Consider the following 72089-nt stretch of genomic DNA (forward strand, 5'->3'; position numbering starts at 1 on the left):
TATCTCCAGTTCCTGAGCTTCCCTGATATTTATCTTTCTCTGTAGGTACCTGAGTTTGATCCTCCACTCCTCTGCTAAGTCATTTGCCTTTCTTTTATCTACTTTCCATTGATATCTATTGTGACTTGGGGTTACAGATATCTCCCAGTTCAGGGAAGACAGAGTTTGTGTGTCTATTTGTTGTTCTTGTTTTGTAAAGAAAAATTTTTCAGAGAAGAGAAAAAATATTTTTTTGCTCTCTTCAAGTCAGAATTCAACCTAGAATTGGAAGAAATGTAATGGCCAAAATGATAAATTATCTCATCATTAGGTTAATTAATGAAGAGCTAAAATCAAGATTCAGAATCCTTGATACCCTGGCCACAATTAAACTATACTTGGTTCTTACTCCATAGAATCATATAGTTTGAGACGGGGGGAAGTACCTCTGAGGTTTTCAGCCAATTTCCCCAATTTTCCATAAGTCTCCTCAACAATGTAAGTGGATTTCAGCATTGGTTAAAATATCAATGTGAATAGGAGCATTCACTCTATTCCTTGGCTATCCTTATTTCAGAGAGCTCTGATTATTGGAAAGATTTTTTTCCCTGAAACATTTTTTCTTCACTTCCTCACACTGTATCTAGTTCTGCCCACAGAAGTTACAAAGAACTACTGTATGTACAAATAATATAGTTTGGTAGCTGGAATACTGGCTACTCTAGAGATGTGATACTATACTCACTGCCTCTAACTCTTTGTACAATCTATAACTAAGACAGTTCACCAGCAAAATGGAGAAAAAGCTCAAATTTCACATAACAGAGATTGAGACAATTAATAAACAGCATCTGTAATTTATAAAAAAATTCTAAGCTAGCTAGTTCTCAATCCATTAAATAAGATTGCTTGGTAGGAGAAGAAATGACTATCAGGTGGGTCATAGAAAGATTAGTGAAGAAAACTGAGAGGATGTGTAAGAAATAACCAAGTGAATATTACAGGGAGATAAAACAAGTTGTATAAGCACACACAAATTTAAAAGTAGGAGTTGCTCAGAGAATTCAAAAGTATGGCTAGTGCACAAGGTGGGTATGAAGAAGACATGGAAAATTAGTTAGGAAAGGCAATAATGCTAAATATTAACATTTATTGAGTAAGCTACATTCTGGCCACTATTGAGTACTTTACATGTAAGAACCCTCAAAACAACTTTATGAGATAGATACTACTATTACTTCATTTTAAAGATGGGGAAAAGGAGGTATGAGAGTGTTAGATTAACTTGCCTGAGATTATGTAACTAATAAATGGCAGAGATGGGCTCGGAACCCAGGTAGTGTGGGTGCCTTAATTTATGAAGTGGTCTTCATATGAATGGCCTTTTTATTCTGAAGGTTCTAGGACTTTTTAGGTGGCAAGTTGGAAACATTGGTAGATCCTTTCCTACCTCTTCACCTTTGGCACAGCTATCTCAAAGGAGTATCGGTGATAAGATAGGTGATCAGTTTAGGGATCCACAGTGGAGGCCAGAGGACTGTTCCAAACACTGATCCCCCATATATAAACTGAGAAGTGGGAAGACAGACCTGCTTTACAGCTGGTGGCCGAGCTCAGATATTTCAAATTGGACAGAGACCCTTTACTATCCTATTCAAGAAGAAAAGGAATTGGAGCTGTGAAAGGGAGAGTAAGTATTGGTGGCAATCAGTACTTAATGCCAGTTTTTTTTTTTTTTTTGGCTATTGTTTTGTATTTCCTATGAACCTTTTCTGCAAATCCATATAGAAAAAAAAAATAGACATTTTTACAATAAAACTCCCACTAATTAAGCACAGCCAAGCAGTATTCTAAGTGTTTTATACATATTAGCTCATTTAATCCTCACAGCAACCCTAGGTGATAGACACATTATTTGTCTTTTGCAAAGGAGGCACACTGAAGCACAAAGACATCTACAACTTGTCCACAATTGTACAGCAAATGAGTGGGAGAACTAAGTGAAGCTGGAAAGAACTACTATAAATTGTAGACAAGTACAAAACAATTGGTTAAAGATTAATACTTCTGAGATACTGTGCAGCAGAAAGAAACCCGGATTTGGATTAGGACTTGATTTCAGCCTCCAACATTTACTGCTGTGTAAAGATTTGAGGCTGATCACTCCTATAAAATTTGGATTATAATACTTACCTCATAGGGTTTTTGTAAAGATCTAGTGACGTGATTATTGTAAAAGTGCACCGTTAATCTCTCTCAGATGTCACAGAAACGTTAGAAGCATCTCCTCCCAGGATTGTACATGGAAATGAGGGATCCACAGATTGTGTGGCTATAAAACACCCGGACTACCGATCCCAGTGTGCAAAGCCTCCGGGTTTACCTTCCCGGAAACCGGCGCAGTGCCCTCTGGGACTCGTTCTGGGACTTGTAGTCTTGTACTGGCGCTGGCCCGCCTTTCTTCCTTAGTGGGGAAACCGGGAGTAAGCCCCGGAAGTACTTGTTGCCTGAGCAGCGTGCTGCTTAGGAAGAGAGGGTCAGAGGTCGCGGGGGCAGAGGCGTTCTTGCCGCTGGCCCAGTCACTATGTAGTGGAGGGGCAGACACCCTCCCGCAAATTCTGGAAGGTTCTTAGTCTCGACTAGGGCAGTAGCCCCGGGACTCCTAGTCGCCGGCTTCAGGTCACTGCCGGCTGAACGGAGCTGCCGTCGCCATGTTTGGCTGCTTGGTGGCGGGGAGGCTGGTGAGGATGGGACCGGGTGGTATCAGGAAGGGGTCAGGATACCGAGGGCGAAGCCGTGCGGCAGGGAGGGTGCGCAGGCGCTAGGGATGCGGGGAAGCCCACTTAACTGTATTTTGGGTGCGTATGTGAGGCTGGAGCGTGGGAAGCTGGGTGCTCTCCTTTGCTCAGCTCTATTCAGATTCTTTCGAATAGTAGTCACAGTATAAGTTGGCATTTATTAAGTGTGCATTTGTACCAAGTACTGGGCTAAGTGCTATGCACGCCTTTGGTCACTCTGCCTTATGTGTGGCGCTTATTTGGCACTTTGAACTTAATCCTTATAACTCGTGAGATGGTCTTTATCTTTGACATTTTGCAGTTACGGAACTAAGTTCAATCGCCAGTATAAATACCTCCTTTATTAACTTGAGGTAGAGGTGAATTTGGGATTGAATCTGGTCTATAGCAAACCGTTTTTCAAAGATTAAGGTGCTCAGGGAATGTATATCTTTTGGGTCCCTTTGGAAGAATCCGAGCAAAAATATGCTTAATTTAATTGGAAGTTGGCTGAAACTTAATGAGTGAGCCGTATCTGAGATAACCAGAGAAGGATGCGAGTAGTGTGTTTCCTTATTGGTCAAAATAGATAACTTACCTTGCCAAATTGTTAGAGTAAATGAGAACAACACCTGGAATTCTTTAGGAATAATCTGGAAGGTGAATCTTGTTTGTTTCCTTAGAAACCACACAGACATCAATTTTCAGGCCCGATTCCTTTCCCCTAGTAGTATTTTTCCTTCTTTTTTCTCCTGGCTTTTTAAAATGTTGCAGTCCCTTTGCTGAATTGTCTTTTTTTCCCATCAAGTTTTGATAATGTATTGTATTCTGTACATATACAGTTCTAAGAAGCCAGAAAGATAAATTGGAGTTGACTAGCCTCATAAAGTTTGCTCTTGAATGACTGGGAGACCGCTGTGGTGATGGTGGTAATTCATAATCCTGGTGAGATAATTTTGCCCTGCTCTTAATAGGGAAAAAGAAAGGACAAATCTGGAATGATTGTGTGACTCAGACGAGTGAGTGTTATTGATGAATGACATTAAAATTGTGTTTCTTAAAGAATAAAAAGCCTATTTGGAATCCATGTATCTCTCACGTTGTCAACTAATTTGGAAGGAAATTTAGTTATGGTGATACCTGCCTCTATATATTGGGGATACTTGGTCCTTTAATTATGGAGTATTAGGACACATCAAAGTGAAGGACAAATAGACCTAGTGGCATCTCAAAACTTAACTACATGACTCTGTTATAAGAAAAATCCACTTATCTAAACTTATGAACCCAGTTTTTATTTCTTAAGATTTTTTTCTTAAAGAGATACACCTTTTCTTAATGTCAAAAATTAGAGTGTGATGATACAGATTTGCAGACTGTTCAGTACCTATACAAAGTTGACACTTAAGAAATATTTATTTTGCCAGGTGGTTATTTCAAGACTCATAAGTAATAGTTTCCCATGCTTTTTAGGTTATATGCATGCCAAAGACTGGTGAAATTGAATTTAATACTAATACAGGCCATTTGGTTTATGTTCTTCCTTTGTGTTATTCTTTATACTAAAGCTGGAGGATTTTAAAGTGGGTCAGAATACTTCTGAAGACGGAATCAGAATTTGACTTTAGGAACACTCAGCCTTTCTATCTTGGGACTTAATTTAGGGCAGGCAGTTGATACTACTTTATAACTAATAGATAGTTGAAATTACATAGCAGTATATTTTTCTTAAGTTTCTTTGTATCAGTAGATAGGATATTATAGAGGGAAAACTTACCTAACACACATATTTTCTCTGTAAGGCATGTCATAGCCTTCTTGCACTTAGGAAGACTAGCCAGCACTTGGACTTGGTCATTTTAAACAGCACGATCACCAACAAAAATCACAAAAATGCTTTAAATAGATGAGACTGTGAAAAGGACACTTTTTCATATTATTAGGACTGAAACAAGATGGCATGTTCCACCTCAGCCGCCAGTGTGTGAGTTGCACAACTCACTGTTTTTTTTTTTTTTTTTTTTTTGAGACGGAGTCTTACCCTGTCAGCCAGGCTGGAGTGCAATGGTGTGATCTCCGCTCATGGCAACCTCCGCCTCCAGGTTCAAGCGATTCTCATGCCTCAGCCTCCTGAGTAGCTGAGACTACAGGCGGGTGCCTCCATGCCCAGCTAATTTTTATATTTTTTAGTAGAGACTAAGTTTCGCCATGTTGGCCAGGCTGATCTGGAACTCCTGACCTCAGGTGATCCACCCGCCTTGGCCTCCCAAAGTGCTGGGATTACAGGCGTGAGCCACTGCGCCAGGCCTACAACTCACATTTTTTGCTACTGTTCTTATGAGTATGTCCATGAATGACTGCAGAAATGCAGCAAGCATTGATTTGGGATTACAAGTTAGTTTTAGTGAGTAGATGAATTCAGATACAGGATTTGTGAATAAGGAGGATTGCCTAATTACTTCTGGATTGCTTACCTATTTTAATTACCTGAGATTCTTTCTTTTGTTTATTTTTGAGACGGTCACGCTCTGTCATCCAGGCTGTAGTGCAGTGGTGGGACCTCGGCTCGCTGCAGCCTTGACATCCCGGGTTCAAGTGATTATCTGGTCTTAGCCTCCCGAGTAGCTGGGACCCAAGGCACATGCCACCACCCCTGGGTAATTTTTGTATTTTTTGTAGAGATGGGATTTTGCCATGTTGCCCTGGCTGGTCTTGAACTCCTGAGCTCAAGCCAGCTGCCTGCTTCGACCTCCCAAAGTGCTGGGATTACAGGCATGAGCCACTGTGCCTGGCCCCTTTATCTTTAAGCTGGAGAGTGAGAGCTTAGGTGATGTGTTTTGAATAACCTTTCATTTTTACAACATTCTGAAGCTATAGATATTTTTATTTATTTTTTTGAGACGGAGTTTAGCTCTTGTCACCCAGGCTGGTGCAATGGCGCGATCTCAGCTCACTGCAACCTCTACCTCCTGGGTTCAAGTGATTCCCCTGCCTTAGCCTCCCGAGTACGTGGGATTACAGGCATGTGCCACCACGCCTGGCTAATTTTGTATTTTTAGTAGAAATGGGGTTTCTCCATGTTGGCCAGGCTGGTCTCGAACTCCTGACCTCAGGTGATCCTGGCCTCCCCAAGTGCCAGGATTACAGCCAAGAGCCACCGTGCCTGGCCTAGTTATTTTTTATGTAAGTAAAATCCTTTCAGGGCACCTCTGAAATAACTTATTTTTATTTTTATTTTTATTTTATTTTTAGTTTTTGAGACAGAGTTTTGCTCTTGTTGCCCAGGCTGGAGTGCAATGGTATGGTCTCAGCTCACTGCAACATCTACCTCCCAGGTTCAAGTGATTCTCCTGCCTCAGCCTCCCGAGTAGCTGGGAATACTTATGCATGAGCCACCATACCTGGCTAATTTTTGTATTTTTAGGAGAGATGGGGTTTTGCCATGTTGGCCAAGCTGGTCTTGAACTCCTGATCTCAGGTGATCTGCCCGCCTTGGCCTCCCACAAAGTGCTGGGATTACAGGTGTGAGCCACTGTGCTCCACCCGAGTTATATTTTTAAAAGATTGCATTTAGTAGATTATGATTGTAAAACTAAGTATGTATTTAAGACTATCAGGTTTAACATTCTATTTGGTAAAAAGACTAATGGATTATGCTGGTAATATAACTTACAAATGATACTGTTAAGAGTTACAGAAACTCATAGAACTATCGAACTGAGACAAGTTTCTTATTTTCTAGGTGCAAACAGCTGCGCAGCAAGTGGCAGAGGATAAATTTGTTTTTGACTTACCTGATTATGAAAGTATCAACCATGTTGTGGTTTTTATGCTGGGAACAATCCCATTTCCTGAGGGAATGGGAGGATCTGTCTACTTTTCTTATCCTGATTCAAATGGAATGCCAGTATGGCAACTCCTAGGATTTGTCACGAATGGGAAGCCAAGTGCCATCTTCAAAATTTCAGGTCTTAAATCTGGTAAGAATAATATATTAAAGTAGTTTTATAATTAATCAAACTTTTTTCTTAAATAGCATAACATGGAATATGGCTTTTTCCCCTTTCGATTGTGTTTTTCTGGTTGTTAAAGTAATACAAAACATTATTTTTTTTTTAAAAAAAGACAATACAGAAACATTTGAAAAATAGTGAAAGACTTCCTTGGCTCCTCTTGTTGTTCATTTTGTGTAGTATAACCTTCATAAAAATATTTTTTTTGGCCGGGCGCAGTGGCTCATGCCTGTAATCCTAGCACTTTGGGAGGCCCAGGCGGGCGGATCATGAGGTCAGGAGATCGAGACCATCCTGGATAACACAGTGAAACCCTGTCTCTACTAAAAAAATACAAAAAAATTACCTGGGCGTGGTGGTGGGCGCCTGTAGTCCCAACTACTCGGGAGGCTGAGGCAGGAGAATGGTGTGAACCTGCGAGGCAGAGCTTGCAGTGAGCCCAGATTGTGCCACTGCACTGCAGCCTGGGTGACAGAGCAAGACTCTGTCTCAAAAAAAAAAAAAAAAGTATATATAAAATATATATTCTATATAAAATATATATTCTATATAGAATATATATTCTATATAAAATATATATTCTATATAAAATATAGAATATATAAAATATACATTATTTATAAAATATATATTCTATATAAATATATATTATATATAAAATATATAATATATAAAATATATAGAATATATAAAATATATATAATATATAAAATTAATATATAAAATATATATAATATAAAATATGTATATTTATAAAATTTATAATGTATAAAATATATATTATATAATGCATAAAATATATAATATATAAAATATATATAATGTATAAAATATATAATATATAAATATATATAAAATATATACAATGTATAAAATATATATTATATATAAAATATGTATAAAATATGTACAATGTATAAAATATATATTACATATCAAATATATATAATGTATAAAATATGTATTATATATCTATATATAATGTATACAATATACAAATATATATTATATATATTTTATATATAATATATGTTATAACTAATATATTTTATATATAATTAATATATAATATATAATATATTTTATGTATAATTTATAATATATTATAACTATATAATATATTTTATATATATTATATGTTATATATAAAATATATATTATATATAAAATATATATAATATATAAAATATACATATACACACATGCATGTGCTAAGTGAAAAGATAAACCAGATAGACTTGTATACAGCAAATAGAATAGAAGTACTTATTTTCTTCTGTTAAGATCATTGAATGAGATTTGATCACCCCACCAATGTTCTTTTGGTTCTGTTGACATTGCAGAGCCATAATTCTTTTTATTTATTTATTTATTTATTATACTTTAACTTCTAGGGTACATGTGTACAACGTGCAGGTTCATTACATATGTATACATGTGCCATTTTGGTGTGCTGCACCCGTTAACTCGTCATTTACGTTAGGTATATCTCCTAATGCTATCCCTCCCCACTCCCTACACCCCACAACAGGCCCCGGTGTCTGATGTTCCGCTTCCTGTGTCCAAGTGTTCTCATTGTTCAGTTCCCGTCTATGATTGAGAACATGCAGTGTTTGGTTTTCTGTCCTTGCAATAGTTTGCTCAGAATGATGGTTTCCAGCTTCATCCATGTCCCTACAAAGGACATGAACTCATCATTTTTTATGGCTGCATAGTATTCCATGGTGTATATGTGCCATATTTTCTTAATCCAGTCTATCATTGATGGACATTTGGGTTAGTTCCAAGTCTTTGCTATTGTGAATAGTGCCACAGTAAACATAGGTGTGCATGTGTCTTTATAGCAGCATGATTTATAATCCTTTGGGTATATGCCCAGTAAAGGGATGGCTGGGTCAAATGGTATTTCTAGTTCAAGATCCTTGAGGAATTGCCACACTGTCTTCCACAATGGTTGAACTAGTTTACAGTCCCACCAACAGTGTAAAAGTGTTCCTATTTCTCCACATGATCTCCAGCACCTGTTGTTTCCTGACTTTTTAATGATCGCCATTCTAACTGGTGTGAGATGGTATCTCATTGTGGTTTTGATTTGCATTTCTCTGATGGCCAGTGATGATGAGCATTTTTTCATGTGTCTGTTGGCTATGTACATATCTTCTTTGGAGAAGTGTCTGTTCATATCCTTTGCCCACTGTTTGATGGGGCTGTTTGATTTTTTCTTGTAAATTTGTTTAAGTTCTTTGTAGATTCTGGATATTAGCCCTTTGTCAGATGAGTAGATTGCAGAAATTTTCTCCCATTCTGTGGGTTGCGTGTTCACTCTGATGGTAGTTTCTTTTGCTGTGCAGAAGCTCTTTAGTTTAATTAGATCTGATTTGTCAATTTTGGCTTTTGTTGCCATTGCTTTTGGTGTTTTAGACATGAATTCCTTTCCCATGCCTATGTCCTGAATGGTATTGCCTAGGTTTTCTTCTAGCGTTTTTATGGTTTTAGGTCTAACATTTAAGTCTTTAATCCATCTTGAATTAATTTTTGTATAAGGTGTAAGGAAGGGATCCAGTTTCAGCTTTCTACATGTGGCTAGCCAGTTTTCCCAGCAACATTTATTAAATAGGGAATCCTTTCCCCATTGCTTGTTTTTGTCAGGTTTGTCAAAGATTAGATGGTTTTAGATGTGTGGTATTATTTCCGAGGGCTCTATTCTGTTCCATTGGTCTATATCTCTTATTTTGGTTCCCATGCTGTTTTGGTTACTGTAGCCTTGTAGTATAGTTTGAAGTCAGGTAGCGTGATGTCTCCAACCTTGTTCTTTTGGCTTAGGATTGTCTTGGCAATGCGGGCTCTTTTTTGGTTCCATATGAACTTTAAAGTAGTTTTTTCCAATTCTGTGAAGAAAGTCATTGGTAGCTTGATGGGGATGGCATTGAATCTATAAATTACCTTGGGCAGTATGGCCATTTTCACAATATTGATTCTTCCTGTCCATGAGCATGGAATGTTCTTCCATTTGTTTGTATCCTCTTTTATTTTGTTGAGCCGTGGTTTGCAGTTCTCCTTGAAGAGGTCCTTCACATCCCTTGTAAGTTGGATTCCTAGGTATTTTATTCTCTTTGAAGCAATTGTGAATGGGAGTTCACTTAGGATTTGGCTCTCTGTTTGCCTGTTATTGGTGTATAGGAATGCTTGTGGTTTTTGCACATTGATTTTGTATCCTGAGACTTTGCTGAAGTTGCTTATGAGCTTAAGGAGATTTTGGGCTTAGACAATGGGGTCTTCTGTTTTTTTTTTTTTTTTTTTTTTTTTTTTGAGACAGGAGTCTTGCTCTGTCGCCCAGGCTGGAGTGCAGTGGCGCAATCTCGGCTCACTGCAAGCTCCGCCTCCCGGGTTCACGCCATTCTCCTGCCTCAGCCTCTCCGAGTAGCTGGGACTACAGGCGCCCGCCACCACGCCCGGCTAATTTTTTTTTTTTTGTATTTTTAGTAGAGACGGGGTTTCACCGTGGTCTCGATCTCCTGACCTCATGATCCGCCCGCCTCGGCCTCCCAAAGTGCTGGGATTACAAGCGTGAGCCACCGCGCCCGGCCGACAATGGGGTCTTCTAAATATACAATGTCATCTGCAAACAGGGACAATTTGACTTCCTCTTTTACTAATTGAATACCTTTTATTTCTTTCTCTTGCCTGATTGCCCTGGCCAGAACTTACAACACTATGTTGAATAGGAGGGGTGAGACAGGGCATCCCTGTCTTGTGCCAGTTTTCAAAGAGAATGCTTCCTGTTTTTGCCCATTCAGTATGATATTGGGTGTGGGTTTGTCATAAATAGCTTTTGTTATTTTGAGATACGTGCCATCAATACCAAGTTTATTGGGAGTTTTTAGCATGAAGGGCTGTTGAATTTTGTCAAAGGCCTTTTCTGCATCTGTTGAGATAATCATGTGGTTTTTGTCTTTGATTCTTTTTATATGATGGATTACATTTATTGATTTGCGTATGTTGAACCAGCCTTGCATCCCAGGGATGAAGCCAACTTGATCGTGGTGGATAAGCTTTTTGATGTGCTGCTGGATTCGGTTTGCCAGTATTTTATTGAGGATTTTTGCATTGATGTTCCTCAGGGATACTGGTCTAAAATTCTCTTTTTTTGTTTTCTCTGCTAGGCTTTGGTATCAGGATGATGTTGCCCTCATGAAATGAATTAGGGAGGATTCCCTCTTTTGCTATTAATTGGGATAGTTTCAGATGGAATGGTACCAGCTATTCTTTGTACCTCTGGTAGAATTCGGCTATGAATCCTTCTGGTCCTGGGCTTTTTTTGCTTGGTAGGCTATTAATTATTGCCTCAATTTCAGAGCCTGTTATTGGTCTATTCAGGGATTCAACTTCTTCCTGGTTTAGTCTTGGGAGGGTGTATGTGTCAAGGAATTTATCCATTTCTTCTAGATTTTCTAGTTTATTTGCATAGAGGTGTTTATAGTATTCTTTGATGGTAGTTTGTATTTCTGTGGGATCGGTGGTGATATCCCCTTTATCATTTTTTATTGCATCTATTTGATTCTTCTCTCTTTTCTTCTTTATTAGTCTTGCTAGCAGTCTATCAATTTTGTTGATCTTTCCAAAACCCAGCTCCTGGATTCATTGATTTTTTGAAGGGTTTTTTTGTGTCTCTATCTCCTTCACTTCTGCTCTGATCTTGTTTATTTCTTGCCTTCTGCTAGCTTTTGAATGTGTTTGCTCTTGCTTCTCTAGTTCTTTTAATTGTGATGTTAGGGTGTCAATTTTAGATCTTTCCTACTTTCTTTTGTGGTCATTTAGTGCTATAAATTTCCCTCTACACACTGCTTTGAATGTGTCCCAGAGATTCTGGTATGTTGTGTCTTTGTTCTCATTGATTTCAAAAAACATCTTTATTTCTGCCTTCATTTCGTTATGTACCCAGTAGTCATTCAGGAGCAGGTTGTTCAGTTTCCATGTAGTTGAGCGGTTTTGAGTGAGTTTCTGAATCCTGAGTTCTAGTTTGATTGCACTGTGGTCTGAGAGACAGTTTGTTATAATTTCTGTTCTTTTACATTTGCTGAGGAGTGCTTTACTTCCAACTATGTGGTCAATGTTGGAATAAGTGCGATGTGGTGCTGAGAAGAATGTATATTCTGTTGATTTGGGGTGGAGAGTTCTGTAGATGTCTATTAGGTCTGCTTGGTGCAGAGCTGAGTTCAATTCCTGGATATCGTTTTTAACTTTCTGTCTGGTTGATCTGTCAAATGTTGACTATGGGTTGTTAAAGTCTCCCATTATTATTGTGTGGGAGTCTAAGTCTTTTTGTAAGTCTCTAAGGACTTGCTTTATAAATCTGGGTGCTCCTGTATTGGGTGCATATGTATTTAGGATAGTTAGCTCTTCTTGTTGAATTGATCCCTTTATCATTATGTAATGGCCTTGTCTCTTTTGATCTTTGTTGGTTTAAAGTCTGTTTTATCAGAGACTAGGATTACAACCCCTGCCTTTTTTTCTTTTCCATTTGCTTGATAGATCTTCCTCCATCTCTTTATTTTGAGCCTATGTGTGTCTCTGCACGTGAGATGGGTCTCCTGAATACAGCACACTGATGGGTCTTGACTCTTTATCCAATTTGCCAGTCTGTGTCTTTTAATTGGAGCATTTAGCTCATTTGTATTTAAGGTTAATATTGTTATGTGTGAATTTGGTCCTGTGATTATGATGTTAGCTGGTTATTTTGCTCATTAGTTGATGCAGTTGCTTCCTAGCATTAATGGTCTTTACAATTTCCATGGTTTTGCAATGGCTGGTACCAGTTGTTCCTTTTCATATTTAGTGCTTCCTTCAGGAGCTCTTGTAAGGGAGGCCTGGTGGTGACAAAATCTCTCAGCATTTGTTTGTCTGTAAAGGATTTTATTTCTCCTTCACTTATGAAGCTTAGTTTGGCTGGATATGAAAGTCTGGGTTGAAAATTCTTTTCTTTAAGAATGTTGAATATTGGCCCCCACTCTCTTCTGGCTTGTAGAGTTTCTGTCGAGCGGTCTGCTGTTAGTGAGATGGGCTTCCTTTTGTGGATAACCCGACCTTTCTCTCTGGCTGCCCTTAACATTTTTTCCTTCAACTTTGGTGAATCTAACAATTATGTGTCTTGGAGTTGCTCTTCTCAGGGAGTATCTTTGTGGCATTTGCAGAGCCGTAATTCTTTGTGGCATTTTGTGAAGAAATGTGAGAATGAAACTAGATTAGGTGCCGTTTATATCTATTGAAACTCTGGTTCCCTTGAAAATTTAGATGAAGACAGACCTGAAATTTCCTTTTTAAAAATTTTTAATTATTTTATTTATGTTTGAGATGGAGTTTTGCTCTAGTTGCCCAGGCTGAGTGCAATGGCACAATCTTTGCTCACTGCAGTCTCTGCCTCCCAGGTTCAAGTGATTGTCCTGCCTCAGGCTGCTGAGTACTTGGGATTATAGGCGCCCGCCACCACACCTTGCTAATTTTTTGTATTTTTAGTAGAGATGGGGTTTCACAGTGTCGGCCAGGCTGGTCTTGAACTCCTGACCTTAGGTGATCCACCCACCTCGGCCTCCCAAAGTGCTGGGATTACAGGCGTGAAAATTCTTAAAATAAAAATATATATTCTCCTAGAAACTGTTTATGGAGTCCAAGGAAAAATTATATTTAGGTACCATGTAGGTAACATGTTTGTATATTTACCAAACATTTGTGTGTCTGTTATGGGGATATAAAGGTAACGATTAAGTTCTTGCCTGAGATAACTCATAGAGGAAGATATTTCTGTAGACCAGTAATTGGAATGGTGAAAAGTAATAGTGGATGTTTGTACAAAGTACGCAGGGAGAATAGAAAACGTAGCAATTAACTCTTAAGTGGGTTGGGGAAGCTTTCCTGGAGGAGCTGATGTTGGAGCTCTTCAGCAGACAAGTAGGACTTTGTCAGGCCTGTGAGAGATCTATTGGGCATTCTTTTCCAGGTGGAGGTAATGGGGCATAAGGTGAAAGTTCGAAAGCATGATGTACTCAGAGTGACATCAGGGTATATGCGAGAAAGATAGGCATGGATTATGAAGTTTTATGTAGCACACTGACTCATTGGGAATGTAATAGATCAGCAGTTTTTAACATGCTTAGGTCACAGACCTATTCCATAGTATTCTAGAAAGTATGTGTACCATAATGTAAATACTCAAATATTTGCGTCTACTCTGAAGCCCATTCATGTATCTCTCCCCAAAAACAACTGCTCTTGTAGGTGTCGAGAAGCCAGTGAACAATTTTGGGTAAAGGAATGATAACAGATTTTATTTTGCTCTGAGGCCTCCGTGAAGAATGAACTGGGACAGTTCTACCTCCTCACAGAGGAGGTAGCTGTTAATGTTTTATATAGTTGGTATTCTACAAGGAGAAATGGGAGGCTGGGTGTGGTGGCTCATGCCTGTAATCCTAGCATTTTGGGAGGCCGAGGAGGTGGATTGCCTGAGCTCAAGAGTTTGAGACCAGCCTAAGCAACATGGTGGAACCCCCTGTGTAGTAAAATACAAAAAATTAGCCAGGCATGGTGGCATGTGCCTGTAGTCCCAGCTACTCGGGAGACTGAGGCATGAGAATCGCTTGAACCCAGGAGGTGGAGATTGCAGTTGCAGTGAGCCAAGATCATGCTACTACATTCCAGCTTGGGCGACAGAGTGAGACTCCATCTCAAAAGAAAAAGAAAAAAAAAAAGAAAGAAATGGGAGAGAGCAATATTTAAAGCTAAAAATTGTTTAGAATTGATGATAAATACTAATCTCTAGGTTTAAGGAGCAGATTAAGTCCCTATAGTCCTTCTCAGTGAGGGTTTCATGAGATAATTATCATAAATCCCTAAGGCTATGGTTCTTAAAGCATGAGCTCCTTCCTGATCTGCAGTTTCAACATCACCTGGGAATCTATTAGAAATGCCAATTCCTGGCAAGACTGCAGACCTGGTGACTCAGAAATTGGGTGTGGAATCTAGAAGTCTGTACTGTAATAAGTTCCCAAATGTTTGTGTTGCAAGCTAAAGTTTGAGAACTTCTGCCCTAGGGCATTCATGGTACACATACCCTTTATACATATGGCATAGTATTTGAACGATCTTTGGGAAAATTAAGATGGTAGTCACTTTTAAATCATTTTTTATTCTTCACTTTGGTTGTGCCTAGAAGTAGACAGTGTATCTGTAATTAGAAAAATATAAATAGATAATTCAGTACATTCTAGTAAAATTATTGAACATTAAATATAAAGTAATAAAGCAGCGAGAGAAAGTCATTTATAGCTGAACAGCAGTTAGTTTAGCAGACTTATCAAGAGCATTAATAGAAGCCAAAACCAAATAGAATAATATCATTAAAGTGCCAAGGAAAAATAAAATAACCTTCTTTTTTTTTTTTTTTTGAGACGGAGTTTCACTCTTATTTCCCAGGCTGGAGTGCAATAGCATGATCTCAGCTCACCACAACCTCCGCCTCCTGGGTTCAAGCAGTGCTCCCGCCTCAGCCTCCCAAGTAGCTGAGATTACAGGTGCACACCACCACGCCCAGCTAATTTTTGTATTTTTAGTAGAGACGGGGTTTCACCATGTTGGTCAGGCTGGTCTCGAACTCCTGACCTCAGCCTCCCAAAGTGCTGGGATTACAGGCATGAGCCACCATGCCTGGCCGGAAAAATAAAATAACTTTCTTTTTTTTTTTTTTTTTTTTTTTGAGACGGAGTCTAGCTCTGTCGCCCAGGCTGGAGTGCAGTGGCGCAGTCTCGGCTCACTGCAAGCTCCACCTCCCAGGTTCACGCCATTCTCCTGCCTCAGCCTCTCCGAGTAGCTGGGACTACAGGCGCCCGCCACCACGCCCGGCTAATTTTTTGTATTTTTAGTAGAGACAGGGTTTCACTGTGGTCTCGATCTCCTGACCTCGTGATCCGCCCGCCTCGGCCTCCCAAAGTGCTGGGATTACAAGCGTGAGCCACCGCGCCCGGCCAACTTTCAAAACTGTCATTCTAAAGTGAAGAAATATATTTTCAGATGGAGATGAAGAGTTTACCACTCAGATCATTAGCAAAAGAACTACTTACCAGAGGTAGTTGTACTTTATAAGAGGAAATTGAACCCAGAGCATAGAAAAGGATGGAAGACACAAAGTTAGCACAGAAATTGGTAAACCTATAGACAAATCTGGACAACTTGATTGTATAAAACAGCATAACAAACACACAAGAATTATTACTGTTCCAGAAAAAAACATATAAGATAGGGGTGGTAACCTGAGTTACTGTTTTTTGAGGTTTGGTTCTTAAAAAGGAGAGTAATAATAATGATTCTGCTTAGAAGTAATCCTATTAAAAATGTAAGTAAAAGTAAGCTGGGTGTGGTGGCACGTGCCAATAGCCCCAGCTACTCAGGAGATCAAGGTGAGAGGATTACTTGAGCCTAGGAGTCCAAGACCAGCTTGGGCAACATAGCAAGACTGTCTCCATTAAAAAAAAAAAAAAAAAAAAAGTGCACCTTCCATATCATTAGAGTAAGTGGAGGAAAGGTAGAAGAGAAAACAGTCCACTAGAATGTAGGAAAAGAGGAAAAAGAAAAGAAAGTCTGGTGCAGTGGCTCATGCCTGTAATCCCAACACTTTGGGAGGCCAAGGTAGGTGGATAACTTTAAGGTCAGAAGTTCAAGACCAGCCTGGCCAACATGGTAAAACCCTGTCTCCACTAAAAATACAAAAATTAACTGGATGTGGTGGCAGGAGCCCATAATCCCAGCTACTTGGAAGTCTGAGGCAGGAGAACCGCTTGAACCTGGGAGGTGGAGGTTGCAGTGAGCCGAGACCCCACCACGGCACTTTAGCCTGGGCGACAGAGTGAGACTCCATCTTCAAAAAATAAAATAAAATAAAATAAATTTAAAAAAGGAGGAAAGCAAAGAAAAAACATAGTGTAGTCAAAACAAAATAAGGCATTGGAAATAATTTAAACTATATCAGTTATATAAATCAGTTTATATAAGTGTTTATATAAATGTAAACAGATTAAACTTACCAGAGAAAACAGATTCCAGAATGAGATATTTTTATTTAAAGGCAGCAAACAAAATAATTATATTGCTGTTTATGAGTAATGAATCTGAAACATTCTTTTTTTTTTTTTTTTTTTTTTTTGAGACAGAGTATCGCTCTGTTGCCCAGGCTAGAGTGCAGTGGCACAATCTCGGCTCACTGTAAGCTCTGCCTCCTGGGGGGTCACGCCATTCTCCTGCATCAGCCTCCAGAGTACCTGGGACTACAGGTGCCCGCCACCACACCCGGTTAATTTTTGTATTTTTAGTAGAGACAGGGTTTCACGTTGTTAGCCAGGATGGTCTTGATCTCCTGACCTTGTGATCCACCTGCCTCGGCCTCCCAAAGTGCTGGGATTACAGGCGTGAGCCACCATGCCCGGCCGTGAATCTGAAACATTCTAACACAAGGAACCAAAAGAAAGCTTGTATAAGTATATGAATTGTAAGAAAAATTAGATTAGGCAGAAGTATTATCAAGGATAAAGAGATTCATTCATAAGGAATGAGATAATTTACTAGGAAGACTTAAGTATTTCTAAGAGGTTCAGTGAGTGGAGATTGTAACACTGCCCTCCAGCCTGGGCAACAGAGCAAGACTCTGTCTCAAAAACAGAAACAAAAAAAAGTCAGGTTGAATTGAATGATCTAAGTATTTAACATAAGCATTCCAAAGAAAGAAGAAAATGATGATGCTAAAAGTAGAAATTAATAATGGAAAACAAACAATAGAGAGGCTCAATGAAACCAAAATCTGGTTCTTTGAAAAGACTGATGAAAAGATGAGCCTCTAAAAAGATGAATCAAGGGCTGGGTGTGGTGGCTCATGCCTGTAATGCCTGTAATCCCATCACTTTGGGAGGCCGAGGGAGGTAGATCACCAGGAGTTCTTTTTTTTTTTTTTGAGACGGAGTCTTGCTGTGTCACCCAGGCTGGAGTGCAGTGGCGCGATCTCGGCTCACTGCAAGCTCCGCCTCCCGGGTTCAGGCCATTCTCCTGCCTCAGCCTCCCGAGGAGCTGGGACTACAGGCGCCCGCCAACACGCCCGGCTAATTTTTTGTATTTTTAGTAGAGACAGGGTTTCACCGTGTTAGCCAGGATGGTCTCGATCTCCTGACCTCGTGATCCGCCCGCCTCGGCCTCCCAAAGTGCTGGGATTACAGGCTTGAGCCACCGCGCCCGGCCCAGGAGTTCGAGACCAGCCTGGCTAATATGGTGAAACCTTGTCTCTACTAAAAATACAAAAAATTAGCTAGGTGTGGTGGTGCACGCCTGTTGTCCCAGCACTCGAGAGACTGAGGGGGGAGAATCGCTTGAGCCAGGGAGGCAGAGGTTGCAGTGAGCCGACATCACGCCACTGTACTCCAGCCTGGGCAATAGAAAAAAAACAAGAATGAAAAACGATGAATCAAGGAAAAAGAAAGCACAAATAATATTATTAAAAATGTGAAGAACAATAACTACAAGTTTAATAGAGTTTCAAATAAAATTTATAAAGTTTATGCCAGTACATTTGAAATGACATAGGAACAGACAAAATTGGCTATTTTCTAGAAGAATATATCAAACAAAACTGAAATAATTTACTTTCAAGAGTAGATTGAAATCCTGGATAGATGTAATATCAATAAAATTAAAATCAGTAATTAAAAATATACCTCTTCCTTCCTCATGCAGCCATCAGATGGGTTTACAAAGTTCTACTATACCTTTAAGAAACAAATTGTTCATATTTTATATAATTTTCAGAGAATACAGAAAGAGGCAAAGTTATTCAGTTTAATAAATTTTGAAGCCAGTATAACCTTCATACCAATAATGGCCAAAGACAATATGAGAGAGGATATTGGCCTTTGTCAATTTTATTTATTTGTAATTTTTATCTAGTACCTTAGTTACAAAATAAATTGAAGTTATTTAAAAAAATTTTATTACTAGAAAATTCAGGCATGTAGAAAACCAGATTTAAGTGGAATATTGATCCCCACTCTACTCATCCTCCAGCTTCAGAAATGACCACCTCATGGACAATGTTATTTTATTTAGATGCCCATTTACTTCTCCCTTTTCATATTATTTGAGAGCAGATTCTACAATTACAACATGTAATCTGTAAATATTTTAATGTATGTCTTTAAAAGACAGTTAAAAAAACTGTAATACTGTTACTACATCTAAAGATAATTTTTTGTTTGTTTGTTTTAGAGACAGGGTCTTACTCTGTTTTCCAGGCTGGAGTGCAATGTCCAGATTATAGCTCACTATAGCTTCAAACTCCTGGGCTCAAGCAATCCTCCTGCCTTAGCTTCCTAAGTAGCTAGGACTGCAGGTATGCACCACCACTTTGGCTGATTTATGTTTTGTAGAGATAGGGTCTTGCCATGTTGCCCAGGCTGGTCTCAAATTCCTGGCCTCAGGTGATCCTCTTGCCTTGGCCTTCCAGAAGTGCTGGGATTATAGGCATGAGCCACTGTGCCGGGACTAAAAATAATTTTTTTTTTTTTTTTGAGACCAGTCTCACTCTGTGGCCCAGGCCAGAGTGCAGTAGCAAGATTTCAGCTCACTGCAGCCTCAAGCTCCAGGGCTCAAGTGATCCTCCCACCTCAGCCTCCTGAGGAGCTAGGATCACAAGTGCACATCACCACACCTGGCTAATTTGTGTTTTTTTTTTTTTTTTTTTTTGTAGAGATGGGGTTTTGCCATGCTGCCCAGGCTGGTCTCGAACTCCTGGGCTCAAGCAGTCCACCTGCCTCAACCTCCCAAAGTGCTAGGATTACAGGCCTGAGTTATCACACCCAGCCCCAAAATGATTTTTTAGTACCAAATTGAATATCTGTAATCAGTGTTCAAATTGTCAGTGGTCTGAAAAGTTTTATGTTTATATAAGTTTTTAAATACTTGTAATCAACATCCATGTAAGGTCCTTACATGGCAATTGGTTGATCTCACAAGTGTCTTTTATACAAAGATAATGTATTCTCTCTTCTCCATTTCCAAGAAACTACTTGGGCTTAGCGGTTTAATCAGATTTTAGTTTTTTAAGTTTTGGCAGGATTCTTATAGGTGGTGGTGTTTTTTTCCACCAGGAAGTACATATATGGATATGTTTTTGTGTGAAACTTAGCAGCCATTTGTTTGTAATTTATTAATTCAGTAGGGGTTCAAAATGATAGTGTTCTAATTTTGTCATTTTATTTATTATCTGTAAAGTCTGTAGAGATAAACTTGCATATCTACTGTTTTGTTACCCAGGGATGGAGTTGTCATTGGAAAGGCAGGATAAATGCTTCATTCTTTCTTTTTATGTATGAATGTTCAAAAATGAGTTGATTCCCTAGCATCCTTCAAAGATACTTAAACAATTTTTTTAAAGAATTATGAAATCATGGATATATGTGTTTAGATATTTATATATGATGTATTCTAACTATTGATATACCATCAGAATCCATTGGACCCAATTTTAATTTTTCAGTTTCCTTTTTAAGCAGGCTTTTATCCTTTCTTAAGAAATCTTGTAAAGAACAAAGAGGGCTGGGCGTGGTGGCTCACACTTGTAATCCCACCACTTTGGGATGCCAAGGCAGGTGGATCACTTGAGGTCAGGAGTTTGAGACCAGCCTGGCCAACATGGTGAAACCCTGTCTACTAAAAACACAAAAATTAGCTGGGTGTGCTGGCAGTTGCCTGTAATCCCAGCTATTTGGGCGGCTGAGGCAGGAGAATCGTTCGAACCTGGGAGGTGGAGGTTGGAGTGAGCCAAGATCGTGCCATTGCACTCCAGCCTGGGTGACAACAGTGAAACTCTGTCTCAAAAAGCAAAACAAAGAAAACTTATTTTTTATTAACAGATTATAGTAGCTTTATTGATGTATAATTGACACACAGTTAATTGCACATATTTGAAGTGTGCAGTTTGATAAATTTTGATATATCTACATTTGTGAAACTGTCACCAAAATCAATGAATGGACCTGTTTCCACCACCTCTTCTCCACTGTAGGCAACTACTGATGTACTTTATGTCACTATAAAATAGTTTGCATTTTCTAGAGTTTTATATAGATGAAGTCATACAGTATGCATTCTTTTTTTTTGTCTGGCTTTTTTTACTCAGAATAATTATTTTTACAGTCATTCATGTTATGTCGATCCTTTTGATTGTGGTGTTCATTTTTTTCACTTTTTTTTCTTTTTTTTTTTTTGAGACAGAGTCTCACGCTGTTGCTCAGGCTGGAGTGCAATGGTGTGATCTCGGCTCACTGCAACCTCTGCCTCCCGGGTTCAAGTGATTCTCCTGCCTCAGCCTCCCGAGTAGCTGGGATTATAGGCGTGCACCACCATGCCTGACTAATTTTTGTATTTTTAGTAGAGACGAGGTTTCACCTTGTTGGCCAGGCTGGTCTCGAACTCCTGACTTCATGATCCACCTGCCTTGGCCTCCCAAAGTGCTGGGATTATAGGTGTGAGCCACTGTGCCTGCCCGTTTTTTTCACTTTTATATGGTGTTCATTCCTTTTTATTGCTGGGTAGTATTCCATTGTATGGATATGCCACAATTTGTTTAGCTGTTTGCCTGCTGATAGACATTTGGGTTGTTACTAGTTTTTGGCTCATAAAAATAAAACTGCTGTGAACAGTTGTCTGCAAATCTTTGTATGGACCTATGCTTTCATTTCTCTTGGGTTAATATCTAGGAGTAGAATGGCTGCATCATATGGTAATTAAATGTTTTACCTTCTAAGAAATTGTCAAACTGCTTTCCAACATGGTTGTTTTGTTTTACATTTCTTTTTTTTTTTTGAGACCACGTGTTGCCCAGGCCGGAGTGCAGTGGCATGATCTCGGCTCACTGCAACCTCTGCCTGTCAGGTTCAAGTGATTCTCCTGCCTCAGCTTCCTGAGTAGTTGGAATTACAGGCACCCGCCATTATGCCCAGCTAATTTTTGTATTTTTAGTAGAGATGGGGTTTCACCATGTTGGTCAAGCTGGTCTCGAACTCCTGACCTCAGGTGATCCACCTGCCTCAGCTTCCCAAAGTGCTGGGATTACAGACTTGAGTCTCCATACCTGGCCTTGTTTTACATTTCAACCAATGGTGTATGAAAGTTCCAGTTCTTCCATGTTCTCATCAACACTTGGTATGGTCAGTTTTAAGCATTCTAATAGGTGTGTGGTAGTATTCCCTTGTTGTTTTAATTTGCATTTTTCTAATGACCAGCTATATTGAGCAGTTTTCTTTTTTTCTTTTTGAGACCAGGTCTCACTCTATCACCCAGGCTGGAGTGCAGTGGCACTATCCCAGCTCACTGCAACCTCCATCTCCCAGGTTCAAGCAATTCTCCTGCCTTAGCCTCCCGAGTAGCTGGGATTACAGGTGAGCACTGCCACACCCAGCTGATTTTTATATTTGTTTTTGTAGAGAGGGTTTCACCATGCTGGTCAGGCTGATCTTGAACTCCTGACCTCAAGTGATACACCCACCTCAGCCTCCCAGAGTGCTGGGATTACAGGTGTGAGCCACCATGCCCAGTCTCCAAGCATTTTTTAATGTTCTTATTTGCTATTTATATATCTTCTCTGGTTAATATCCAAATCATTTACATGTTTTTAATTGGGTTGTTTTCTTAAAGTTGTTTTAAGAGTTCTATATGTGTGTATGTGTATGTATATATATATGTATATGTGTATATGTGTGTGTATATATATGTACATGTGTATACATATGTGTGTGTATATATATTCTTTTTTTTTTTTTTTTTGAGACAGAGTCTCGCTGTCGCCCAGGCTGGAGTGCAGTGGCACATTCTCGGCTCACTGCAAGCTCCACCTCCCGGGTTCATGCCATTCTCCTGCCTCAGCCTCCCGAGTAGCTGGGACTACAGGCGCCCGCCACTGCGCCCAGCTAATTTTTTGTATTTTTAGTAGAGACGGGGTTTCACCGTGGTCTCGATCTCCTGACCTCGTGATCCACCCGCCTCGGCCTCTCAAAGTGCTGGGATTACAGGCGTGAGCCACCGCGCCCAGCCATGTGTGTATATATATTCTTGATACAAGTTCCTTATCAGGTATGTGATTTGAAAATATTTTTTTCCCAGTCTGTGGCTGGTCTTTTCTCTAACAGTGTTTTTGTTTTTTCCCATCCCCTCTAACAGTGTTTTTAGAGAAGTTTTAAATTTTGATGAAGTCTAATTTTTCAGTTTGTTCTTTTCTGGGTTGTGCTTTTGATGTAAGAAATCTTTGCCTAACCCAAGGTTGCAAAGACTTTCTCCTAGAGGTTTTAATAGTTTTAGATTTTACATTTATAACTGGGATCCAATTTGAATTAAATTTAATATTTATTGCAAGGTATTTGTCAAAAGAATTTTTTTTTGGCAAATGGATATTTAGTGGTTCCAACATTTGTTGAAAAGACAAAATCATGAACATATTTTTCTGGATCCTTCATCAAGCATGTTCTCTTGATACTCACTTGGGAGCTCTCAACTGCTTATTTTAAAGTAAAATATAGGCTGGGCACGGAGGCTCATGCCTGTAATCCTGGCACTTAGGGAGGCCAGGGCAGGTGGATCACTTGAACTCAGGAGTTCAAGACCAGCCTGGGCAACGTAGCAAAACCCCATCTCGACAAAAAATTAAAAAATTAGCTGATTGTGGTGGCTCATGCCTCTGGTCCCAGCTACTTGGGGGTCTGAGGCCTCAGGAGGATTGCTTGAGCCCAGGAGGCAGAGGTTGCAGTGATCTGCAGTCATACCACTGCACTCCAGCCTGGGGGACAGAGTGAGACCGTGTCTTAAAAAAAAGAAGTAAAATACAAATATATGAGTATTTATGTATTGATTTTAAAAAGAAACAAATAAATGTAAATAGATACTTTTATAGTTTTTTTGACAAACATGATATCAGTTGGAAAATATAGAAAGATTCAGCTGGAAAACATGAAAGATTAAATGGATACTTATATCTATTTATATAATAATCATAAGCAATAGAGTAGGAGAAGCAAGCTAATTTGTACCCAGAGTACATTGCATTGATTAAGGTGAAATTGGTCACCAGCCACTAGACCAGGACACATTTGTTGTTTTTGGAGACATACCAGTCAAACTGTCAATTTAATTTCCCCCATCTTTCCCTGTTCTTGCCACAGTTTTGCCAATGTTTTGAGTTTGGAATGGGGCACAGTATTTCTTTTTGGTTATTCCCTATAGGAGATGCTTAGGGAACAGTGAAAAGTATTCTATCCTTTTTGTACTTTTGGCTGTCTTTTCTCTTGTGACACATAAGAGATTGGGGAGGCACTTTAGGATCATAAGAACCCAGACATTTCCTTATTGTATTATTTCATCCAATCTGGAGAAAGTTCAATAAAAAATGAGTTAATCCAATTACTGTATCTGAAACTTTAATAGTTTCTAAGTGACATATGTTTTCTCTTGTAGAGTTAAGCAGTCTAAAACTCAATCCCAGAGTAATACTTGATCCAGTATGGGAAAATGGATTTGTTTTCATTATGATAATACTAGTTCTTTTATTGTCTGCTTTTTATTTTATTTTTACATTTATTTTTATTTATTTTTTAAGAGACGGGGTCTCAGTATGTTGCCCAGGCTGGAGTGCAGTGGCTGTATACAGATATGATCCCACTATTGATCAACATGAAGTTTTGAGCCTGCTCCATTCCGAACTAGGCTGTTTCACCCCTTCTTAGGCAACCTGATGGGCTCTCATTCCTAGGAGGGCACCATATTGCTACCAAACTTAGTGTGGACACCCAACCAGCATAGTGCACTACAACCTAGAACTCCTGCGCTCAAACAGTGCTCCCACCTCAGCTTCCCAAGTAGGTAGGACCGCAGATGCACACCAACATGTTTGGCCCACTGGCTTTTTAAAAAATAAATTGTTTCTCATCATTTCCATTATAACAAGACTATTCATAGTTTTATTCATGAAAACAAATTTTCAGGGCAATATTTGTGATGGTAAAGCACAATGTTTTATTAGAGAAAAATAAAGCAACATTAAACAAATGATAAAATGCTATTAAAATGTTTTGGGTGGTTCTTTACTAGTTGTTTGGAAAACTTTTTGAATGTTTGAACTATCAGAATTCTTAATTTATATGTAATAGATTAGACCTAGTATTCATAGTAGGAAATGGTATATCATTAAAATATAAGAATAGGTGAATTTGTAATAGGTTTATATTTTTCAGCCTTTCAGGTGCCCTTTCAAGCTTGTGGGTTTAAGTTTGATTATATTGGGAAAACCTAGCTAACTAGTACATCAGGGTTAGGGAGAGGCTTGCTGAAGTAACTTCAGGCACTTGATTGAACTGAGAATTTATTAAGTAACAAGTCTAGCATAATTTTATGGGAGCTGGAGGGTAGAGAGTTATTCAAGTGAAACAAATTTCATGTTAAGAAATTTGGGGCCAGGTATGGTGGCTTACGCCTGTAATTTCAGCACTTTGGGAGGTTGAGGTGGATGGATCACTTGAGCCAAGGAGTTCCAGACCAGTCTGCGTAACACAGTGAGAATCTGTCTCTACAAAAAATAAAAAAATTAGCCAGGCATGGTGGTACATGCCTATAGTCCTACTACTTAGGAGGTTGAAGTGGAAGGATCACTTGAGCCTAGGAGGATGAAGCTGCAGTGAGCCAAGATCGCACCACTGTACTCCAGCCTGGATGACAAAGTGAGACCCTGTCTCAAAAAAAAAGAAAAAAAGAAAAATTTTGGCAGTGCTTATGATTCTGTACTGAATGATGTGATGTGAACAGATTTCTTAACTTCACACAGAACAGTTTTGGTTGGAGAGGTCAAGAGAGCTCTGTTGGGAGAATTACATGTACTTGTAGGGTGTCTTAAAGCCAGTTACTGCGAGTTTTGTTTTGCTTGAGGGATGATTCTTTGTGACTCCTGGGTTCTGAAAAGGAGTTATGTGATAAATACATTTTACCCTGTTGCTGGAACAATCTGTGGGTGATGGTTAAGAACTCAGGTAGGACTAAATTTGAAAACATAAAATAAATGTTTTGATACTAAGAAACAAGAAGAAACTTTTTTTTTTTTTGAACATGGGATATGAAATCCTAAAATAACAAAAAAGTGGCAATGTGGCTGGGTGCGGTGGCTCACACCTGTAATCCCAGCATTTTGGGAGGCCTAGGCAGGTGGATCATGAGGTCAGGGGTTCGAGACCAGCCTGGCCAATATGGTGAAACCCTATCTCTACTAAAAATACAAAAATTAGCTGGGCGTGGTGGTGTGCACGTGTAGTCCCAGCTACTCGGGAGGCTGAAGCAGGAGAATGGCTTGAACCCGGGAGGTGGAGGTTGCAGTGAACCGAGATGGCACCACTGCACTCCAGCCTGGGCAACAGACCAAGACTCCGTCTCGGAAAAAAAAAAAGGCACATGCTTAGATAAGGTTTGGTAGTTGGAAAATTTGGGAAGGTTTAAACAGGTTCCTCACAGTTTTGGCTTTAGATGCTGGTTTTGGTCTCTGTAATATAGAAAGGACATTTAACTAAAAACTTTAGGCCAGGCGCTGTGGCTCACGCCTGTAATCCCAGCACTTTGGGAGGCTGAGGCAGGCAGATCACTTGAGGTCAGGAGTTCAAGACCAGCCTGGCCAACATGGCAAAACCCTGTCTCCACTAAAAATACAAAAATTAGCTGGGCATGGTGGTGCATGGTTGTAATCCCAGCTACTCTCAAGGTTGAGGCAGGAGAATCGCTTGAACCGAGGTGGCGGAAGTTGCAGTGAGCCAAGATCGTGCCACCGCTCTCCAGCTTGGGCGACAGAGGGAGACTCCATCTCAAAATAATAAATAAATAAATAAAAAATAAAATAAAAAGTGGGAACCTGCAGGTACTCTAATATGTGTGGCTATAAGGTCTTTTGTTGTATTATGTAACTATCTATTTACATTGTGAAAGCTTGGGAAGTTACTTTAGGCCTTTCTGTTAAGTAAATTACAGAAGAAAAATGTATCTGTTTATGTAGTTAAGACTTTGTTGTGTTCTCATTCATCAGGTAATTATTGAACGTCTACTTGATGCCTACTTTTAGCATCTGCATGTGTGTGTGAATATTAAATATCACACCAAGACATTGTTCAGAGGAGATAGAATAGTGAGCTGAGATAAATGAGAATGTCTCTATGGAAGACTAGATTGGAGCATGAACTTGAAATATGAATAAGATTTGGATGGGACGGAAGTGGGTGGATGGGAATCACACTTGGAGATGATTAAAGTCATAAAACTAGAAATAATACAGTGCATCTTCAACTGACAGTGAGGAGAAGACTTTTAAGGGTGGCATGATAGGTTCCTGTTTGGGTGGAGTGAAAGGTGAGGTTTTAAAGGTAAATTGGGACTGTCGTATGGATGGTCATGCTATGTGGGGTTTAAATTTTTTCTTGTAAGCAAGTGTTTGAGCAAGATCTTAATATGGTGTTTTAGAGCTGGGCATGGTGGCGTGTGCCTGTAGTCCTAACTACTCGGGAGGCTGAGGTGGGAGGATTGCTTGAGCCTAGGAGTTTGAGACTGGCGTGGGTCAACATAGTGAGATCTCTTCTCTAAAACCAAACCAAACCAAAACAAAATGGTGTTTTGGGAAAATAATTGTCTGGAATGGCTTGGGGAATCTTATTAAGACTAGAGGCAGAGAAACCAATTAGGAAGGTGTTATAATGATTGAAAAATGAATGAAAGGGTAGCATATATTGAATATCTGCTATGTGAAATGCAGTGTACTAGGTTTTCATATGTATTATATATTTATCTTTCACATCAACCTTAAGAGGTTGGTGTTTTTTTTTAAATTTTTTTAATTATTATACTTTAAGTTTTAGGGTACATGTGCACAATGTGCAGGTTTGTTACATATGTATACATGTGCCATGTTGGTGTGCTGCACCGATTAACTCGTCATTTAGCATTAGGTATATCTCCTAATGCCATCCCTCCCCCCTTCCCCCCACCCCACAACAGTCCCCGGAGTGTGATGTTCCCCTTCCTGTGTCCATGTGTTCTCATTGTTCAGTTCTCACCTATGAGTGAGAACATGCGGTGTTTGGTTTTTTGTCCTTGCTATAGTTTGCTGAGAATGATGGTTTCCAGTTTCATCCATGTCCCTACAAAGGACATGAACTCATCATGTTTTATGGCTGCATAGTATTCCATGGTGTATAGGTGCCACATTTTCTTAATCCAGTCTATCGTTATTGGACATTTGGGTTGGTTCCAAGTCTTTGCTATTGTGAATAGTGCCACAATAAACATATGTGTTCATGTGTCTTTATAGCAGCATGATTTATAATCCTTTGGGTATATATGCAGTAATGGGATGGCTGGGTCAAATGGTATTTCTAGTTCTAGATCCTTGAGGAATCACCACACTGACTTCCACAATGGTTGAACTAGTTTACAGTCCCACCAACAGTGTAAAAGTGTTCCTATTTCTCCACATCCTCTCCAGCACCTGTTGTTTCCTGACTTTTTAATGATGGCCATTCTAACTGGTGTGAGATGGTATCTCATTGTGGTTTTGATTTGCATTTCTCTGATAGCCAGTGATGATGAGCATTTTTTCATGTGTTTTTTGGCTGCATAAATGTCTTCTTTTGAGAAGTGTCTGTTCATATCCTTTGCCCACTTTTTGATGGGGTTGTTTGTTTTTTTCTTGTAAATTTGTTTGAGTTCATTGTAGATTCTTATTAGCCCTTTGTCAGATGAGTAGGTTGCGAAAATTTTCTCCCATTTTGTAGGTTGCCTATTCACTCTGATGGTAGTTTCTTTTGCTATGCAGAAGCTCTTTAGTTTAATTAGATCCCATTTGTCAATTTTGGCTTTTGTTGCCATTGCTTTTGGTGTTTTAGACATGAAGTCCTTGCCCATGCCTATGTCCTGAATGGTATTGCCTAGGTTTTCTTCTAGGGTTTTTATGGTTTTAGGTCTAACATGTAAGTCTTTAATCCATCTTGAATTAATTTTTGTGTAAGGTGTAAGGAAGGGATCCAGTTTCAGCTTTCTACATATGGCTAGCCAGTTTTCCCAGCACCATTTATTAAATAGGGAATCCTTTCTCCATTGCTTGTTTTTGTCAGGTTTGTCAAAGATCAGATGGTTGTAGATATGTGGCATTATTTCTGAGGGCTGTGTTCTGTTGCATTGGTCTATATCTCTGTTTTGGTACCAGTACCATGCTGTTTTGGTCATTGCAGCCTTGTAGTATAGTTTGAAGTGAGGTAGCATGATGCCTCCAGCTTTGTTCTTTTGGCTTAGGATTGACTTGGCGATGTGGGCTCTTTTTTGGTTCCATATGAACTTTAAAGTAGTTTTTTCTAATTCTGTGAAGAAAATCATTGGTAGCTTGATGGGGATGGCATTGAATCTATAAATTACCTTGGGCAGTATGGCCATTTTCATGATATTGATTCTTCCTACCCATGAGCATGGAATGTTCTTCCATTTGTTTGTATCCTCTTTTATTTCATTGAGCAGTGGTTTTTAGTTCTCCTTGAAGAGGTCCTTCACATCCCTTGTAAGTTGGATTCCTAGGTATTTTATTCTCTTTGAAGCAATTGTGAATGGGAGTTCACTCATGATTTGGCTCTGTGTTTGTCTGTTATTGGTGTATAAGAAGGCTTGTGATTTTTGCACATTGATTTTGTATCCTGAGACTTTGCTGAAGTTGCTTATGAGCTTCAGGAGATTTTGGGCTGAGACAATGGGGTTTTCTAGATATACAATCATGTCATCTGCAAACGGGGACAATTTGACTTCCTCTTTTCCTAATTGAATACCCTTTATTTCCTTCTCCTGCCTAATTGCCCTGGCCAGAAATTCCAACACTGTGTTGAATAGGAGTGGTGAGAGAGGGCATCCCTGTCTTGTGCCAGTTTTCAAAGGGAATGCTTCCAGTTTTTGCCCATTCAGTATGATATTGGCTGTGGGTTTGTCATAGATAGCTCTTATTATTTTGAGATACGTCCCATCAATACCTAATTTATTGAGAGTTTTTAGCATGAAGGGTTGTTGAATTTTGTCAGAGGCCTTTTCTGCATCTATTGAGATAATCATGTGGTTTTTGTCTTTGGTTCTGTTTATATGCTGGATTACATTTATTGATTTGCGTATGTTGAACCAGCCTTGCATCCCAGGGATGAAGCCCACTTGATCATGGTGGATAAGCTTTTTGATGTGCTGCTGAATTCGGTTTGCCAGTATTTTATTGAGGATTTTTGCATCAATGTTCATCAAGGATATTGGTCTAAAATTCTCTTTTTTGGTTGTGTCTCTGCCAGGCTTTGGTATCAGGATGATGCTGGCCTCATAAAATGAGTTAGGGAAGAGTCCCTCTTTTTCTATTGCTTGGAATAGTTTCAGAAGGAATGGTACCAGCTCCTCCTGGTACCTCTGGTAGAATTCAGCTGTGAATCCATCTGGTCCTGGACTTTTTTTGGTTGGTAAGCTATTGATTATTGCCACAATTTCAGAGCCTGTTATTGGTCTGTTCAGAGATTCAACTTCTTCCTGGTTTAGTCGTGGGAGGGTGTATTTGTTGAGGAATTTATCCATTTCTTCTAGATTTTCTAGTTTATTTGCGTAGAGGTGTTTGTAGTATTCTCTGATAGTAGTTTGTATTTCTGTGGGATCGGTGGTGATATCCCCTTTATCATTTTTTATTGCACCTATTTGATTCTTCTCTCTTTTCTTCTTTATTAGTCTTGCTAGCAGTCTATCAATTTTGTTGATCTTTTCAAAAAACCAGCTCCTGGATTCATTAATTTTTTGAAGGGTATTTTGTATCTCTATTTCCTTCAGTTCTGCTCTGATTTTAGTTATTTCTAGCCTTCTGCTAGCTTTTGAATGTGTTTGCTCTTGCTTTTCTAGTTCTTTTAATTGTGATGTTAGGGTGTCAATTTTGGATCTTTCCTGCTTTCTCCTGTGGGCATTTAATGCTATAAATTTCCCTCTACACACTGCTTTGAATGTGTCCCAGAGATTCTGGTATGTTGTGTCTTTGTTCTCATTGATTTCAAAAAACATCTTTATTTCTGCCTTCATTTCGTTATGTACCCAGTAGTCATTCAGGAGCAGGTTGCTCAGTTTCCATGTAGTTGAGCGGTTTTGAGTGAGTTTCTGAATCCTGAGTTCTAGTTTGATTGCACTGTGGTCTGAGAGACAGTTTGTTATAATTTCTGTTCTTTTACTTTTGCTGAGGAGTGCTTTACTTCCAACTATGTGGTCAATTTTGGAATAGGTGTGGTGTGGTGCTGAAAAAAATGTATATTCTGTTGATTTGGGGTGGAGAGTTCTGTAGATGTCTATTAGGTCTGCTTGGTGCAGAGCTGAGTTCAATTCCTGGGTATCCTTGTTAACTTTCTGTCTCGTTGATCTGTCTAGTGTTGACAGTGGGATGTTAAAGTCTCCCATTATTATTGTGTGGGAGTCTAAGTCTCTTTGTAGACTTGCTTTATGAATCTGGGTGCTCCTGTATTGGGTGCATATATATTTAGGATAGTTAGCTCTTCTTGTTGAATTGATCCCTTTACCATTATGTAATGGCATTCTTTGTGTCTTTTGATCTTTGTTGGTTTAAAGTCTGTTTTATCAGAGACCAGGATGGCAACCTCTGCCTTTTTTTGTTTTCCATTTGCTTGATAGATCTTCCTCCATCCCTTTATTTTGAGCCTATGTGTGTCTCTGCACGTGAGATGGGTTTCTTGAATACAGCACACTGATGGGTCTTGACTCTTTATCCAGTTTGCGAGTCTGTGTCTTTTAATTGGAGCATTTAGCCCATTTACATTTAAAGTTAATATTGTTCTGTGTGAATTTGGTCCTGTCATTGTGATGTTAGCTGGTTATTTTGCTCGTTAGTTCATGCAGTTTCTTCTTAGCCTTGATAGTCTTTATATTTTGGCATGTTTTTGCAGTGGCTGGTACCGGTTGTTCGTTTCCATGTTTAGTGCTTCCTTCAGGAGCTCTTTTAGGGTAGGCCTGGTGGTGACAAAATCTCTCAGCATTTGCTTGTCTGTAAAGGATTTTATTTCCCCCTCACTTATGAAGCTTAGTTTGGCTGGATATGAAATTCTGGGTTGAAAATTCTTTTCTTTAAGAATGTCGAATATCGGCCCCCACTCTCTTCTGGCTTGTAGAGTTTCTACCGAGAGATCCGCTGTTAGTCTGATGGGTTTCCCTTTGTGGGTAACCTGACCTTTCTCTCTGGCTGCCCTTAACACTTTTTCCTTCATTTCAGCTTTGGTGAATCTGACAATTATGTGTCTTGGAGTTGCTCTTCTCGAGGAGTATCTTTGTGGTGATCTCTGTATTTCCTGAATCTGAATGTTGGCCTGCCTTGCTAGATTGAGGAGGTTCTCCTGGATAATATCCTGCAGAGTGTTTTCCAACTTGGTTCCATTCTCCCCGTCAGTTTCAGGTACACCAATCAGACGTAGATTTGGTCTTTTCACATAGTCCCATATTTCTTGGAGGCTTTGTTCGTTTCTTTTTATTCTTTTTTTCTAAACTTCCCTTCTCGCTTCATTTTCATTCATTTCGTCTTTCATCACTGATACCCTTTCTTCCAGTTGATCGCATCAGCTCCTGAGGCTTCTGCATTCTTCACGTAGTTCTCGAGCCTTGGCTTTCCGCTCCATCAGCTCCTTTACGGACTTCTCTGCGTAGAGAAGTTATCCATTCGTCTAATTTTTTTTCACAGTTTTTAACTTCTTTGCCATTGGTTTGAATTTCCTCCTGTAGCTCGGAGTAGTTTGATCGTCTGAAGCCTTCTTCTCTTAACTCGTCAGAGTCATTCTCTGTCCAGCCTTGTTCCGTTGCTAGTGAGGAACTCTGTTCCTTTGGAGAAGGAGAGGCACTCTGCTTTTTAGAATTTCCAGTTTTTCTGCTCTGTTTTTTCCCCATCTTTGTGGTTTTATCTACTTTTGGTCTTTGACGATGGTGTTGTACAGAAGGGTTTTTGGTGTAGATGTCCTTTCTGTTTGTTAGTTTTCCTTCTACGAGACAGGACCCTCAGCTGCAGTCTGTTGGAGTTTGCTAGAGGTCCACTCCAGACCCTGTTTGCCTGGGTATCAGCAGCAGTGGCTGCAGAACAGCGTTGGCTGTAGAATAGTGGATCTTGGTGAACCACAAATGCTGCTGTCTGATCGTTCCTCTGGAAGTTTTGTCTCAGAGGAGTACCTGGCCGTGTGAGGTGTCAGTCTGCCCCTACTGGGGAATGCCTCCCAGTTAGGCTGCTCGGGGGTCAGGGACCCACTTGAGGAGGCAGTCTGCCTGTTCCCAGATCTGCAGCTGCGTGCTGAGAGAACTACTACTCTCTTCAAAGCTGTCACACAGGGACACTTAAGTCTGCAGAGGTTACTGCTGACTTTTTGTTTGTCTGTGCCCTGCCCCCAGAGGTGGAGCCTACAAAGGCAGGCAGGCCTCCTTGAGCTGTGGTGGGCTCTACCCAGTTTGACCTTCCCTGCTGCTTTGTTTACCTAATCAAACCTGGGCAATGGCAGGCGCCCCTCCCCCAGCGTAGCTGCCGCCTTGCAGCTTGATCTCAGACTGCTGTGCTAGCAATCAGTGAGACTCCGTGGGCATAGTACCCCCCGAGGCAGGTGCGGGATATAATCTCCTGCTGTGCCGTTTTTTAAGCCCGTTGGAAAAGCGCAGTTTAGGGTGGGAGTGACCCGATTTTCCAGGTGCCGTCTGTCACGCCTTTCTTTGACTAGGAAAACCCCTTGCACTTCCCGAGTGAGGCAATGCCTCGCCCTGCTTTGGCTCGTGCACGGTGCACTGCACCCACTGTCCTGCACCCACTGTCTGGCACTCCCTAGTGAGATGAACCCAGTACCTCAGATGGAAATGCAGAAATCACCCGTCTTCTGCGTCTCTCACGCTGGGAGCTGTAGACTGGAGCTGTTCCTAATCGGCCATCTTCAAGAGGTTGGTGTTAATAAGCCTCTGGTTTTCTTTTCTTTCTTTTTTTTTTTGAGACAGAGTCTTGCTCTGTCACCCAGGCTAGAGTGTAGTGCCAGCTCCGCCTCCCGGGTTCACGCCATTCTCCTGCCTCAGCCTCCCAAGTAGCTGGGACCACAGGCACCTGCCACCACGCCTGGCTAATTTTTTGTATTTTTAGTAGAGACGGGGTTTTGCCATCTTAGCCAGGATGGTCTTGATCTCCTGACCTCGTGATCCACTCGCCTTGGCCTCTCAAAGTGCTGGGATTACAGGCGTGAGCCACTGTGCCCAGCCAAACCTCTGGTTTTCAAGACACTGAATTTCAGAGAAGTTAATTTTTTTGCTCAGAGAGTCTGCTAACTTTTAGTGGGTATGCATAGATCTACTGCTTTCAAACAGGTATATGTTATATGGCAATACTGTACTTTAATTCCCTATTAATGGAAATCTGGGTTTCCATTTTTTAATTGTTTTACTAGTAATGCTACAATAAATATTCTTACACATATCTTTGTACATAGTTTCTAGTACTGTATTTCTGTAGAAGAAACTCCTAGAAGTGGAACTAAGTTCCTGGATTAAAATGGCCTTTAAAACAAATGGTATAGGAGGAAGGATCCTGAATGGGTAATGGATCATGATTGTCATGACAGTTTTTAGAATCTTAGTAAAGGTACAGTGTACTTCGTACTACGTGAAAAACTAATAGAGCATATCCCTACCAAGTATAACAGAAAGCCATGAAATATCAGAATGAAAGGCCGTAAAATAATTAATTCCTTAATTTTACTGTTAAGGCTCTTGAAATCTAGAAAGTTTTTAGTGTTCCTGAAATAGAGCAGGGATTAGGATCTAGATACTCAGATTTTTCGTTTACTATTCTAAGTGTAGTATTTTCTTTTCCTAAAGTAAATTTAAGGAGAAAACAACATTTACATTTCTTTTCTTTTTTTTTTTTTTTGAGACGGAGTCTCACTTTGTCACCCAGGCTGGAGTGCAGAGGCACGATCTCAGCTCACTACAACTTCCACCTCCCGGGTTCAAGTGATTCTTGTGCCTCAGCCTCCTGAGTAGCTGGGCCTACAGGCACGCACCGCCATGCGCAGCTAATGTTTTTTTTTTTTTTTTTTTTTTGAGATGGAGTCTCGCTCTGTTGCCCAGGCTGGAGTGCAGTGGCATGCAACCTCTTGGAGTTGTATGCTCACTGCACCCTCTGCCTCCCAGGTTCAAGCAATTCTCTGCCTCAGCCTCCTGAGTGGCTGGGATTACAGGTACCTGCCACCACGCCTGACTAATTTTTGTCTTTTTAGTAGAGACGGGGTTTCACCATCTTACCCAGGCTGGTCTTGAATGCCTGACCTCGTGATCCTCCTGCCTCGGCCTTCCAAAGTGCTGGGATTACAGGCGTGAGCCACCACACCTGACCCTATTTTGTATTTTTAGTAGCAACGAGGTTTCACCATGTTGGCTAGGCTGGTCTTGAACTCCTGGTCTTGAGTAATCCACCTGCCTTGGCCTCCCAAAGTGCTGGGATCACAGGCGTGAGCCACTGTGCTCGGCCCCACATTTCTTTCCATTGTGTTGTGTGTGTGTGTGTGTGTGTGTGTGTGTGTGTGTGTGTGTATGTGCGTGCGCATGCACGCTCCTCACATGCTTGTAACTGCTGTTTTCAGCCATTTTTACTTAATATTACCTCATAATGGGTTCTGAAATTTTGATGGGTTCCAAAAGTACTAAATGTTTACTTACCCTTTCTTTTCCTCCACTCCTTTCCTATTAACCAAGTAAAGTGATGAACAGATACATTCTTATGTTTAGATGAGTTAAGATAGGAAAAGAAGATGAGATTTTTATCTTTATTTAAAAGGAAAACGTGATGAGTTAAAAAAAAAAAAGCTTTCAGAAACGGTGATCTGGAGGATATAGTCCACCCACTTTTTTTCCTATTTGTTTTAAATTGGTAGTCTAGAATTATATTTTGTTGGTAAGCTGTGGTTTGATTACCCATTCCTTGTTGGGCATTTTGGCTTTTTTTTCTAAATCTCAAAACATTTTAAATTTCCAATTATTTGTTGCTAGTATTATAGAAGTACAATTGATTTTTGTATACTGGCTTTGTATCCTGAAGGATGAAGGAAAGGGTATAATATATTGAATATCTTGTTAAACTCCCTAATTAGCTCTAGTAGCTTTAGGATTTTCTGTACAGATGATCGTGTGTATGAAAAAAACTTTTTACTTCTTTCTTTTCAATTTTTATGCCTGTGGTTTCTTTTTTTTTTTTTCTTTTTGCCTTATGGTGTTGTCTAGGCCTTCGGACACCATTTTGAATAGAAGTGGTAAGAGTGCAATGAGATAAACATAAATGCATAACAATGGTTTTTTCTTCCTCTGCTTTCTGAGTTTGTATAAATTGATGAATTGTTTCTTTTACCAATATGAAATCTTTTATCTCCAGTAATAATACTGTCTCAAAGTCTGCTTCATCTAAAATTTATAGCTTCTCCAGCTTTCTTATAGTGTTTACATGCTATATATTTTTTTAACATAAATTTCCTTTATAACATACTTTTACCTTTTGCTTTTAATGTAAATCTCTGTCTCTTAAATAGCATGTAGTTTGGTGCTGCCTTTTCTTTTATTAACTTATTCTTAGTCTCTGCTTTTTAAGTAGGGTGTTTAGTCCATTAATATTTACAGTTATTTATATGGTTAGGTTTATATTTTTATCTTGCTGTTATTTTTTTTCTCCCCTTTTTTGGCATTCTTTTGGATTGCGTGTTTTTTAGCCCATAAATCTTTGGTTCTTTCGCTGTATACCTTTGCATTAGTTTTTTAGTGGTTCCTCTAGGGATTACAATATACGTAGTTAAATTTTCACGGTGTTCCAAGAATTAATATTACAGAAATAAACGTTTATATTTGACAACTATGAAACCAGACTTGGTAATTTTTATAGGGTCTTGTCTCCTACGAGCAAGTTTTCCTTGTTTGTCACCCCACTTAATGAAGTTCTGAATATAATGACAAAAACTTTAGGGCAAAAATCTTGATGACTTATTTTGAATTAAGGATCTTTATCTTCATTCTCATCATATTCGTACCAAAATTCAACATTGCAGTCCTTGATAGTATGCAAGGGAGTTAGATAACAGGAAGCCAAAAGCTCTATTTAGATACTCTGCATATTTTCTTCAAAGTCTAGAGTTTGCACATCCTTCAGAGTTGAATAACAAGAAGCAAAAATATCATTTACTCACTTTTGTTTTGATTTAATCTGGTCCAGAGAAGCATTTCATGATCAGGTCCAGGTTGTCCTGAGAATTTTCTCAATGGACTACCTAAGTCTCCTCAGTGAAGTTCTTTGACTAGCCTTAGCCTGCTTTTCAGACAAATTAGAAATCACTTGTACCTAAAGTATTTTTTTCTAGTTCTATATTTGTACTGTCAGTACTTTTTGAAATTTTTTTTCTTAAAATATCTTACCAAAGTTCTGAAAGTAGTTTCTAGCCTTAGCAGTATCATAAATTGTCAGATGCATGAGAAAACTTGATAGTCTTTTCAGTATTCAGATAGAGGGTCAACTGAATATTGGTTTCCACTTATAACAACATAAACATCTGTTAAAAACCTGTAACAGCTATGAACAGTGATATGCTTCGTTATGGATCTCAGTGATACTCATTAATGGTTGTATAATCTTGACCAAGACCTTTAATTACAGAGGAGAATTCAGGTAAAATGGAGATAATACCTGCAGTGCAAGTTTTTTTTAAATTAGGGATAATGTACACAAATGTATAGTAGTACCTTGTAAACAGTTGGTACTCAATAAATGGTTGTTATATTTTCGTAAAATCATAGATGTCAGCACTAGAAAGGATGTTAGAAATTACCCAGATAGGGCCAGGTGTAGTGGCTCATGCTTGTAATCCCAGCACTTTGGCAGGCCAAGGCGGGCGGATCATTTGAGATCAGGACTTCGAGACCAGCCTGGCCAATATGGTGACACCCCGTCTCTACTAAAAATACAAAAATTAGCTGGGCATGGTGGCACACACCTGTAATTTCAGCTACTCAGGAATATGAGGCAGGAGTATCCCTCGAACCTGGGAGGTAGAGGTTGCAGTGAGCTAAGATCACACCACAGCACTTCAGCCTGGGCAACAAAGCTAGACTCTGTCTCAAAAAGAAAAGAAATTGCCCAGATAATGAAACCAGTTCAGAATGGTTACGTGACTGTTACTTCCTTCCCTCCCCCGCCACATTAGGGTGTAAGCTTTTTGAGAATAGGGATGTTTTATATCTTTTATTTTGTGCTCTATAGAGCACAGTGATGGACTTTAGATACTTGCTTCATTAAGTACATTTCAGACATACTACGGTATCAGATAAATTATATTTTTATCTGGTTTAAAATTATCGATAAACCTTTGAGAGTCACATAGGTCTTAGAATATACATTAGTGAAAATGTAATTTCAGGTTTGTCTAGGTATCAACAGAAATGAAGCAAGGAGTTTTTGGAAATACGTATTTCTAAATTTGTATATTCAGTACTAGGAATGCTTTCAAGCAGGCATATTTAAGTTGTTTCTGTGTAGTTTTTTAGCTGTGTCATCACAGTGAAATGCTACTGCATAGTGAATTCCTTCTTTTTGCCCTGTTTTTTTTTTTTTTTTTGAGACGGAGTCTTGCTCTGTCGCTCAGACTGGAGTGCAGTGGCGCTCCGCCTCCTGGGTTCACGCCATTCTCCTGCCTCAGCCTCCCGAGTAGCTGGGACTACAGGCGCCTGCCACCATGCCTGGCTAATTATTTTTTATTTTTTTAGTAGAGACGGGGTTTCACCGTGTTAGCCAGGATGGTCTTGATCTCCTGACCTCGTGATCTGCCCGCCTCGGCCTCACAAAGTGCTGGGATTACAGGCGTGAGCCACCGTGCCCGGCCCATGACTGTTTTCTTTAGTCCTCATCTCTTTGCTGCTATGCACACTTACAGACATCTCAACCAGTGGACTTACTTTTAATTTTTAAATTTCTCTTTTGAGCATTTTTATCCATTAGAAGGATTGGTACTTCATGAGTTTTATTCTTTTGTAGAGGTCTTCTAAAGCACAGAGAGGAAAAAAAAAATAAAGAATAGAGATAACATTTACTTACATGTTTTTTAATATAATAAAACTCATTTTATCTTGCAATTACCATATGGACCACTTTGTAAATCTAAGAAGCATTTGGGGATATTACTGGTCTTATTTTACCTATATATTGAAGCATTTTGTTATTTCATCCAGGAAATTATTTTATCAGTACTCATCAAAACTATACTTACAAAAAGGGTCTAAAATAAAAAAAGAAAAATGTTGGAATTAGCTAGAGTAGAAGTTGGCAAACTTTTTTGTGAAAGATCAGTTAGAAAATATTGTAGGCATTGTGGGCTATATTTGATCTCTGTGGCATATTACTCTTAAACAACCCTTTAAATATTTAAAAACCATTCATAGCTCCCACGTCATACAAAATAGGTTGTGGGACTGATTTGGCCTGTGGGCCTTGGTTTGTCATTGCATTAACCTACAATTTTCATGTTGCATTGCCCAAAAGATTATGCCATCTTTTAAGTAATATAAAAGGAGACTGGAGACACCATCTTTATGGTCTCTTTTTAGCTTTTATTGAACAGAATGTAAATTCATACTTTTACATATTTTGTTCATAATGGCAAAGAGAAGAAAATTGACAGAGGAAGAAGTTTCACAATTATTAGACAAATCAGAAAATGAATACTAAAAGGTACATTCTACACTGATGACGATGGTAAAGTGGATCATATAAGCAAAATTACCTACCATGAATCTTCAAATAAGATCTCATCATATGAGTTTTCTCAACTAAAAATTTGATGATTGAATAGTGTATATTTAAGGATCAAGAGAAAATATGAGGCCAGGTGTGGTGGCTCATGTCTGTAATCCCAGCACTTTGGGAGGCCGAGATGGGTGGATCACTTGACGTCAGGAGTTCCAGATTGGCCTGGCCAACATGGTGAAACCCTGTCTCCACTAAAAATTTGAAAATTAGCCGGGCGTAGTTGCACAGGCCTGTAATCCCAGCTACTCGGGAGGCTGAGGCATGAGAATTGCCCTTGAACCCAGGAGGCGGAGGTTGCATTGAGCCAAGATCGTCCCACTGCACTCCAGCCTGGGCAACAGAGTGAGATTCTGTCTCAACAACAACAACAACAACAAAAAAAAAAATAAAGAAGAAGAAAAAATAAATATGGTATTCTATTCAGTCATTTAAGAAGAAGGAATTTCTCACATAATATTTTGTCATGGACAAGTAGTAAAGGATGTGTTCTGCTATTCTTTTATCTCTTATATTTGTGCTCCAAAATAGACTGGATATGGTTTTATAAGTAGACAAATGCTGAAAGCAGGGGTGTATACAATAGTGATTGGAAGGAAATAGGTGTAGGAATGAAAAAAAAAATCATTGGCTTGATCATTCTAAATAATGGTTTTAAATCTACAAATGAAAATATTTTGCAAAATATAGATCAGAGGATAGCCATCCTTCCGTCAACAAATTATGAGCCGTTAAAGGTTTCAAAACTTCAAGCTTTCAGGTATTATATTATGGCAATGTAGATGCCAAAAAAAGAACAAGATACAACCATAAGCTGTAACTTTAATATTAGATATCTGACTTATGAAATTTATAAAATGGATGTGTTCCATAAGATGGATGTGTTCCATGTTTATCCATCATGGTTGATGGGCAGTTGTATTCACAGGACATAGCCCATTTCGGCTATATCTTAAAAACAAGGAAAATGTGGAATGACTATCTGGATTTGCTATACTTAAATACTTAGAAAAAATCTAATAAAGTTGTTTTCCACTATTTCCTGATTTCTTCTCAACATGCTTTATAAAATATGTGTGTGTGTGTGTGTGTGTGTGTGTAAAGTTTCCATTCGATGCAAATAACAAATGATGGTGACTGCTTTTCCTTTGTATACTGAGAGTAAAGAACTAGCTCCCTGTAGGAATTTTTCCTCTGAGTTGTGTTTTGTGTTAGGCTCTTGATTTACATGGAGGAGGGATGCTTTGAGAAAGAGTCTTAAAAAAAATTAGCTGCTGTATTTACTGTTAACAGTGTTTTAAAGAACTTGATCTAATTTACATTTGTTTTTTATATTAAGACTAGGTCATATATTTTGCTTGCTCTTCTGTTTTTGTATTACAATTTATAATTTATTATTTTTGCATCTATTTGATTATATGTTTTGATAATGATATGTTTTCTGGATTTTAGCATAATTCTAGATTTAAAAGAAATCAAATGGTAGAGTAAGGAGCTCCAGAAAATCCAGTCTTCCATAAAAGCAACAACACTGTCAGAAGATCACAGCTCACTGTAGCCTCAATCTCCTAGGCCTAAACGATCCTGCCACCTCGACCTCCCAAGTAGCCAGGACCACAAGCATGCACCACCTCGCCTGGCTAATTTTTGCAGAGATGGGGTCTCCCCATGTTGACCAGGCTAGTCTCAAACTTCTGGGCTCAAGCATTCCTCCTGCCTCAGCCCCTGAAAGTGTTGGGATTACAGGATATGAGCAACTGTGTGTTGACCCAGAATCAACTTTTTTGGAGCTCTGGTAACTAACCAAAAGCTTGTAGCAATCAGGGGAACACTTAATCAAGAAAATACACTGAATCGCAGTAAGAACAGTGAGCTTTGTGGCATTTGGCTACCCTGGTCCCATCTGCTTCTCCGCTCAGTGATAGCCTTGAAAATAACAGTCTCCATTCCTGGTACTGATACAGGGACCAGGATAGACCTAATTCAGAAAGAATTGTAATTAACTTGTTTTCATCTGTCTGGTGGCTTGCTAGAAGACTGTTTAAAAAAAAAGAGGTCTGCCTTTATGTCACCTAACTTGGAACTCTTGATGGAAAAGTAACTACCTTGGGGGTGTTTGTTAAAAGTATTTACAGATATATGTTTTAGTTACTGTTGGCTGAGGCAAAGGAAAACAGTTGGAGTAAACCAAAACTAACCAGAAAGGTTGGGAATGAGATGCTTTGGGGAATAAGGGCTTTGAAATTCTCTGACATATTCTTGGTAATCTAGAAGGGTATATGCATTCCCAGAGCTTTGTGCATGCTCAGGAAAGACCCGAGAAGACCCAGAGCTCTCTCTTCTGGCTCACTTTAAGTCTCTGCACAAGCAGGAAGTGAAGACTAAGGTGGAGTTATAAACTGCCTGGCTGAATACTGAAGGCATGTCCCAACATGCAGAGCCCATCTGCAAAGACTGGCAGAATTTTTTGGTTGCAGAGGTGTAAGGAAATTTCTTTCTAATCACTGGCAGACTACTAACTAATGGAACAGAGACTTCACTGGCCACACATAACAAAGAAACAGACTTTACAAAATTAGTTAGATAAGTCATTAAATGAGGAAACAACTACAACAAACAGCAACAACAAACCCCTAGAAGGCGGAAACATCCGATTTATAGTGTTGTCACATTGCAATATTCAAAATGTCCAGTTTTCTACGAAAAATTATGAAACATACAAAGAAACAAAGTAAGGCTCTTATACAGAAGAAACGAACAGAAACTTCCCCCAAGGAAGCACATACAAAGACTTTTAAGTAAGCTGTCTTTATTATGCTCAAATTGCTAAAGGAAACCAGGAGAATGATACATCATCAAATAGGGAATATCAATATAGAAATTATAAAAAGGAACTAAACAGAGTTTATAGCTGAAAAGTACAGTAACTGAACGGTTCACTAAAGGGTTTAGATAGCAGAATTGAGTAGACAGAAGAAAGAAAAAGTGAATTCTAAGATAAATTAATTGGAATATAAAGTTTGAAGAGCAGACCCTTAGAGACCTGTGAGACACCCTCAAGGGCACCAACATGCACAGCAGACACTGTAATGAGAGTAACATATGGAAAGGTGAGAGGGCTGGAAAGAATATTTGCTATGGTCTGAATGTTTGTGTCTTTTTATATGATGAGGTCTTTTAAATTTATATGATGAAATCCTAACCCCCAAGGTATTGGGAGGTAGGGACTTGGATGGTGACTGGGTCATGGGAGTAGAGCCCTCATGAATGGGATTACCACTCTTAGAGTAATAAGATGATCACTTGCCCTTCTACCATGTGAGAACACAGTGAGAAGGCACTGTCTGAACCAGGAAATGGGCCTTCACCAGATACCAAATCTGCCGGTTCCTTGATCTTGGACTTCCCAACCTCCAGAACTGTGAGAAATAAATTTCCATTGTTTATAAGCTACCCAGTTTATGGTGTTTTGTTATAGCAGCCTGAACAGGCTAAAACAATATTTAAATAAATAATGCTCAGAAACTTCTCAAATTTGAGGAAAAACATTAACCACATTTAAGAAGCTCAAGAAACTCCAGCTTGGTGTAGGATAAACTACACCAAGACACACGACAATCAAACTGTCAAAAGGTAAAGAGAGAATGTTGAAAGCATCAAGAGAAGTAACTCATCACATACAAGGATCCTTGATAAGATTAATAGCTGATTTCTCATCAGAGACCCCATAGTCTTCTAGAGGGTAGTGGATTGGCATATTCAGAGTTCTGAAAGGGAAAAAAAAAAAAAGCTCTCAACCAGGAATTATATATTCAGCAAAACTGTCTTTAGAGATGAAGGAGAAATACTTCCCTAGATAAACAAAAACTAAGTCATTGCTAGCAGAGCTGCTCTATAAGAAATGCTAAAGGGAGTCTTCTATATTAATTATTTTTCCCACACTCTGTTACTGTCTGTGTCTAGCTGCAGTAGTTTCAATACATTTTAGAAATGTAACAGCTATTTTTCTGGTGGGAAACTTTTAGTTCTTTTATTCTTTGTTAATATGCTAAAAACTAGCCTTTTGCATTTATCTAAAAAGAGACAAACTTGGACATAAGAAAACTTTTTCATGTATATAAATCAGAGGTTCTTTACAAATTTACAAAGGAAATTATGTGACTACAAGTTAAATTTGAAATGTGTGGCATATGTTAATTTCTTGCAGGAGAAGGAAGCCAACATCCTTTTGGAGCCATGAATATTGTCCGAACTCCATCTGTTGCTCAGATTGGAATTTCAGTGGAATTATTGGATAGTATGGCTCAGCAGACCCCTGTAGGTAATGCTGCCGTATCCTCAGTTGACTCATTCACTCAGGTAATGCAACACACATTTCATTCTTTATCTCCCCCTCCACTGCTTTATTAAGGTATAATATACAAGTTTAAATCATATATAACTTAGGGTATACAATGTGATGTTTTTGATACATGTTTACATTTTGTTTTGTTTTATTTTGATTTTGAGAGATGGAGTCTTGCTCTGTTGCCCAGGCTGGAGTGCAGTGGCGCAATCTCGGCTGACTGCAATCTCCGCCTCCCAGGTTCAAGCGATTCTCCTGCCTCAGTCTCCTGAGTAGCTGGGACTACAGGCACATGCCACCACACCTGGCTAAGTTTTGTATTTTTTTTTAGTAGAGACAGGGTATTGCCATGTTGGCCAGGCTGGTCTCGAACTCCAGACCTCAGGTGATCTGCCTGCCTCGGCTTCCCAAAGTGCTGGGATTACAGGTGTGAGCCACCGCACCCAGCCTATATTTTGAAATAAAATCAAGCTACTTAACATATCTGTCACCTCACACAGTCATCATTTTTTTGTAGAGAACAGTTAAGATCTGATCTCTTAGCAAATTACAAGTATACATTAATAGTAACTGTATTCTCCATGCTGTACAATAGATTTTCAGAATTTATTCATTCCATTGAACTGAAACTTTGTGCCCTTTGACCAACATGTCCTCATTTTCCCTTCTCCTCCATTCTTCAAACCCTGGCAACCACCATTCTACTGTATGCTTCTGTAAGTTCAACTTTTAGATTCCACATATAAGTGAGATCAATCATGCTATTTGTCTTTCTGTTCCTGACTTATTAGCCTATTGTCAACAGGAAAAATTGATGATGTAGGAGAGCAAGGAGAACTGCTAAAGCAGTGTCCTTGAGTAGAAAATAGCATATATGGAGGTGTTCACTTTAGACAGGATAATGGATATATGGGTAGAGATTCAGGAGGCTGGTAGATGTGGTGATGAGAACTTGTGCAGGCTCTCTCCTGATTTCTTCTCGCTTAGTGCAACAGAAAGGACGATCATGAGCTAAGACTGAGGTAGTAGAAATTGAAATAAAAAAAGACTATTAAATAAGTCTTCTAGCAGAGGAGGAGTGAATGGATTAGGGAAACCATATGTGTTTGCCTGGCAGTACCAGAGGTGCACTTTTGAAGGTTGTGGTCATGAATTTAAAGGTAGATTTGTCACATCTTTGAAAATGGACTGAATTGAGAATGACAGACTCTGGGTCTCAAAAATGTTTTTTTCCCATAATTTTACAAATAAACTGCTGTGCTGAAAACAAACTATAAAATAATCATAGTATCCTGTGTAGACAGTATTTTAAAAGTGTCTGCAAAATACACATTAAAATGTTATCCCTGGAGAAGGGTAAGAAGACTTTTTTACTGTACATGTTTATAAATTATTTGAGTTTTTAAATAAAACTATAGTTTTAATTAAATGTATTATGAAATATTTTAAATACAGAGAAAATAGAGTAACTTATATTTTCCACAAATAGTTATTATGTAACTACTCTGTACCAGGCATGTCTTTTTTTCTTTTTCTTTTTTTTTTGAGACGGAGTCTCGCTCTGTAGCCCAGGCTGGAGTGCAGTGGCGCGACCTCGCCTCACTGCAAGCTCCGCCTCCTGGGTTCACGCCATTCTCCTGCCTCAGCCTCCCAAGTAGCTGGGACTATAGGCGCCCGCCACCATGCCCAGCTAATTTTTTTTTGTATTTTTTAGTAGAGACGGGGTTTTGCTCTGTTAGCCAGGATGGTCTCGATCTCCTGATCTCGTGATCTGCCCACCTTGGCCTCCCAAAGGGCTGGGATTTCAGGCATGAGTCACTGCGCCCAGCCCATACCAGGCATTTCTAAGCACGCATAGATACAAATAGGTCCACAAAATAGGGTAACACCTGTTTTTACAGAGCTCTCTTTATGATGGGGTATACATTAAGACTTCCCCCTGGAGGAAGTGTGTAATTCCCCCTGGATTTAACTGTTACATTTTGTCTTATTTGCCACTAATTTTTAAAAAAGAAATTAAGGCATTATAGGTATAGCCCACTGCTGCCTGCTTCTCTTCCTCCCTTTTACCTTCTAACTTTTTATATCTTTCCTATTCATATTTTAGAACTTAAAAAAATTCCTGTGTATCCACAACATATGTATAATACTATCTGTATGTGTTTAAACATGTTTCTAATTTAATTACTTAGTTACTCCAAATTTTTATGAGTATTACATGTATTTGGTTTAAATGTCAAATAGTTTTTTTTTATTATTATACTTTAAGTTCTAGGGTACATGTGCAAAACGTGCAGGTTTGTTACATATGTATACATGTGCCACGTTGGTTTGCTGCACCTATTAACTCGTCATTTACATTAGGTATTTCTCCTAATGCTATCCCTTCCCCTGTTCCCCCACCCCACGACAGGCCCACCCGCCGTGTGTGATGTTCCCTGCCCTGTGTCCAAGTGTTCTCATTGTTCAATTCCCACCTATGAGTGAGAACATATGGAGTTTGGTTTTCTGTCCTTGCGATAGTTTGCTCAGAATGATGGTTTCCAGCTTCATCCATGTCCCTGCAAAGGACTTGAACTCATCCTTTTTTATGGCTGCATAGTATTCGATGGTGTATATGTGCCACATTTTCTTAATCCAGTCTGTCATTGATGGACATTTGGGTTGGTTCCAAATTTTTGCTATTGTGAATAGTGCCGCAATAAACATACGTGTGCATGTGTCTTTATAGCAGCATGATTTATAATCCTTTGGGTATATACCCAGTAATGGGATCACTGGGTCAAATGGTATTTCTAGTTCTAGATCCTTGAGGAATCGCCACACTGTCTTCCACAATGGTTGAACTAGTTTATAGGCCAACCAACAGTGTAAAAGCATTCCTATTTCTCCACATCCTCTCCAGCATCTGTTGTTTCCTGACTTTTTAATGATCGCCATTTTAACTGTTGTGAAATGGTATCTCATTGTGGTTTTGATTTGCATCTGATGACCAGTGATGATCAGCGTTTTTTCACGTATCTGTTGGCTGCATAAATGTCTTCTTTTGAGAAGTGTCTGTTCATATCCTTTGCCCTCTTTTTGATGGGGTTGTTTGTTTTTTTTTCTTGTAAATTTGTTTAAGTTCTTTGTAGATTCTGGATATTAGTCAAAGTTTTTTTGAGAAGGAGTCTCACTCTGTTGCCCAGGCTGGAGTGCAATGGCGCAGTCTCAGCTCCTGCAACCTCCGCCTCCCCGGTTCAAGCGATTCTCCTGTCTCAGCCTCCCAAGTAGCTGGGATTACAGGCATGTGCCACCAGGCCTGGCTAATTTTTGTATATTTAGTAAAGACGGGGTTTCACCATGTTGGTCAGGCTGGTCTCAAACTCCTGACCTCGTGATCCACCCACCTTGGCCTCCCAAAGTGTTGGGATTACAGGCGTGAGCCACCGTGCCAGGCCTCAAATAGTTTAATATGTGAAACAGCTGTCCTCTGTTATGACTCTTACATTCTACTTCTATTTTGCTCCTTAGAAGCTATGATCTTCAACTCCCCTCCCCTTTTTAATCTATTTTTCCTAGTGTCGATTATTTCCATATATCAGAAAAAACCTTGCTTAATCTGTTAGTTTTTCTGTTATAGATATTTTCTATTTATTTACTAATATAAGACATGATGAAACTCTCACTTCCCTGCTTCCCAACATGTACACACTTCTTTTCTCCTCACCTTATCAGTATACATTTTTGTTAAATCAGTATTAAAAGTTTACAATATTATGAGAAGGTAGATATTTTTCAGCACTGAGCTATGTGTGGTACAATGATTACATTTCTTTTCTTGTATAACTTTTCATTTTTCCTCATTTTTTTCCTTTGCATAGATTTCTATGTTTCTACTTCTAATTTATGCTCAAACTCTACTAAGTGTAAATTCTCATTCAGTTTATTTAAACATATCAGTTTCAAATTGGTCTCGGAAACATTCCACTTGGAATTCTCCTTTTTTTTTTTTTTTTTTGAGACAAGGTCTCACTCTGTCGCCTAGGCTGGAGCGCAGTGGTGCAATCACCGCTTACTGCAGCCTCAAACTCCTAGGCTCAATCTTCCCACAAGTAGCTGGGACTACAGGCAAGCATCACCAAACCCACCTAACATTTTAATTTTTCGTAGAGATGGGGCCTCATGATGTTGCCCAGACTGTCCTTTCTTTTTTGTTTTACTGTTGACTGACTATTCTCTGGACCTATTGTATAGCCATAGACAAGGTATTATTTCCTTTCACCATTACTACAGAAAGTCTTTTTGTTTCTCTTCTGTGTTGAATCCTTTGTTTTTCCTTCTTGTTGATTTGTTCTTTTGTATGTTTTAAAAATGAATATAAATAGTATTCTGTATAACTTGCTGTTGTTCATTCAACATTATTTTAAAGATTTATCTATGTTGATACATGGAATATACTTTGTTTTGATTGCTTCATAGTATGCCACTGTATAAATGAGCCAAATTTTTTTTCATTTCCTTTTTCATATGTTCTCACTAACATTTATCAGACCTTTAAAATTTTGCCAAACTGATGAGTGAAAATTAGAATATCATATTTAGTTTGTGTTTCTTGATTACTGGTGATATTGAGCATCTTTGCACACTTTTGGGCTGTGTTTGTATTTCCTTTTATAGGAATTGACTTTATATATTTTGTCCAATTTTCTGTTGTATTGCTTTTGGCACTTTTTAAATTTACTCTTTTGGGAAAAAAACCTAAGATGCCTTTATGTGTTCTGGATAATAATCCTTTGTAAATACATTGCATTTTTCTCCTTCTAGCATGGTGCTTGTCTTTTAACATTGCTTGTAGTGACTTTTACATACAGATATACTATATTTGTATATAGATAAATGTATTGTTTCTTTTATGATTTGTGGATTTGTGGGTTTTTTAATGTTTGAGAAATCCTTCTCTATCTTGATATGCAAAGATGTAAAGATGTTCTCTCTCTCTCTCTCAGCCCCTTTGTGTGTGTGTGTGTGTGTGTGTGTGCGCGCGCGCGCACATGCGCATAGAGATGTGGGGGTCTCGCTGTTGCCCAGGCTGGTCTCGAACTCCTGGCCTCAAGCAGAGCCTAAGATCTTCTCTTTTAGTTCTTAAAGCCTTAAGGTTTACTTTTTGAATATGTTTGTGTGCAGTATGGTAAGGGAATTAAATTCATTTTTCCCCTTATGGAAAACTAGTCCCAGCCCCATGAATTGAGTAATTAGTCCCATTTTTTTTTTTTTTTTTTTTTTTTTTTACCATGAGTAATAGCATCTTTGTCATATATGCTTAGGTTTATTTCTGGGCTCTCTCTTTTATTCCAATTAGTTTATTTGCCTGTCTCTTTGCCAGTGGGGCAAGTTCCTCCTCACAGTCATCAAAATATGTATAGGTATTCTTCATAATAATTGTGTAGATATTCTTCATAATAATTATATCAGCTTGTTCATGAAATAGTATTAGCTTGTCAAGTTTTATGAAGAAACTTGTTGGAATTTTGTTGGTAATAACATTGGATATATAGGTTTAATTTGGGGAGAATTGGCCACCTTTACCACATTGTCTTCCCATATGTGACATGTTATATCTTTCCATTGAACATGGTATATCTTTCCATTGAATATGGTATATATAGGTCCTTTTGTTTTCTTTTCTGTCTCTCAGTAGTCTTTATAATATTTTCCACAAAAATCTTATTAGTTTGTCTTAGCATTTTTTCTAGGTGTTGGAGAAAATGCTTTGTTTATATTCTGAATGGAATCTTTTTAAAGGTACACTTAAAAATTATTGTCACTGGTGTGGAGGACTGCTGTTGATTATTTTTTTTTCCTAACATTGATCTTTTAGTTGTGACTTTAGTGCTGTTTATTATTTTTTTTCCTAATATTGATCTTTTAGTTGTGACTTTAGTCTGGGTACAGTGGCACATGCCTGTAACTCTAGCACTTTGGGAGGCTGAGATGAGAGGATTGCTTGAGCCTAGAATTTTGAGACCAGCCTGGGTAACATAGTGAGACCCTGTCTTTATAAAAAGATAAAAAATTACCCAGGCATGGTGGTGCATGCTTATAGTCTCAGCTACTTGGGAGGCTGAGGCAGAAGGATCACTTGAGCCTGGGAGGTCAAGGCTGCAGTGTAGCCATGATTGTGCCACTGCATTCCAGCCTGGGTGACAGAGTGGGACCCTGTCTCAAAAACAAACGAACAAACTGTTAGTGACTTTACTGAGCTTTTGATATTAATCAGGTGCCTTCACAGTAGAGTCTCTTGGATTATACTGCCTTCATATTATTCAACAACCAAATAAAAAAAACCTAATAAGATCAATTCTCTTGTGTAGAGAAGAGACAGTATGGCTGATTTTGTATATTTGAGAAAGTGATGCTGGAAAGATTATTTTTGAGTGAGTAGAAGGTAGTATTATCTTCAGAAGTTCAGTTACTTTTAGGGTTAGTATTTAAGCCCATTTGATTCACATTCTAGCTTCTACCAAGGAGACTTGGAGTATGTTAGTGAATTTGATCATTTTAGAGTCAAGGAAAAGAAACAGATTAGGAAACAGAGGAAATGGAATAGTGCTGCCTTTATCTTCTTTCCAGCAATGGAAATAACCAGTTGCTCCTTTATAATACGTAAACTCTTATCTTTCTGGCAGGTAAAAGGCTTCTTAGAGATGGTTACTATTTTATATGAGAAAACAGGTTGATTTGAGGAGAGTGATAATTGAGAAGGGACACAGTGGATGCAGACGTGGAGATGAAAGAAAATATTTTGAAGAAAAATTTTTTTCTTTTTTTTTTCCCCAAAGTGAGTAGCATATTTCACAGTGTCATTGTATGTATGATTACTCTTAACATTCTTTTTTATTCATTTATTTGATTTTATTTTTTTGAGAGAGGGCCTTACTTTGTTGCACAGGCTGGTCTTGAACGCCTGGCCTCAAGTGATTCTCCTGCCTCAGCCTCCCAAAGTTTTGGGATTACAGGCATGAGCCACCGCACCCAGCCAACTTTCAGCATTAGACTGTCTTAGAACTGACACTCTTTATAAACAAGTTAATGTGAGAACATTTTTAATTTAAAAATATTGAGTTCTAAATGAAGTATTTAGTATAATCCATTAATCTGTTATTAACTTTTCAGTTCACACAAAAGATGTTGGACAATTTCTACAACTTTGCTTCATCATTTGCTGTCTCTCAGGCCCAGATGACACCAAGCCCATCTGAAATGTTCATTCCGGCAAATGTGGTTCTGAAATGGTATGAGGCATTTTCTGTCTCTAATATTAAGGCTTTTTATAACTGAATATCTGTTTTGCCTGTGAATATATTCCTTTTTTGACATTTAAACATATTCTTTTATTGTGGACATCAGCACTGCATGCCATTAAAGTATGTACTATACAGATCTGATGAGAAACAGTTCTTACCCTAAATATTTTGTTATATAGTAGCCATTATGAATTTTTAAAGACAGGAAAATATAATTGCCTATGTTTTAGGGACCACTATTAAAGCTTGTAAGTATTTGTGTATTTTCATTTAGAAGTACCATCTATGAGACTTGAAATATCAATCAAAACTTTTTTTCTGTTGTTTTGAAGATCTACAGTAAACATGTACCTTTAGGGTACAAGAGTAGTTTATACTGCACCGTGTACATGAATGGCTAATGAATCTATTTTCCAACTTTCCCATGTTTTATAGATATTTCTTTTCACTTTGAGTATCCTAGAGATGGGAGGATGCCTAGGAAGAGTTTGTTGAGAAGTGGTACCATGGTGTAGCATGGAGAGCATTGGAATGCACTAGGTTTGAATTTTGGCATAATGTAGCTGTGTGACCCTGAGCAAATTTCTCTCATCTGCTCATCTGTGGAATGAGGAAATAGGAGTTGAATTTGATTTTTTTCCTTAGGTCCCTTCTAGCTCTTAAATTTCCAGAAGATAAACAATTATTTCTTATGATTTGTGCTCTCTGATAAAAGCTAATCAAAACTGCCCCGATATTTAAATTCCTATGCTTGCTGTCTTTTTATAAGAATAATTACATTTACAGATTATCTTCTTAGTTTTTTTATAGCTTTTTAGAAATGACATGTAAAATTGTTTTGGATAAGTCATTTGGCAGTTAATGAAAGATCCTATTTTAATTTTCTTGTGAATGTAAATATATGTGTTTTCTTTTCTAGGTATGAAAACTTTCAAAGACGACTAGCACAGAACCCTCTCTTTTGGAAAACATAATTTGAATAAAATAATTTTTAATGGATTCTGAAATTTGTCATGTTTTGAAGATAACTGACTCTATCTAAAAGTATGAAGTCAAAGGATCATGAAACCTAAGTTTAAAAACTGCTTAGGGACTGAAGCTTAATTAAAAATCTTTATTAAAAATTAAAAACATTGAAAAATGAAAACATGTTCATCATTAAAGACTTTTTTCCCCTTAAGCTTTAAATACTATTCAGAGGGAAAACATTTTGTTTTGGCTATGATTCATTTTTTTACTAAAAAATAAAACCTATTCCAAACAGTAGTGTGCCAAATACTGTTGCATGCATAATCATTCATTTATTGAAATGAAACAGAAGTTTGCTGGAGTAGTTAACTTTTCAATTACCTATCTCAAAATTTGGGAGGCTTGAAAAACATATGAAATATACATTTTTAAATATGGAAAAATTATTTTCAGAGATTATTTCTTGTCAGTTTTTCCAATTAATACAGGTTGGCTGTCACTTTTTGTATCTGCAGATTCAAATAAGTTTAATAAAATTGCCATATTGGTCAGCTTTTATTTAATACTGTTAGGTATTTATGTGTAGAATATAGGATTCTTCTTGTTAATGGATGGTTAGTAGTCCATTTTTTGTTGATTATAACAATACCCAAAACTGGGTAATTTATTGACTTAAATTTTTTTTTTTTTTTTTTTTTTTTAAGACGTGGTTTTGCTCTGTTGTCTCGGCTGTAGTGCAGTGGCGTAATCACAGCTTATTCCAGCCACGACCTCTTGGGCTCAAGTGCTCATCCTGCCCCAGCTTTCCATGTAGCTGGGACCGCAGATGTGCACCTCCACACCCAGCTAATTTTTTTGATGTTTTTGTAGAGACACAGTCTTACTGTGTTGCTCAGACTAGGCTCGAACTCCTGGGCTCAAGCAATCCTCCCACTTCAGCCTCCCAAAGTGCTGGGTTGGTAATTGATAAAGAAAAGGATTTTTTTTTTTTTTCCTACAATGATGGAGACTGAGAATTCCAAGGCCAAGGGGCTGCAGCTAGTGAGAACCTTCTTGCTGGTGGGGAGACTCTGAAGAGTCCTTAGGCAGTGCAGGGTATCACACAGTGAGGGGGCTGAGCATGCTTTTGTGCCAGCTGAGGTCACTCTTCCTCTTCTTATAAATCCACCAGTTCCCCTCCTGTGATAACTTAACCTATGGGCAGAGCCGTCATAAAGGCCCCACCTCTCAGTACTGCCACACTGGAGTTAAAATTTCAACGTAAGTTTTGGAAGGGACAAGTATTCAAACCATAGCAATTGCTGAATCATGAGACTTGGCAATGGCTACACAACAGTCTTTAATACTCTGCACAGAAAACATCAGCTAATTGCAATACAATTTCCAGAAGCAAAATGATTATTCATGTACTACAACTTGTATCTAGGACCTAGATTGCCAAACCCAAGCTGAAAAAACATCCTGAAGTTCAATTGTGCCTCTTCTACAGTCAGGTAGCCACTTCCCAGTGATTTTTGTAGTGATACGACAGGAAGTATTAAGTAAACACAAACTATTCCTTGGTTTGCTAAGAAATCAAAAGAATATATGATTATTCATGATAATCTTGGGTGGTAGTGAATTTAAACTAGTTTCTTGGGCTTCCAGAGCAGATGATGGGAGTGAAATTTTGGGCCACATTTTCTAGTATTATTCTTACTTTTAGAATAGTATCTTGCACAGTATGCATAAGGAGTCATCACTTCTGGGAGCTTTCCTGAGTAGCCTATACCTGCCTCATTTTGGAAGTTTCTGGTTATTCTCGGAGACACGTGATATGCTGGAAAGAAAAGGGCTTTAAATATCTGAACATCTAACAATTATTCTATATATGTAAGGTAGGTTTGTGTACAGGAGGCAGGTGAAAACCTGGTGTTGACATAAGTAATGCCCTAATGGGTTACAGAAGATAGTAGAAATATAAATATTTATCACAACAGGAGTGAGCCAAGAATTGTTTCCCTGAGGTGGGCATATTCTCAGAGGAGTTAAACGTTTCCTACAGAGAAGTCTGGAAAATCTGGAGAAAACTGACTAGTGCAGTGAGGATAGCTCCAGCATTTGTCCCCTGCCTTGGTGAGATTGATTCTGTCTGCTGACAGTGCTGTAATGATTGTAGCAGAAGTATGTTTGTTTAATTAAGGTAAAGATCCAGTTTTTACAAGACTGAGGACTGAGGTTAATGATATGAAGAAAATTCAAATATCGAAAGGGACCTGTGGGAATTAATTGGCCTCAAGAATTTAAAGGAACTATATATATATATACACACACACACATATGCACACACACATATATATATGTACACAGCTGTAAATATGTATATATACACATACATATATACATATATATTTTATGGTGGAATTTGAAAGATTCAGGGAGTAGCTATAGTTTGAGAAAACTGCTCAAAAGTCTTAAGGTGGCCAAAAAACACCATAAAGAATTAAGTATAAAGTGATAAATGTGAGAGAATACTGAGAAACCTTTAGGCAATCTCTAGGGAGTACCAAAGTGTAATAAGCAGAAGAGGGAAAGTAGCAAAGGTATCAGAAAATTAATCTTCCTTGTTGCCTTGTAGCCTTCCTTGTTGCCATGCTGTCTACTTTGTATTGTCATTTGTTTGATTTGAGGGTCTTGATTAGTAGTCTTCCACCAAAGATGTTGGCTTCTGGAGGATTCCTAAGAATCATTGGTTTAAGGTCTCCTGATGGAGTGGTTGTTTAGCTGTCTGGAGAAGGTACTTGTCATTTAGTTGGGAAACATAAACCCAGTGATCATCATCTTGGAGTTTACTGCCATGCTACTTGTTATAGTATCTGCTAAGCTAATTTTTCACTGAGGCCAGTTTTTCCCGTCTCTTCCAGAAGACTAAGTTTGCTGATAGTTGAGGATGTTGCAGACAATGATGTTTTTCTAGATTAGAGAAGAGTGGAATCCACTATTGAGGAACAATGCAATTTATAAAAAATGATGATGAGATTACAACATATTATGGACAATATGCAGTGAAAATTCTCTTGGTCTGTAATCTCGTAAAATGTATCTTCTTGTAGACAGTTATTGTGTTAGTCTTTACATGAACATGAGCGTGTTTCTTTTTACCTGAAATGAAACACTGAAACATTTTTATCAACAAATTTTACCTGGCATCATTAACGTGAGAAGGCTAATCTCTTGATTTGTTAAGTTTTCTTTTTTTCTTTTAAGTTTGATTTTTTTAAAAAAACCTCTTAAAATGATTTGAGATTAATTAAAATTTGTAGAGTGCCAGACAAACCTAATTTTTCCTATTGTCTTTTCTTCCATAATGTGAAGGAAACCTGAAGAGTTCAGGCATAAAAGACATCTTCATAGTCTTATTGTGCCTGAATTTGGGAAAGGCGAAAATTATAAAGAGTTGTCAGAGGAGACAAGATATGAATATTAGTCAAAAATATATAAAGGTGGCTGGGCATGGTGGCTCACGCCTGTAATCCCAGGACTTTGGGAGGCTGAGGTGGGTGGATCACTTGAGGCTAGGAGTTCAAGACCAGCCCGGCCAACATGGCAAAAGCCCATCTTTACTAAAAATACAAACATTAGCCTGGCATGGTTGTGCATGCTTGTAATTCCAGCTACTTGGGAAGCTGAGGCAGGAGAATCGCTTGAACCTAGGAGGTGGAGGCTGCAGTGAGTCGAGATCGTGCTACTGCACTCCAGCCTGGGTGACGGAATGAGACTGTCTCAAAAAAAATTTTTTTTAAAGAATTTAATTTTAAAAAGATTTATTGAGATATAATTCATATTTCACACAGTTAATCCATTTAAAGGTAACCCATTTAAAGGTAACCCATTTAAAGAGCCAGGTGCAGTGGTGCACAGCTGTAATCTCAGCTACTCTGGAGCCTGAAGTGAGAGAATTGCTTGAGCCCTGGAATTCAAGACCAGCCTGGGTAACAGCAGAGACCTTGTCTCAATTGAATGCTTTTTAGTTTAGTCTCAGGTTTGTGCAAATGTCATCACAATCTAATTTTTGTTCCTCCAAAAGGAGCCTCATATCCATTAGTAGTTAATCCCCATCTCCCAGCTTCTAGTATCCCTAAGCCACCACTAATCTACTTTTTGTCTCTGGATTTGCCTTTTCTGGATATTTTATATAAATGGAATCATACAGAGTGGTCTTTTGTGACTAGCTTCCTTCACTTAGCATAATGTTTTCAAGATTATTCCATGTCGTAGCATGTATCTGTACTTCATTTCTTTTTATCTTTTCAATTTTTTGAGACAGGGTCTCCCTCTGTTGCCTAGACTGGAGTGCGGTGGTGCGATCACGGTTCACTGCAGCCTCGACCTCCCAGCCTCAAGTGATACTCTCACTTCAGCTTCCCGGTAGCTGGGACTAGAAGTGCACACCACCATGCCCAGCTAACTTTTTTTTTGGTATTTTTTTGTAGAGATCTAGTCTCACTGTGTTGTCCAGGCTCTCCTGTGCTCAAGGGATCCACACACCTCAGCCCCCTGAAGTGCTGGGTTTATAGGCATGAGCCACTGTGCCTGGCTAGGAGTTTATTATAGATACAAGTCTCTTAAAAATAGGATTTGCAAATATTTTCTTCTGTGAGTTATCTTTTCACTTTCTTGTTGATATCATTTGCAGTACAAAAGTTTTTAATTTTGTTGTAATTCAGTTTCTTTGTTTTTCTTTTCTTGTTTCTTGCCTAATTCAAGGTTGTGAAGATTGACTCCTGTGTTTTATTCTAAGAGTTTTATAGTTTTCTGTCTTTCATTTAGGTCTTTGATTCATCTTGAGTTAATTTTTATGAATGGTAAATGAATATGCACATTCTTTTGCGTGTGAATATCCAGTTTTCCCAACATCATTTGTTGAACTGTTAGTCTACATTTGAACCATATCAAGTTAATTTTGGTGCACAAACATAAAAGATAAAAGAATATGTGACTAGGATTATTATGTATTTTAGTCTTTCCAAATTAGTATTTTAGCTTTTTTAAAAAATGACTTAATATGTCAAAATGCTTAGTGATAGAACGTTATAGTGATAGAAGAAATCTTTGTATCTCACCAGAGATAGCTTTGCTGTTTTATCAGAAAGGAAATCCAGATTATAGTTTTACTCTTGTTACTTGTCTTCTATTTAACAATATGTAGTAATGGCTTCATAAGCCTTTCTTCCTGTGAATACATCTGTCGCATTTAACCAACTTCGTCAAAAATGTTGACACATTTTCTGATCCTTTCCAACCCCTAACTTGTCAAATATAGTTTACTCCTCAGAACTTCTATACTCTCTGAATACTTTTTTTCTGAGACGAAGTCTCGCTCTGTCACCCAGGCTGGAGCACAGTGGTGCGATCTCAGCCCTCCCGAGTTCAAGCGATTCTCCTGCCTCGGTCTCCTGAGTAGCTAGGATTATAGGCATCTGCCACCATGCCTGGCTAATTTTTGTATTTTTGGTAGAGATGGGGTTTCACCATGTTGGCCAGGCTGCTCTCGAACTCCTGACCTCAAGTGATCCGCCCACCTCGGCCTCCCAAAGTGCTGGTGTTAAGAGATGTGAGCCACTGTGCCTGGCCAGAATACTCTTAAGTTTAAAAAATACTCTTCAAATGGTATTTCTAGTTCTAGATCCCTGAGGAATCGCCACACTGACTTCCACAATCGTTGAACTAGTTTACAGTCCCACCAACAGTGTAAAAGTGTTCCTATTTCTCCACATCCTCTCCAGCACCTGTTGTTTCCTGACTTTTTAATGATCACCATTCTAACTGGTGTGAGATGGTATCTCATTGTGGTTTTGATTTGCATTTCTCTGATGGCCAGTGATGATGAGCATTTTTTCATGTGTTTTTTTGGCTGCATAAATGTCTTCTTTTGAGAAGTGTCTGTTCATATCCTTCACCCGCTTTTTGATGGGGTTGTTTTTTTTTTCTTGTAAATTTGTTTGAGTTCATTGTAAGGATTATAAATCATGCTGCTATAAAGACACATGCACACGTATGTTTATTGCAGCACTATTCACAATAGCAAAGACTTGGAACCAACCCAAATGTCCAACAATGATAGACTGGATTAAGAAAATATGGCACATATACACCATGGAATACTATGCAGCCATAAAAAATGATGAGTTCATGTCCTTTGTAGGGACATGGATGAAGCTGGAAACCATCATTCTCAGCAAACTGTCGCAAGGACAAAAACCAAACACCGCATATTCTCACTCATAGGTGGGAATTGAACAATGAGAACACATGGATACAAGAAGGGGAACATCACACACTGGGGACTGTTGTGGGGTGGGGGAAGGGGGGAGGGATAGCATTAGGAGATACACCTAATGCCAAATGATGAGTTAATGGGTGCAGCACACCAACATGGCACATGTATACATATGTAACAAACCTGCACGTTGTGCACGTGTACCCTAAAACTTAAAGTATAATAAAAAAAATACTCTTCTAGGCTAGCATAACCAGACTCTCCTTAATGTAAAATAATTCTTTTTTACCTAAATACATAAAATTCATTACCTTGCATACACATCCCATTACCTATCCACACTTAAAAAATATCTTCAAAACAAATATTCACATCAACATAAAGCCATCTGTACATCCTTTTTAACCTGGTAGCTAACGGCTACAGCAGTTATTAAAGCACATGTCATAAAATTGTCCAATTTTCCAAGGTTACTTATGAAAGAAAATAATATTCATATCCTTAAAGTTAACTAAGGATCTGGAAATCACAAATGAAGCTGACACAGGAAGTCCTTATGGTTGTAGCTTAAGAATTAACAAATTTAGAATCTTTTAAAAGACATTTGTTATAAGTCCATTTTGTTAAATACAACTTGAGCTTTTTGTAATAAATAATTTGTGGAAAAGAGATAACACTTAAAACCTATATAAAAATTTAAGTTTAAATATGGAATAAAAGTCATTTATATACATTTTCTGCCTTAAACATTCATTAAAACAGTTTCATGACCTGCTATTTCTCCTTTTCCGTTTAGAGCCTGTGGTGGACAGATATGTATGAGATAATATGAGACATCACTAAATTCAGCTTTTTTGTGTGTGTTTAATGGATAAAAGAACTAACATTTCTAAGCAAGAACAGAAGTTTTCTTAGATCTCAATAGCATTAGCCAATTGGCTTTATTTTCCCAAAGAAACAAAATAAGAAAAAATTATGTGAGCGTCTTTTTTTTCTTCAGTGATGCCTAGAGAACTACAAAATTGCATTATAGTGTAGTGGTTAAGGTTATGGCCTCTAGAGTCAGGTAGCTTGTGTTCAAAATTTGGCTATACCATTTACTTACTGTTTTGATCTTATCAAGTTACTTCGCCTCTCTGTGTCATAGTTTCTTCATCTGTAAAATGAAGTGACCACAGTATATATCTTTGAAGTTTGTTATAAGGAATAAATTTACATAAAACTTTTAGAATAATGCCTGATGCATTCTTAGTGCTAAGTATTGGAAATCAAATTGTTGAAGTATATCATATTTGATATCAGCCAGGGTCACTCACTGGCCAAGTAACCCACCGCATACCAGCATCAAAGGTCAATTAAAATTGTCATATTCCTTTGGGGCTGCTTTTGAATGATAAAATGTCTGACAACTATTTGTACACTAGGTATGTATTATATTTCTAAAAGCCTAAAGAGAACTGCATAAACAATAGGGTTGCATAGTATAACAAAGCATTTGTTTCTTGTTTGGAATTTTATTTTATTTTTTGAGATGGAGTCTCACTCTGTTGCCCAGGCTGGAGTGCAGTGGCGCGATCTTGGCTCACTGCAACCTCCACCTCCTGGGTTCAAGCAATTCTCGTGCCTCAGCTTCCTGAGTAGCTGAGATTATAGGCATGAGTCACCACACCCAGCTAATTTTTGTATTTTTGGTAGAAACGGGGTTTCACCTTGTTGGCCAGGCTGGTCTCGAACTCCTGATACCCCTGCCTCGGCCTCATCTTGTTTGGAATTTTATTTTCTTGTGGCTTGGGTACTTGGAGTTTGGGAAAAAATGAAAAAGACAGTGGAGACAAAAATCCTTCAAAAGCCGTGGGTCACTAGGGAGAAATTTAAAAGGAAGAATAGACAATCTGAATAGGACTATATCTACTAAAGAAATGGCGTCAATAGTTAATCTTCCCAAACAGAAAGCATTAGGCCAAGATAGGTTTGCTGGTGAATTCTACCAAACATTTAAGGAAGAAATTTTTCCAATTCTCTACAATATCTTTCAGAAGATAGGAGAGGGAGTCCTTCCTTCCTAACTCATTCTATGAGAAACTAGGACCTAAAAGTAGTCAAATTATGAGTAGATAAATTTTACTTTAAAGGTGAAAAATTACTATTTATTTATTTATTTATTTAAAGACAGAGTCTCGCTCTGTCACCCAGGCTGGAGTGCAGTGGCATGATCTCGGCTCACTGCAAGCTCCACCTCCCGGGTTCATGCCATTCTCCTGCCCCAGCCTCCCCAGTAGCTGGGACTACAGGCGCTCGCTGCCACGCCCAGCTAATTTTTTTTGTATTTTTAGTAGAGACAGGGTTTCACTGTGTTAGCCAGGATGGTCTCCATCTCCTGACCTTGTGATCCACCCACCTCAGCCTCCCAAAGTGCTGGGATTACAAGCATGAGCCACTGCACCCAGCCTGAAAAATTATTTTTAAATGAAGGAATATTTATGGTCAAAAATAAAAATGCAACCCTGGCTGGTCACAGTAGCTCATACCTATAATCCCAATACTTCGGGAGGCAGAAGCAAGAGGATCATTTGAGCCCAGGAGTTCGAGACCAACGTGGTGAGACCCTGTCTCTACAAAAAATGAAATAATTAGCCAGGCATGGTGGCATGTGCCTCGGGTCCTAGCTACCTGGGAGGCTGAGGTAGGAGGATTGCCTGAGCCCAGAAGGTTGAGGCTGCAGTGAGCCATATTGGCAACACTGCGCTCCAGCCTGAGTGCCAGAGCAAAAACCTGTCTAAAAAAAAAGCAACCCTGAACTACCATTTTATATTAAGCCTCCAAAATTTTTTTTACCATCTCCTCAAGCATTTGTCATTTCTTTGTGTTAGGAACATTCCAATTTCACTCTTTCAGATATTTTAAAATATACAATAAATTGTTGACTGTAGTTACCCTGTTTTGCTATCAAATACAGATCTTATTCATTCTTTCCCTGTTTTTTGTACTTGTTAACTATCCCCACCTTCTTTCTGCTCAGTTTTGCTGTGAACCTAAAACTGCTCTTAAAAATAGTCTGTTAAAAAAATAAGAAAAGGAAAGAAGGACGTTTGTGGTGAAACAACTGGACCATTGGGCTTTTATCACATTTTTTCAGCCATGTAAAAGTAGCTTTGCATCCACTGACAGATGAATGAATAAACAAAATGTAGTATATACATACAATGAAATTATCATTCAACCTTAAAAAGGAAGGAATTTCTGACACATGCTACAACATGTAAGATACACAAATAAAATCACTTTACAAAGTAATTATGCTATTTTTTAATTGATGTTTTTCCTAGAGAACTTGGGAGGCCTTTGATTATTTTTATTGGCTTTTACATTTATTTCACAAAAATTCAAAAACCTTTTTAGCATTTGAATTGTGAAGTACAATTATGTGTACATTTAAAAGTAAAATAACATTTTATAATTTTTAACTGCCATTAATTACTGTTTTATGCCTGTGCTTTTGTGAGTTTTTCAGTCAAATTGTTATAGTAGGTGGCTAGTCAGGCATGAGCAGGGCAGGAGAGGGCATCGCCTGACCAAGTATGTCAGGCAACCACGAGCTGATGGTCAAGGGGTTATTAACTGTCTCTCTGAAATAATAATTGGTCACAGCCAGCACCAGGGAAAGTCAGTCTCCCTATAGATAGAAAAAAACTGAAAATGGTGATCAGTAGCTTCCCAGTAGGATCTCAGGAGTTGGGCAAATGGGCTCAAGTATGTGCACTGAGAGGTGAAATGGCGGGGTTTAACTGGTATATGACCTTCTGGGGGCATTCTACCAGTAAAGGGAAGAACGCCTCAGGTGAGCATGCGTACAGCTCCAATATGCACACTGCGCATGCTCACCTCCCAAGTGCTGGCAGGCCACTGTGTATGCGGGCAACCCACCCCAAGGGAAGAATCAGGGGAGAAGGGATGCAAGACCCTGAAAGTATGCCAGCATATAAAACCCCAAGTCAAAAAGTCCTTCCTTCAAGTTGCCCATTTGGCCCTCTGCCAAGTGTACTTTCCTTCCTTTTGTTCTTGTTCTAAAGCTTTTTAATAAACTTCCACTCCTGCTCTAAAACTTGCCTTGGTTTCTCCTTCTACTTCATGCCCCTCAGTCAAATTTTCTTCTCAGGAGGCAAGAGCTGAGGTTGCTGCAGACCTGTATGGATTTGTCACTGTAACAAAATGGTTTGCTTATGTGATAATGATTACTCTCAATAATGACAAGCCCAAATGACAACTGACCATTTTGTCACAACTGATTATTTGTTTGTTTTTGAGATGGGGTCTTGCTCTGTTGTCCAGGCTGGAGTGCAGTGATGCAATCTCAGCTCACTGCAACTTCCGCCTCCCACGTTCAAGGGATTCTCCTGCCTCAGCCTCCCACGTAGCTGAGATTGCAGGTGTGTGCTGCCACGCCCAACTTATTTTTGTAGTATTAGTAGAGACAGGGTTTCAACTTGTTGGCCAGGCTGGTCTCGAACTCCTGACCTCAAGTGATCCACTCGCCTCAGCCTCTCAAAGTGCTGGGATTACAGGCATGAACCATTGTGCCTGACCACAACTGATTATTTTGTTGGAGCCTGACCCAGAGAATCCATTACCAGTTTTAGTTCTGTAGGTTTTTTCTTTAATATCCTGTTTTCATGAACTTCATCAAATACCTAATTGAGCACTGAGGTTCAGTCCCAACAAATATTTGATGCTGTCAGAGGCATGTGAACCAGAGCAACTCCATCTTAAATAGGAACTAGGCAAAATGGGGCTGCATTCCCAGACGGTTAAGGCATTCTTAGTCCCAGGATGAGACAGGAGGTCAGCACAAGATACAGGTCATAAAGACCTTGCTGATAAAATAGGTTGCACTAAAGAAGCTGGCTAAAACCCACCAAAACCAAGATGGTGACGAGAGTCACCTCTGGTTGTCCTCACTGCTACACTCCCACCAGTCCCTTGACAATGTCATGCCATGGCAACATCAGGAAGTTACCATATATGGTCTAAAAATGGGAGGCATGAATAATCCACCCCTCGTTTAGCATATCATCAAGAAATAACCATAAAAATGGGCAACCAGCAGCCCTCAGGGCTGCTCTGTCTGTGGAGTAGCCATTCTTTTATTCCTTTACTTTCCTCATAAATTTGCTTTCACTTTATGGGCTCGCCTTGAATTCTTTCTTGTGGGAGATCCAAGAACCCTCTCTTGGGGTCTGGATCCAGACCCCTTTCCTGTAACAATACCCTTGTAAACCAAAAATAAAATTCTAAGCCACTCAGCTTACTGAACGGACTCCTTTTGGCCAAGGGGATCCCAAATAAAAAACTTGTTAAGGCCATGATGGGAAGTGGAGGTTGAGGCCAGACGTGCTTTGTTATGCCCTCCTCCTTTTGGAGTTAAGGCACAACTGACCAGCATTAACATTAAAATAGAAATCATAAGACTGATAAAACAGACTGTTGTTAGTAATAAGATACCCAACTCCAGCCTGACTCTGGTGTAACATCACATGACAGTGGCCCTAAAGGAAATCAAAGTATTTTATCCCAAAATATATTTCTTTGACATATTTTGGAATGGCCCTGCAAAGCTGTCTCCTGTGGGGGAAATTTGCATTTTTTAGAGAATCCCCTTCTCTGTACAAGTCTTTTCGTAATCCAGGAGAGATTTAATACCTTTTAAGGTCTGATAGACATTTATTTTATTTTATTTTTTTGAGATGGAGTCTCGCTCTTTCGCCCAGGCTGGAGTGCAGTGGCGCAATCTCGGCTCACTGCAAGCTCCGCCTCCCGGGTTCACGCCATTCTCCTGCCTCAGCCTCCCTAGTAACTGGGACCACAGGCGCCCGCCACCACGCCCGGCTAATTTTTTGTATTTTTAGTAGAGACGGGGTTTCACCGTGGTCTCGATCTCCTGACCTCGTGATCCGCCCACCTCAGCCTCCCAAAGTGCTGGGATTACAAGCATGAGCCACCGTGCCCGGCGTGATAGACATTTATTATCTATTCTCCCAGAAGCCTGTTACTTAAAGGCTTCATCTACATAACAAGAACCTTGGCTTCCAGGTGGTGAGGTAGCTCATGCTTATAATCCCAGCACTTTGGGAGGCCAAAGCAGGCTGATCACGAGGTCAGGAGCTCAAGACCAGTCTGGCCAACATAGTGAAACCCTGTCTCTACTAAAAAATACAAAAATTAGCCAGGCATGGTGGTGCGTGCCTGGAGTTCCAGCTACTTGGGAGGCTGAGGCAGGAGAATCACTTGAACCTGGGAGGCGGAGGTTGTAGTGAGCCGAGATTGCACCACTGCACTCCAGCTTGGTCAACAGAGAGAGACTTTGTCTCAAAAAAAAAAATGAATAAAGATAAATAAATAAAAAGAAACTTGGCTTCCACAACCCCCCTTATCTTAAGCATTTCTTTATGTCGACTTCCATTTCTCAAGCAAAGCTTAATCCTTTTAACCGTCAATCAGAAAATCTTTGAATGCATCTATGACCTGGAAGCACCCCTCCACTCACATCCCCCACTCCCTGCTTTGAGATAGCCTGCCTTTTATACTTTACGTGTACTGATTTACGTCTTTGCCTATAACTTCTGTCGCTCTAAAATGTATAAAACCAAGCTATAATCCAACCACCTTGGGCACACATGTTCTCAGGACCTCCTGAGGCTGTGTCACAGGCCATGACACTCATATTTGTCTTAGAATAAACCACGTCAAATATTTTACAGAGTTGGACTTTTTTTTGCTAACACCCTCAAGCCTCAAATAACAAAAGCAGTCCAATAAAGCACTGAAGTGAGGACCAGTTGTTACAGGAGAGGGGTCCCGATCCAGACCCCAAGAGAGGGTTCTTGGATATCATGCAAGAAAGAATTCAGGGCGAGTCCACAGTGCAAAGTAAAAGCAGGTTTATTAAGAAAATAAAGTGGTGAAAGAACAGCTACTCCACTGATAGAGTAGGACGTTCCTGAAAGTAAGAGGAGGAATGTATCCGCTCTAGGTACAATGCTTGTATATATGGGGAGATGTGCTCTGCTACAAGGGTTTGTGATAAAGGATTAATTTTCTTAATTACTATATTTTGCAAGAATTGATACTATTATCTTTAAAGCAAAATCAGGAATGCCTTTGTTCTCCAGATATCAGGATGTCTGGACACTCCCAAGTCTGGGTCTGTTTAGGAAACATTATTAATTTGTTCCCTTAACCGTAAACATTTAGAGGCTAGGAATGCCTCATTTTCTGAGAATGCAGCCCGGCAAGTCCCAGTCTTATTTTCCTAGCCCTCACTCAAAATGGAGTCGCTCTGGTTAAAACGCCTCTGACACAGTGACGGAGTATGCCCTTGGGTATGTGCTACTCATTTTCTAGCGTCAACTCTTTCGTTGACATTGTCTCTATATTTCTGAGAAAGGGATAGCCCAGGGAGTTAGAAAGGGAATCAGCCTTACAATCTCTCCAGCTACTGATACTTCTCCTCTATAGTGAGCCACAGTGAGGGGGAGGCCAGTCAGCAGCCATATGGAGTGGGGTTCTGCTTCCCTGGTCCAAATAGGTTATTTTCTCTGTGTACAAACTAGATCTTTATAGAGCTTCAAGCTGTTCTTTACTAAAGAGTCAAGTGAACGTTCCTGAGTCACTTGGAGTCCACAGGCAGAGATCAAGCATTCAGCTTTTGGTCTAGTCTCTCCCCACCTCTAAGCAAGAGGAGGGCAGAACCTCACCTCATAAGCCATCAGATGACAGGCTATCTCAGGAGCAATTCTCCGTTTCTTTTAGATAAGCCACCCTTTAGCCCTCAGAATAAAGTTTCAGCCCCTAGTTTCTTATGCATTTCATAGATTTTCTTGCTTAATATACCCACTGGATATACACATGTATTCTTTCTGCTTTTTTGTCTCCATTTGTCTCTTCAGGGAGAGAGATTCTGTAAAGACTGAAGAACAGAGGGAATCCACTGAGTGCTTTCCAGCTGCAGCTGGTTTCCCCCTAAAGTACCACAAATCAATGTGCCATTATGAGGATTAATTGAGGATTAATTTTCATTCCATCATTCTGCAATCTAATCTACATTAGAAATGTCTAATCTTCCTATTGACATTTGTCCATTTCTTTTTCTGGTTTTCATTTCAAAGGACCCTCACATTAACAGCACATGGCTCTACTTAAGCAACCTGGTTAACTAAAGCTAGGATTTAAATGTTTCTCTTTAATCCTCAAGTTTATTCTCTGATAATGGGGTGGAAGGGTGGATAAGTCTCCTTTTTTGCCACCACACTAGTTGGATGTTTAGTTGTTTTATAAACTTGTAAGCAGACAAGGCCACAGCTATTGATTTGGACTAACTTAAGCAGAAGGAAATTATTGGAAGACTGTTGGGATGCTCAGAGTGATGGGAGCTAGGGCAATCAGACCTGGAAATGGGCAGGAATCAAGAGGGATCTGGGGGATTGGCCATTAGGAACCCAGGCAATTTTCTTAAAGCAAGGTAGTGAAAAGTGCATACCATCCCTGTGGAAATAACTTCCACATTTTCCTGCTGTCTGCCTGTCAACAGCTCAACAGTCTGAGCCCCAGAAAGAGCATCTGATGACTGATATTGGGTCACATAACTGGCCCCTGGTCCTGCAGAGTCAAGGAGGCCAAGGATCTGTTTCCTTCGGCTTTGGTAATGGAAAGTAGTCACCAGGAATGGCAGCCCCACTAAGATTACACACAATGTAGATCTGTGAATTCCAAAAGGAAATGTGGAGGCTCTTAGGGCAGCCAAAACAAAACAAATGCCAACCAGAACTGTTTTTTTCTTTCGAGGTGGAATCTAGCTCTGTCACCCAGGCTGGAGTGCAATGGCACGATCTCAGCTCACCACAATCTCCACCTCCTGGGTTCAAGCCGTTCTCCTGCCTCAGCCTCCCAAGTAGCTGGGACTACAGGTGCACGCCACCACGCCAGGCTAATTTTTGTATTTTTAGTAGAGACAGGGTTTCACCATGCTGGCCAGGCTGGTCTCAAACTCCTGACTTCAAGTGATCCACCCGCCTCAGCCTCCCAAAGTGCTGGGATTACAGGCGTGAGCCACTGCTCCTGGCCAGAACTGTGTTTTCAGTGGGCCAATTGAAATGTAGGAGAAAGAAATTGAGAAATAAGGATGGAAGGAAACAGGGAGGAGAGTGGAAGAAAATGGAAGTGAGCAAGAAAGCAGGAAACATTCACTCAAGAAAAACTGTTCTTTGGCAGTAGGTACATCTCTATGCAAGTCAGCATGGCTTTTTTCCTCTAACATGATTTTAAAAGCTCTCTGAAAGCTCAGAAAACAGAAAACACATCTTGGTGACCTAGAAGTATAGTCATCTTCTTTCACCACCAGATGGTGCTTTATGTATAGCATGGAGGACAAGGATCCTGAGGACGTTCCCAAACACTTGCATGTTTACGAAGCTCTTTTACTTAACAATGATTCAAGAAATACTGGGGAAATGCAAGCCCAGATGAGGGAAGCCTAACCTAGCTGTACAGACAGGCAGGGGAGGGCGTCCTTACAACAGCTGAGGCTTGCACCCAAGGACAGGATAGAGATTGGGAGGGGAATTCCAATTTAAGAAAGAACCACAAGAAGCAGGCTTGAGAAACCACATTGCCTTCTAGGAATCACAGGTGGTAGGCTGGGAATGGACAGTATTTCAGGTGGAGGAAACAGAATGAACAAAGGTGTGAAAAATGTACAAACAGATTTGGATTAAACTATGGCTATTCAATTGTTTAGCTTGTTATTGGGATTGTCTCAATTCTGCATCATATGACCTGACCTTGGAAAGGTGGGCCGTCTGTTTAGGGTAACGACTCTGATTCTGTCCCTCAGAATACTCAGTTTTCCTTAGCCAGTCCTTGCTCTTTAGCTTCCCCATTTTCTTGTCCTTTTCTGTGCTAGAGGTGTATTGAAACTGATGCATTGCAAAACTGGTATTACGTTAAATACACTGACCCTCAAATGCTTATGGAACACTTACTCTATTTATACAGAAGAATAAGCAAAAGTGTCCAGGCACGGGGGCTCATGCCTGTAATCTCAGCACTTTGGGAGGCCGAGGCGGGCGGATCATGTGAGGTCAGGAGTCCGAGACCAACCTGGCCAACATGGTGAAACCCAGTCTCTACTAAAAATACAAAAATTAGCAGGCTGTGATGGCAGGTGCCTGTAATCTCAGCTACTTGGGAGGCTGAGGCAGGGGAATGGCTTGAACCCAGGAGGTGAAGGTTGCAGTGAGCCAAGTTTGTGCCACTGCACTCCAGCCTGGGCAACACGGTGAGACTCCATCTCAAAAAAAAAAAAAAAAAAAAAAGAATAAGCAAAAGCTCCTACCCTATAACACTGATGCATTCTGTTTGCATCTTATTCCATGATTTACGCAATAATTATGTATTGTATCCTTATGATATGTTACATACTGTGTTGGCACTTTACATATATCTCACTTAATCCTTAATACAATCTGGAAATAATAAACATTTTATGGATGGTGAAACAGAGACACAGAGAAATCGAATAGCCTGCTCAGGGTTTCCAGAATAGCAAAATTAAAGGCCTAGGGTTTAGTTTTCCACTAAAGATTCTCATGGCTGGCTTCTTCACATCATTCAGGTCTCTGCTCAAATGTCATCTTAGAGAAGCCACATTAATCCATCTGAAATAGACACCTCACTGTGCATCCAATTATCCTGCCTTATTTTTCTTTGTAACATTATTATATTATTTATATTTGTATTGTCTGTATCTCCTCCTAGACTGTGATCTCTGTTAGGGCAGGCTCCTGGTTGTGTTCGCTGCTTATTACTACACTATCCAGACCAGAGCCTGGCACATAATAAGGAGCTCAACAAATTTTTGTCAAGAATAATTGACTCTTAGACCCAAACTCTTAGCCACTATGCTATATTTTGTCCCTAGATAGGATTAAGAAGGTTTACATTTTGAATATCGTGATACCAAAGAGCATGCTGCACAAAGCCTGTGCATGGAACGTGCCAAATAGTATATAAACTGGGCTAGATGCAGTGGCTCACGCCTGTAATCCCAGCACTTTGGGAGGCCGAGGCGGGCGGATCACGAGGTCAGGAGATTGAGATAATGCTCGCTAACTCGGTGAAACCCCATCTCTACTAAAAAAAAAAAAATACAAAAACTTAGCTAGGCGTAGTAGCGGGCGCCTGTGGTCCCAGCTACTCAGGAGGCTGAGGCAGGAGAATGGCGTGAACCCGGGGGGCGGAGCCTGCAGTGAGCCGAGATCGTGCCACTGTACTCCAGCCTGGGTGACAGAGCGAGACTCTGTCTAGAAAAAAAATATATATATAGTATGTAAACTGCCAGTCTATACTCTTAAAATTCGAGTTTAATTTACACACAGTAAAATAAATAAATCTTAAGGATGTATGTATTTTTACAAATGCATACACTTTTGTAACCACCAATTATATCAAGATATAGAACATTGTTTTAGCCCCCAAGGAAGCTCTCTTGTAATAACTCCCAGTCAATACTCTACTTTCCAGAGATAAATATTCTGGCTTCTATCAAATAGGTTAGTTGCTGGATCTTGAGCTTCACATAAATGCAATCATACAGTTTGTACTTTTATGTCTGTCTTCTTTTGCTCACCATAATATTTTGGAGATTTATCTATGTTCTGTATATCAGTGGTAGTTTTTTTTTATTGTTGTGTTATATTCCATTGTATGAATAAATAACAATTTGTTTATACATTCACCTGCTAGTGGATGTTTAGGTTGTTGCCAAGTTTTAGTTATTAAGTATAAAGCCGCTTTAAATATTCTTGTAAAAGTTTTTACAGACATATGTACTTGGTATGTTATTTTAGGGGGTATATACTTAGGAATAGAATTGCTGCATCATAAGGTAGATGTTTGTTTATCTTTCTTTTCTGAAGAGTGCCTGTTCAAGTGTTTTGCCCATTTAGAAAGCTTTCTTATTGATCTGTAGAGTTATTTATGTATATAATCCTTTAACAGATGTAAGTATTGCAAATATATTCTCCTACTTTGTAATTGCCTATTCAATTTCCTGCTAATGTATTTTGATAATAGAGGTTCTCAATTTTAATGAAGTCAAGTTTATCAATTTTGTCTCTTAAGGTTACTGCTTTTTCTGTCATGTTTAAGAAATCATTGTCTACCCCAAAGTTGTGAAGTTATTCTGTTTTCTTCTAAATTCTAAATTGAGAATATGATCCACCTTGAATTAAGTTTTGGATTTGTTGTGAGTTACAGTTTATTTTCTTTCCCATATGGATATACAGTTGTTGAAGTACCATTTAATAAAAACACTATCATTTCCCCATTGAATTGTAGTAACACCTTTGTTATAAACTAAATGAATGTATATGTAGAGGGTATTTCTGGACTCTGTTTTGTTACATTGGCCTATTTGCCTATCCTTGCACCAATATCACATTGTCTCAATTACTGCCGCTGTATAGTTAGTCTCGAACTCTGATAGTAAAGTTTTCAACTTTATTCTTCTTGAAGATTATTCTTGGCTATTTTAGGTTCTTTGCATTTCCATATAAATTTAAGATTTATCCTGTTGATGTAGACCAAATATTTCGTGTGGGTTTTTATAGATTGGGTTTACATTGAATCTACTTATCAAATTGGGGGAAACTGACATCAATTTTGCATCTTTTGATTCATGCACATGATATAGCTCTTCATTTATTTAGGTCACTTTTAATTTCTCTCAGGAATATTTTGTAGTTTTCACTATTAGCCTTGTGGAACTCTTCTTCAATTTGTTCCTAAATATTTGATTTTTTAATGTTACTATAAATTACATTTTAGAATATTTCATTTTCTGATCATTTCTTGATAGTATATAGAAATATACTTGGTTTTCATGTGTTGACTTCGTATCCAGAGAGCTTGCCAAATTAATTCTAATAGTTTGTATAGTTACAGATTTTCTGTCTTCACAATCATGTAATACATAAATGAAGATAGTTTTACTTTTTTGTTTTTGATCTTTATACCTTCTATTTCTCTTTCTTGTCTTATAGAACTGTCTTGGGCCTACAGCATAATGATGAATAACAGTTGTGGTAGTAGAGATCCCCATCTTATTCTTGACTTTGGGGAGAAAACGTTAACCATTGATAATGACACAGCTACGGGGTTTTATTACTAGATAACCCTTTGAGATTAAGGATGTTTTATTCAATTTCTCCTTTGTTGAGGATTTTTTTCTAAAATCATCAATGCATGTTCAGCTTTATCAAATTCGTTTTCTTCACTTATTAAGATGATTTTATTCTGCCCCTTCTTCCAATATTATTCTGTTAATGTGGTGAATTATAATGACAGAATTTTTTTTTTTTTTTTGAGACGGAGTCTCGCTCTGTCGCCCAGGCTGGAGTGCAGTGGCGCAATCTCAGCTCACTGCAAGCTCCGCCTCCCAGGTTCACGCCATTCTCCTGCCTCAGCCTCCC

At 39.0% G+C, this 72089-nt stretch overlaps 1 protein-coding gene across 3 annotated transcripts; it reads left to right on the plus strand.

The window, feature by feature from the left end:
* Nucleotides 1-2446: 2446 nt before the first annotated feature.
* HIKESHI (heat shock protein nuclear import factor hikeshi) lies at nt 2447-52337 on the plus strand. Of its 3 annotated transcripts, none has more exons than XM_055283162.2 (5): nt 2447-2720; nt 6499-6736; nt 43915-44066; nt 51208-51326; nt 52258-52337. In XM_055283162.2, exons 1-5 carry the CDS (start codon nt 2691-2693, stop codon nt 52310-52312), a joined length of 594 nt encoding a protein of 197 aa, XP_055139137.1. In that variant the 5' UTR covers nt 2447-2690; the 3' UTR covers nt 52313-52337. The 3 variants fall into 3 exon arrangements, with proteins under 3 accessions (XP_055139137.1, XP_055139138.1, XP_063497596.1); XM_055283163.2 differs by having other exon boundaries at nt 2470-2720; nt 51268-51326; XM_063641526.1 differs by lacking the exon at nt 2447-2720 and adding an exon at nt 3622-3701.
* The last annotated feature ends 19752 nt before the right edge of the window (nt 52338-72089 follow it).

Source organism: Symphalangus syndactylus, chromosome 6, assembly GCF_028878055.3.
Source record: "Symphalangus syndactylus isolate Jambi chromosome 6, NHGRI_mSymSyn1-v2.1_pri, whole genome shotgun sequence".
Classification (NCBI taxonomy): Eukaryota; Metazoa; Chordata; class Mammalia; order Primates; family Hylobatidae; genus Symphalangus; species Symphalangus syndactylus.

What these genes read in the sequence shown, in the direction of transcription:
- HIKESHI (XM_055283162.2), top strand. Translation starts at nt 2,691, where the DNA reads ATGTTTGGCTGCTTGGTGGCGGGGAGGCTG. An exon ending in GCTTGGTGGCGGGGAGGCTG is followed by an intron (nt 2,721 to 6,498) that starts GTGAGGATGGGA and finishes CTTATTTTCTAG; the next exon opens with GTGCAAACAGCTGCGCAGCA. An exon ending in AATTTCAGGTCTTAAATCTG is followed by an intron (nt 6,737 to 43,914) that starts GTAAGAATAATA and finishes AATTTCTTGCAG; the next exon opens with GAGAAGGAAGCCAACATCCT.